The sequence below is a fragment of the Muntiacus reevesi genome, chromosome 13, assembly GCF_963930625.1.
Source record: "Muntiacus reevesi chromosome 13, mMunRee1.1, whole genome shotgun sequence".
Classification (NCBI taxonomy): domain Eukaryota; kingdom Metazoa; phylum Chordata; class Mammalia; order Artiodactyla; family Cervidae; genus Muntiacus; species Muntiacus reevesi.
In genome coordinates this window covers 46,632,556-46,704,644 of record NC_089261.1, presented here as the reverse complement: position 1 = coordinate 46,704,644, position 72,089 = coordinate 46,632,556, and the positions used below count along the sequence as shown (strand labels likewise).

Below are 72,089 nucleotides of genomic sequence, written 5' to 3'. Positions count from 1 at the left end.
TTATTAAATGTTGAAAATATACATTGTTTATTTCACATTCATCTATGAATGTGATTATTCATAAACCAATTTTTATAGGAGAGCTGTATACTTTTTGTTACTTACATCTTCTGTCTTTCCATTTCTTCAAAAATACATTTGTATATATTCCCACATCCAGATCTACACTCAGACCCACCCACAACACCCCCCTCAGGCACTCAGTCATACTCTTATAAACAGTAGGGCAGGGAGAGAGATTTAGTAACTGTTTTTAAAAATATAATAGATTATTCAGAAACCTTTGCATATTTTGTTTTCTAGTCTATACTAGTTAGTAGATATCCCACCAAGACAATAATGTAGCCCCAGTTTAAACCTCAAAATATCTGAAATTTGTTTTTTAATATATGTAAAATGTACATCCAATTCTGTTTTCTTCCCAGTAAATTTTAAACTATGCACATGTTATATTAAATACGTCCACTGAATTAAAGTAATAACTCTATCATGTATTATTATGAAAATAATGATGATCTATTTTGCTTCTCTGTTTTATTACACTATATGGTATCTTTAAGGGAAGTTTCACCATATATTTTCTACATGGCTCTGTCAGAATTTTTGTTGCATGTTTAAATTTTTAGGTTTATTTCAAGAAATTCAACAAATGAAATTGTATTACATTTAAAACTTGTTTTAGTAAAATTAATACTTTCCTATGTTGCATTTTTGATCAAGAAAGATAAAAAAATATTATGCCTTCCTATTGGTAAAGATTATATCTTAATATATCCAAAGATACTGTATAAGGATTTATTTCTTTCATATAAGAATTATGCCTTTTTAAAAAGGTTATTTTCAGGTAATACACATGCAAAATATTTTCCCTAATTTTCAGTGGAACTTCTTCTTTCATTTGTATTTCCAGGTGTTTATTGCTATTTATATATGTAGAGTAGTTAATGGATCTACATAGACCCATTATTAATTACAGTATTTTTAAAGTAGCATTTTTGAAATTTTAAGGTATAAAATCATATGATTAGCAGAGAAAGATAGTTTTATCTTGTCTTATCCAATATTTTCTCCAGTAATATCTTTTCTTTACTTGTAATATTTGCTAGGACTTCAAAAATATATACATATAAACATAAAATACATACATATAAAACAATATCCTCAGTTCAATTTTGTTTAAAAATCTATTACATTTAAATAATTTGGCATCTATTTTTTATTGTCTAAGAGTTGTTGTCAGAATTGATATTAAGTTTTATTACATGTCTTTTTATCCTCAATTTATATAAAATGATATAACAATGTTATGTTGGATTCAGATAATGAATTGGGAGATTTCCATCTTCTTAATATATTCAATAATTTAGTTAAAGTATGTTTTAAAAATGATAGCTCAAATTCAACTGTAGACATGATTGCTATGGTTTTAATGTCAGTGTTAATCACTTTATCCATATGGCCCATGACATTTCAAATTTTGGTAGTTTATACTTAGGTAAACAATTTATTTAGATTTTTCAATTATTTTTGTTTAGAATTGCATTATTTTTCTCTTATAATCCCTGGATTTCCATTTATTTTTAGCTTACCTTTACTTTCTATTGAGTAATTTTACCTACATTTTCTCATTTTTTACTACTGTTAGCTCATGAGGGCTATTATAGTAATTGATTTAAAGAACATCAGTTCAGTTCAGTTCCGTTCAGTCACTCAGTCGTGTCTGACTCTTTGCGACTCCATGAATCGCAGCACGCCGGGCCTCCCTGTCCATCACAAGCTCCTGGAGTTCACTCAAACTCATGCCCATCGAGTCGGTGATGCCATCCAGCCATCTCATCCTCTGTCGTCCCCTTCTCCTCCTGCCCCCAAACCCTCCCAGCATCAGGGTCTTTTCCAATGAGTCAACTCTTCGCATGAGGTGGCCAAAGTATTAGAGTTTCAGCTTCAGCATCAGTCCTTCCACTGAATACCCAGGACTGATCTCCTTCAGGATGGACTGGTTGGATCTCCTTGCAGTCCAAGGGACTCTCAAGAGTCTTCTCCAATGACCACAGTTCAAAAGCATCAATTTTTCGGTGCTCAGCTTTCTTCACAGTCCAACTCTCACATCCATACATGACCACTGGAAAAACCATAGCCTTGACTAGATGGACCTTTGTTGGCAAAGTAATGTCTCTGCTTTTTAATATGCTGTCTAGGTTGGTCATAACTTTCCTTCCAAGGAGTAAGCGTCTTTTCATTTCATGGCTGCAGTCACCATCCACAGTGATTTTGGAGCCCCCCAAAATGAAGTCTGACACTGTTTCCACTGTCTCCCCATCTATTTCCCATGAGGTTATGGGACCAGATGTCATGATTTTAGTTTTCTGAATGTTAAGCTTTAAGCCAACTTTTTCACTCTTTCACTTTCATCAAGAGGCTTTTTAGTTCCTCTTCACTCTCTGCCATAATGGTGGTGTCATCTGCATATCTGAGGTTATTGATATTTCTCCCGGCAATCTTGATTCCAGCTTGTACTTCTTCCAGCCCAGCGTTTCTCATGATGTACTCTGCATATAAGTTAAATAAGCAGGGTGACAAAATACAGCCTTGACGTACTCCTTTTCCTATTTGGAACCAGTCTGTTGTTTCATGTCCAGTTCTAACTGTTGCTTCCTGACCTGCATACAGGTTTCTCAAGAGGCAGGTCAGGTGGTCTGGTATACTTTTGCAATAGTTATGTTTTCTTTCTGTTACTTTTTAATGTTCAATTTCAAGCTGTAGGACCTTCATCAAAATATTCAACAACTGACCCCTATCTCTTTATATTAAAATGGAAATAACAATGTTAAAACAAACAAATGTAGAAGCTAGAAAATACCTCTTCAATGTAGGATACAAAATAAGAACTCAATATTAGTTATTCCTTCCAACTCTTCTCATAAATATAAGTGGTGTGATACAAATTTGGGAATATGTTATGTCACCAAAATTATCCCTGTGTAAATTAAGTGAGAAGGAAGAATCACAGCAGATTCACAAGCCATTTTGACAGTGTAATAACTATAACTCCCACTAGTTTAGTTGTCTCTTACGTAGCACTCTTTGTCAAAATCTGAAATTGATCATAGAGAATATCATTTCTGTTAAATCCTCTACCTGACAATAAGCATCTTTTTCTATAGTTTTGTTTTCAAATAGCTCCTTTACACACTATCTTCTGTATTTGCATACTATAAAATCTTACCTTGTTTGTGAATTTCCTTGAATACATAGTTCACTGGATTTATGTACCTATCATATTTTCCCATTGCCCTCTTAAATTCTAAACACCCCAGCTACCATAGCCAAACTGTGGCACAACTCCTGTACAATCCTTGTAAATAACACAAATGCTAAGTGTGAATAGACCCAATCTTTTCTGAAGCAGGTTCATGATGCAGTTTTGCCTTACCCTGCGTAAGTATAACAATCACTTTCATTACTTGAGTTAAGTAAGAAGTTAGGAACTGGACAAGGGGTGACCTGGCAAAAAAGATTCAAACTGATCTCTAAACTCCACCCCAGACACACCCCAACGCGGCCCATGAGACCGCAGGGATATGCTGCAAAACAACCACAGAGACTTTTCCAACTCCAGCACATGCGCTTTTGATATACAGCTGTGTCCTCAAGTGATCTTAGGCAATCAAGAGCCCATTAAAGGTTCATAAATATTCTATACATACATACATCTGATTATAATAGACTGAATTATGGGAAAGACATGGGCAATAGAGCCTGTTGTTATGTAACTTGCAGCTGTCAATCAAAACTGTCAGTTCTCAACCACCTAAATGAATATGTAAAAGCCTTGTCTTTAAAAACCCCCATTCCTCATCATTCTGGCGCCAGGGCCTCTCTTGGCTCAGTCCACATCTCCCTTGAGGTGTTCTTTCTGTTCTTTCCTCAATAAACTTGTCTTTGCCGCAAGTAAGACCTCAGATTCTTCTTTGTGTCCCTACCAAGAACCAAGGCCCACAAGGGAGGATCCTCTTCACCCTCCCCAATTCGGTAGCATTAGGACACAGTCATTTGCAGTAATTCATGTAAGATATTTCAGTTGGGGGGGAGATGCTTATACTCCTTTTTTAAACCATTTCAAAGATCTTCATTTGTTCCTTCTTTGACACTCTTTATTCTTTATGTAGATCCAAATTTCTGACCTATATAATTTTCCTTCTCACTGAACTTCAACATTTCTGATAGGGCAATAAATCTCTCAGTTTTTGTATTTGAAAATCATTATTTCTTTTTCACTTTCAAAGGGGAACTTTTCTGGATATAGAAGGCTCTACTGATTTTTGAAAATTCACACACTAATGTTTATTCTCTTCTTGCTTTCATGGTTTCAAATGAGAAGTCTTGTAATTATTACCGTTCTTCCTATATAAATAAGGTTCTAGCCATCATTACCCATTCTTCCCCTTATTTCAGTAATTACTCTTTTTACTGTTTTTCTACACTTGGACTATTATATGCTTAGGAGTATTTTTTATGGTGTTGTACTTCCTGGTGTTCCTAAATTTTCCTGGATATTTGGCTTGGTGTCTGTCACTTCTTTGGGGAGGTCCTCAGTCCTTAGTGGCTCAGGTGGTAAAGAATCCACCTGCAATGTCAGAGACCAGTGTTCAGTCCTTGGGTGGGGAATATACCCTGGAGGAGGACATGGCAACCCACTCCAATATTCTTGCCTGGAGAATCCCATGGACCAAGGAGCCCGGCGGACTAAAGTCTTGGGGTCGCAAAGAGTCGGACACAACAGAGCAACTAAGAACACACAGCCATTACTACATCAATACCTCTTCTTATCCATTCTTTCTTTCTTCTATTATTGTATTCCATTTACATATGTGAATACTTTAAAAAATTTCCTTAATGTCTTGGATGTTCTATTCTGGTTTCTCTTCATTTTTTTCCTCTTTTCATTTCATTTCGGAAGTGTCTATTAACCTATGTTTAAGTTCACTGATTCATATTTTGGCTGTGTGCAGTCTATTGCCAAACCCATGAAAAGCATTCTTCATTTCTACTACAGGGGGAAATAATCTCTAGCACTTCCTTTTTAATTTTTAGGTTTTCTCACACTCTGCTTGCATTATTTGTCTGGTCTTACATATTGTCTACTATTTCCATTAGAGTCCTTAACATATTAATCAGAGTCATTTTAAGCCCTGTGTGATAACTCCAAAATCTCTGTCATATCTGAGCCTAGTTCTTATGCACATTTTGTCTCTGCAGACTGTTTTGCCTTTTAGCATACTCGGTAACTTTTATTAGAAGTCAAAAGTGTTGAGCAGGTGTTAAAAGTTTTAGTAAATAGGACTTTGGTGTGAAAAGTTAATCTGGCAGAGAGTTGGGCTGTTTTTAATATTGCTATAATTATAATTACCTGAGGCTTCTCCTTCTCTAATGTCTTTGTGTATGCCTCCCTTGGTGACTCTGAGTTTGCTCAAGTATTCCTCCTTCAGGAGAGTCTGGGTCTTGCAGCTCTCAGTAGTCATCTGCTATCATACTGGAAGCCTGCTGGCGTGGTGCTAAGGATTGAGGAGCAAAAGTGTTTTATTCTTAAATTTCTCAGTCTTGTGGTGGGTCTATCTCCCTGGACTGCAAATTCACAAGTTTTTCTTAGCTTTCTGCTTCAGGGCTTAAAGTGAGACCTGGAAAGGAACACATGCTCTTTCCCACATGGGATAGGCTCTGGTAAAGTCTTTACCACTCAAGAGTAAGCTATTGTTAGGGCAAATGTGCAAAGATTACTTCTCTCCTTCCACTTCTGGATTCAGGACAGGGTCTTTCTTTCATTAGGACTCTACTTGGTAGAGCACCCGAAGGTAAAAATCATAAAACTGCGGGACTTGGATAAAACAGTGGCCCCAAGAGTTTCTCACTTTCACATTAGTCTACATTCAGGCCACAGCAGTTCTTCAAAATGACAATTTAATTATCCCTTCCTGTTTATGATACTCTTATCCTCTTTACCAGACTTCCCCAGTGGTAAAGAACCCACCTGCCAATGCAGAAGACATGAGACATGGGGCTGTGATCCCTGAGTCGGGAAGATCCCCTGGAGAAGGGCGTGGCAATCCACTCGTGTATTCTTGCCTGGAGAATCCCATGGACAGAGGAGCCTGGCGGACTGCACAGTGCCTGGGGTCGCAAAGAGCTGGACACAGCTGAAGCAACCTAGCACTTACTCATGTATCTTCTTTACCAGATAAGCAGGTCTCAGCTGTGACTCCCTGGATTCTTCTGTCTCCAGGATTCAGAGCCCTGATTTGTTCTGAAACCCCTATTTTTTGATGGATCCAAGACAAATCATTGATTTTCAGTCTATTCAGTTTTCTCTTGTGTGATCAGGAGCGACAATTTCCAAGCTCTTTTATGACAAGATGGGCCTGGAGATTCCTTATACACTTTTGAAAACTAGGGCTTCTACATAAAAGAAACGTTTTGAAATTAAATGCATATGATATTTCAATATTTTAGTCTATATTTAAAGGACAGTACTGCTATCTATAAAAGTAATAATTACTTGAATTCATATCTATAAGTGAAATAATTATTTGGTAATTACATTTAGAAATAAAACATGCAGCTATTGCTCTCTTCATGAAACTTTTTGGAAGATTAAGACTTTGGGCTTTGGAATAGTATGTCTATATATGTGAAAAGATATATATTTTATGTAATGTTTATAAATTAATGTTATAATCAAATATCATTATTCACTTATTTAGTCAACACTAATATATGTGACAGGATAGAACTCCTCCCTGCTTCCCTAGCTGGTTTCAACTTTACCTCTTATATGCAAAGGATAAGTGTGTGCATGTGTACATGCATCTGTGTGTGTGTTTGTATGTGTGCATGCTTTAGCATGATGTGGCGTCTATTGGGCCATGAGTTGGGCTAAGCATAGTTACTCAGCCTTGTCTGACTCTGCAACCCCATGGACTGTAGCCCGCCAGGCTCCTCCGTCCATGGGATTCTCCAGGCAAGAATACTGGAGTGGGTTGTTATGCCCTCCTCTAGGGGACCTTTCCAACCCAAGGATTGAATCCAGGTCTCCCGAATTGCAGGAGGATTCTTTACTGATGAGCCACCAGGGAAGCCACAAGTGGTAATCAATATTATCATGAGAGTGTCTTCTTTTTCGCTTAGTATAAAGTAAGAACTGTCCCTGACTTCCCAGGATAGAGCTAGGAACAGGTTTGGCACTTAGACACAAGAGGTTATTGGACCTTTTTGGGAAAAGCCAGAAAAGGGGCTGTTCAGAGCCAGAACCTACAGATAATGCATCAAGGAAAGAGTGAGGGTAATAAGAAACTCATCAGCAACCAAACAAGCAAACCAAAGAAAGGAAAAATACATATTCTCTCCTGCATTGAATGCCCAGTGTACCTGTGATTAGGCAAGAGTAATGATGGGATTTTTAAAGAAAATATTTGCACTAGAATACCATTTGAATTTGTAGCCTGCAACAGAAAAATAAAATTTACAGTGTTTAACATGTCTCAGAACTGGGAATATATAGTATATATTGACCAAGATGATTAAACATTCTCCCAGCTAGACTAAACTTTAGACGGTTTTCTTTGTGACTTTAGGCCCCTTGACTTACCTTTTCTTAGCACTTAAAAAAAAAAAAAGTACTTTGGTATTTTCGATACTTGTGGTATTTTGGTACTTTAGTGCTTTTCTTAGTACTTTGGTATTAGTACTTTAGAAAACTTGCAATAGTACATTCTCTCTCTGCTGTTTTAAAATGTAAATCTTCTTCCAGCTCCTTGCCTGTTTTATAACCCAAAAATATCTTCCTTTATACAGGACCTTGTAATCATTCCTTTAAATGTAATCACTGAGGAAGATAGCACCCATATCTCTTCCCAATCTCTGTGGAAGGGTAGAAGTCAACTCCAACAAACACCAAAGCCAATTTAAAAATGGCCTAATTACATTGACAAACCACCCCCTTAATGTACTCCAGTACTTTTTGACTGGTTCATCTCATTACTTTAGAATTTGTCTCCTATTTTTCTTGTAACTGAGCTAATTTCAGTCTTTCTCCTCTATTGCAATAGTCTTGAATAAAGGTTTATTTGCCTGTTTAACTTCATCTGGTATGATTTTTCTTTGACACTTTGAACTAGTTTTATATATAACCATCTCTGAAGGAACAACATTTGGTAGAAAAAAATAGATGGAAATCTCATATTTATAAAATAATGAAATAAGCATAATCATAGTGACATATACTGTGTGTTATGGGAACACAGAAGGAGAATACCAATAACTGGTATGAACAACGAATGAGAGCTTTCTGGAAGTGAGATTAAAGTCAAGTTTTAAAAGGTGAATATTAGAGTATGACCGTTCCAGCAGAGAAAAAAGCATAAGCAAAGACCTATGGGTGTTATGTGTAGTCAATAAATTAGAAATTCATACTCATTTGATATTAATATGTTAGCTTAAAATGAATGTTAAAAGGATCATAGAGACATATATAGGTAAGGTGGAGAATAAATTTAAGGAGGAAGCATTAGAGACAAAAGATTAGCCAAAAATTCCTAAGGAATAATGTAAGCCTGAATTAGAAAAATGTCATTTATATGGAAATTTGTGGATAGATTCAAACAATATAATAGAGATAAATCAGTGTATATTGTATAAATTCAATGAATTTGGTCATTAACAAAATAATAGAAAACAAAAAAAAGGATATTTCAATTTTCTTTTCATGTTCTTTTATTACATGACTAGTAAATAGTCATGTTAAAGAATTCTGTCACAGCCCTCTTTTTTTTTTCCTTTGCGCTCTCCCAACATTTCAGTGTTCTTAAATATCATCTATAGGTATTTAAAAGCATGATAGCTGAAATAAATGTGAAAAAAATGAGTCACTGACAGTAATTTTTAGATGAATGAGTGCCCAGATGAGGAATAATAAGCATTAGAATTATGACAGGGGAGTCTGGATTTAATGGGCGCATAAAGCGAAAAGCTGTTCTAAGAATAAAAACTGATAGCATTTGATGTTGGAGAAAAGACTAAAACATTTATTAGATAGCTAATTTGAGAGGTAAGTCTTAAGCATATATTATCATAACCAAAATCAGGTAAGTTATTATCATGGTGAAATTAAAAGTGTGGTAATTGAGGGCCTATGAGTCACACACTGGACAATAAATGCCCAGTCGTCCACATAGTAATTGTGAAACTTTGGGTAGGCCACTTTATCTATTTCATGCCAAAGGCTTTTCCTCCACTCTGTATTATATAATTTCCTTTTTCTGTATCTCCATGACTTCCTTTTCTGTTAATATGAGCTCTGGGCATTAAAAAAAAAGATGTGCACTTAGAAAATTTGACCTGGCAGCTTAAGTAATTTGCCCAAGGTCATTTAGTGAATCAGAATAGATATAAGGGTAAGAAGCTATAATTCCTACTCCAATTTCCTGCCTGAACCATTAGATAGCTCCATCTGTTTTGATTCCATCATTAATATGAAGTCATATTTCTGTCTCTTAATAGAAATGAACTGATCAACTGGCTAAAAGTGGGGTGTGAAAAAGAATTCCCATAGCTTTAAATATATTTTTATTCTTCACAAGTGCAATTTAGAAGGTGGTCCTGTTGAATATTTAAGTAATTTTTAAAAGCCTTTAAAAATAATACTAGTCTTTAATTATACCTGTAACAGAAGAAAAAAAAAAACAAACTAAAGTTCTCATTAACATGAGTATCAAATGAACCTTTTTATGCTAAACATTAAGTTAAGTATTTGATATTTTGATATGTCATGACAACATTTTGAGATGATGAAATGTTCATTAAAGCCTTCTTAAGATAAAAGTAACACTACATTAATTTGATCCATTTAATGTTAGCACAATGCACAATGATACATTGATAATGACTGGCCACTTTTCTTAAGTGTTAACCACTAAATTATTATATAGTAAATGAGTTGGATAGCTCCTGTAATGCCACTGATCATTATTAATTCAGTTAATTAAATGTGTGTTATACAAGTCATTAATAACTTGATAATTTACCTCTCTTGGATGTTAATACATACAATACAATAAAAGAGAAATTAAATTTACACATTTAAATGTTTCATGTCTGTGATACCTGTTTTCCATGACTAGGCAAAACAAAACTTCCTACTTTGTTTAGTGTATTGGGATAGGATATATCTTAGACATTTGCAAAATTTTTAAATGTTTTGAGTTTGTGTTATTAACATTTGATACTTTAATCTTATTTACATAGTACTATTGTCAGACTTTCTCTGACAATTCTGGTCAAATCTTATCTTTCAATTTCATGTGATGTACATAGGTCATCAAAACCAATTTCAATTCTGTTTCTCCAAATTGCTTAAATACACTGATAACATATTTCCCACATCATTATTTAATCTACGAACTGCCTGTAAATGTTATAAAAGTACCAGTGATATATGAATAGAAACTTTCAGAAAATCAAAATATAAAGATTTGCATTGTTTTCGAACAATGGACTTCAAAATAGGCCTTTGGATTTGCGTCCATATTCCAGTAAAACTTACTTTAATTCAACAAATATTTATTGAGTTGCCTGCAATGTTTCAGGCACTTTTCTAGTTTTGTGGTGCTAATAAAGCAGTAAAGCCCTTACCCTTATCAAACTTAAAAACTGAGGTGGGGGGGGGGTGGGTAAAATACAAACAACAAAGATTATAATCTCAAATGCCCTTTCACTGATGAAATGAATAAATAGTCATATGCTATATAATAAAAATTACACAACAGTGAAAAATTTACAAGCATGTGCCCACATGCATGCACACACGCAAACACTTCTGTATATAAAGCTCAAAACCCACAAAATTTAAAGCATGAGAAATCCAGGCAGTAATGACATTTTCAGAGGAAAGAGAGAAGAGCAATTGGAGAGGGCATGAGGGCACTTCTGGACTGCTTGCAATGCTTATTTCTTACCTCGGTGGCAATTACACAGCTTTGGGTTTGTGACCATTCTTCGAGCTGTACGTGTGTATTTATGTAGTACTTCTTACAATAGTGCGTTTCCATAAGATGAATAAATAATTAAGACAACTGTATATCTTGTTTGATGGCCATAATAGCTATGTAAAAGGAAAATGTAGAGAGGCAGTGGGGCTCACAGTGTCTATGGTAGGTGACGATGAGAGTTTGGAAGCAGGTTGCAATATAAAATGGGATGAATTGGTCATTGTTTGTTGTTTTAGTCGCTAAGTCATGTCCAACTCTTGCCACCCCATGACTGTAGCCTGCCAGGCTCCTCTGTCCATGGAATTTCCCAAGGAAGAATACTGGTGTGGGTGGCCATTTCCTTCTCCCAGAGATCTTCCTGACCCCAGGGATGAAACCTGCATCTCCCACATTGGCAGGCAGATTCTTTACCACTGAACCACCAGGCAAGCCGTAAATGGGATGAATAGGGTAGAACTAATTCAGGAGGTGAGATCTGAACAAAGACTGGGAGGGAGTGAGATGGTTAACCATGTGTACTTTGAAATACAAAACAAACAAACAAACAAAAAACCAAGAAGGAATACCTAGAGCAAAGACCTTAAGACTGTGCCTGGCAAGTTCAGAGGAGGAGAGAAAAAAACTTATATGGCTGAAGGGAGTGGAGGAGGGGGATAGGTTACAGGGAAGACTTTGCAGACTTTAGCAGGGCCAGATCACATAAGGTCTTACAGGTCAACTTCAGTATTCTGATTTACCATAAATGAAGTAAGAATTCATTACAGAATTTAAGAAAGGAAGTGATGTATTCTCAGTTACAACTTCCTCCAGTTTCTGTGTTGAAGAGTAAAATACAATGGAGCAGAGGTAGAAAAATCATTTTCAGAGGCTATTGAAGCAAGCTAGGGAAGTGATGAAGGCCTGGATCAGTTTGGTAGCTGTGAAGTAGTGAAATGAAATTGAAAATAGTATATATTTTGAAAGCAGAGTCAATAGGATTTCTTAGATTCTATGTAAACTTGAGAAAGAAAGAAAAATTCTCAAATATAAAAATATACTTTGGATTCTGAGCTTATGAAAGAGTTGGAAAATTTGTCACTTGATAAAGATAGGCACAATAAAGGACCTAACATTTTTTTGGCAAGGACCTAACAGAAGCAGAAGGGATTAAGAAAAGTTGGCAAGAATGCAGAGAGAAAAAAAAGCTCTTTATGTCCCAGATAATGATGATAGTGATAGCTTATGGTGAACAATGTCAGATTTGTGATCTCCAAAGAAGAAGATTTAGCTTCAGGGCCAGGGACCAGGCTTAGTCACTTAAGAAATTTTGTGCAGCAGAGTTTTATTAAAGTATAAAAAGGGACAGAGAAAGTTTCTGACATAGACATCAGAAGGGAGATGGAGAGTGCCCCACTCTCTCTAGTCTTAGCATGGCCTTATATACTTTTATCAGACCCACTCCCACAACATACATCTTAAATTAAAAGATTAGAACTAACAATAGAAAGGTCTTACCAGACCCACTGTCACAGTACACAAGTTTTATGATAACAGGATTAGACAGAAGGTTCTTGTTAAGGAGAAACATATACCTGAGCAGGATACATTGTTATATTAACTAAAACAAAGCAATGTAGAAAACAAAGTTGTCCTTTACTCCTCCTTGAGAAACCCAGGCCTTTTTCTCCTCCTCAGTGACCCTGGACTTCTTATCAACCTGCCTAGGAATTGATTTTCAATAGTGTGGCCACTCACCTAGAGTCAGACATCTTAGAGTGTGAAGTCAAGTGGGCCTTAGGAAGCATTACTATGAACAAAGCTAGTGTAGGTGATAGGATTCTATCTGAGCTATTGCAAATCCTAAAAGATGATGCTGTGAAAGTGCTGCACTCATCATGCCAATACATTTGGAAAACTCAGTAGTGGCCACAGGCCTGGAAAAAGTCTGTTTTTCTTTCCAATCCCAAAGAAAGGCAATGCCAAAGAATGTTCAAGTTATCATAAAATTGCACTAATTTCACATGCCAGCAAGATTATGTTCAAAATCCTTCAAACAGGGTTCAACAGTATGTGAACCAAGAATTTCCAGTTGTGGAGGCTGGATTTAGAAAAGGCAGAGGAACCAGAGATCAAATTGCGGACATAAGCTGGATCATAGAAAAAGCAAGAGAATTCCAAATAAAACATCTACTTCTGCTTCATTGACCATACTAAGGCCTTCGTGTGGATCACAACAAACTGTGGAATATTCTTAATGATATGGGAATACCAGATCACATTACCTGCCTCCTGAGAAACCTGAATGCAGGACAAGAAGCAACAGTTAGATCTGGACATGGAACAATGGACTGGTTAAAAATTGGAAAAGGATTATGACAAGGCTGTATATTGTCACCCTGCTTATTTAACTTATATGCAGAGCATATTATGTGAAATGCCAGGCTGGATGAATCACAAACTGGAATCAATATTTCCAGGAGAAATATCAACAACCTCAGATACCACTTTAATGGCAGAAAGTGAAGAGGAACTAAAAAGCCTCTTGATGATGGTGAAAGAGCAGCGAGAAAAAGTTGGTTTAAAACTCAACATTGAAGAAACTAAGATCATGGATTCCAATCCTATCACTTCATGGCAAATAAATGGGGAAAATGTGGCTATAGTGTCAGATTTCATTTTCTTGGGCTCCAGAATCACTGCACATGGTGATGGCAGCCATGATATGAAAAGACACTTGCTCATTGGAAGAATAGCTATCACAATAGAAGACAGTGTATTCAAAAGCAGAGACATCATTTTGCCAACAAAGTCCATATAGTCAAATCTATAGTTTTTCCAGTAATCATGTATGCACGTGAGAGAGGAGATTGAACTCTGAAGAATTGCTGTTTTCAAACTGTGGTGTTGCAGAAGACTCTTGAGAATCCCTCGGACATCAAGGAAATCAAGGAGATCAAACCAGTAAATCCAAAAGGAAATCAACCCTGAATATTCATTGGAAGGACTGGTGCTGAATATGAAACTCCAACACTTTTGCCACGTGATGAGAAGAACTGACTCATTGAAAAGACTGTTATGCTGGGAAGGACGGAGGTCATGAGGAGAAGGGGGCAACAGAGGATGAGATGATTGGATGGCATCACTGATTCAAAGGACATGAGTTTGAGCAAACTCTGGGAGATGGTGAAGGACAGGGAAACCTGGCATGCTGCTGTCCATGGGATCACAATGTATCAAACATGGCTTAGTGACTGAACTACAACATGGGGAAATCTGTTGAAAGAATATATTTGGTTGTGGGAAGATCAGGAATTCAGTTTGGTATAAGTTGAACTGAACTTGAGATGCCTAGTTAGACTTTCAAATGGGAAATCTACAGCAGGTGGATATATAAATCAGGAGCATGGTGGAGAAGTAGATCAGAGCTGGATATTTAGATTTTGCCAGTATATACCTGGTGTGAGTGTGCTGCATCACTTCAGTTGTGGCTGATTCTTTGAGACCCCGTGGACCCTGCCAGGCTCCTCTGTCCATGGAATTCTCCAGGCAAGAATACTGGAGTGGGTTGTCATGACCCCTCCAGGGGCTCTTCCCAACCCAGGGATCGAACCCACCTCTCTTACATCTTCTACATTGGCAGGTGAGTTCTTGACCACTAGCGCCACCTGGGAAGCCCATATACTTGGTATCAGAAGTCAACTACGCATAAAGCTGCTAATGGATCTAATAAAATGAATACAAACAACAGACCATTCATGTTAAAATACACTGCGCTCATGTTTCATTAATAATTGCATCCTTCTCATATTCTTGGAAACTAATGTCTATTAGATGAACTCCATGAAGGATGTATTGACAGACAGTATCACAATATGTAAGGTGAACTATAATACCTCTGGAGTTCATCACTCATAGCTCTGTGTCCTCTTCAGAAAAGATAGCAGAACAAACTTCATGATTCCTATAATGTATTTCAATCACCACTGTAATTTTTTCTTTTTTGCTAAAAATACATTTTCTTCCAAAATGCAATCCCAGTTTGTTTGCAAATAAACCTCTTTGGATTACTAGATCCAAAATACTCATGTTACAAATTACTAAATAAATCATGAACTCACCACTTGAAGATGCTCAAAATGCAGGCCCCCATCTTCATGCAATGTCAGTCAAAAGCATGCAACTTTTAAAAAATGAAACGATTTCATGTTCCATATTTTTTCTATGTAGTATGAAATTGGTATATATTTTATTGGTGTGTAATTAATAAAAATCAGTAGTAAATAGTGGGGAGAAAATGCTAGCAGGTATACAAGACTCACCTTACACAGTGAAATCTGAGTAAAAGCTCCAGAGCCTGAATTGAAATGGTAATTGACTATACTCCTTAGAGTACTTATTAGATGATTGCTAAGTGATTGGGGGGGGATTACTCCAAACCTACTACAGCAGAATTTTTATTGATGTGTTTGAGGTTCTACACTTTTAACTATTTCATCAAGTGATCATCAAGCATGAAAAATTTGAGAATGACCATTCTAGCGATATCTATGATTTTTGATCATAAGCAGTAGGATTAATTAAATGATACTCACAAAAATTATACTTGAAATTAATCAGTCAGCATTCTGCTTGTTCTAGTGTCATACTTGATGAGGCTCAACTGCTTCTTCATTAATGAATGGGTCAAACAAATTCTCATTCTGTGCTTGTTAGGGGCTTCCCTAGTGGCTCAGATGTTAAAGAATCCTCCTGCAATGTGGGAGACCTGAGTTTGATCCCTGGGTTGGGAAGTTACCCTAAAGGAGGGCATGGCAACTCTCTCCAGTATTGTTGCTTGGAGAATCCCCATGGACAGAGGAGCCTGGCGGGCTACAAGCCATGGGGTTGCAAAGAGTCAGACAGGACTGGGCGACAAAGCACAGCAGGGCACAGAGTGTGGGTAATAAATATGTGCAAATATTACTAGGTCTTGATAGACAGTGATGAGTTATTAAAAATGTGAAAAAATAGAAAGCCAGGCCCTTTGCTGGAGACACTTGGTACCAATAAATAAATAAATAAAATAAAAGGCAAAAAAATTACTCATTAGCTTGATCACATATTCAGAATCCTACCCTGATCCCCAAAGTTACTCCCAGTCTCAAGGAAAAGAAGATAGCTTTATAAGAGTGTGGGTTAAGGGATAATTGTACAGGGGGGATAGAAAGAAATACTGTAAATATTGCACAGAGAACTAGATGATACAGTACTTGTCCCAGCAGCAAACCTTACAAGTTTTGAAATTTTGGATTGGTCTCACTTTCTTCATCTAAAACATGGAATCAATACGTCCTGTTTTGTTTAGTTTATAGTTGTGGATAATATAATTTATTTTTAAGCCAAAGCTCAGTTAAGTAAATGTAAGAATTGAATAAGAATAAGTAAAACTACTTTTCTATAACTTAAGTTCTGACTGAAGTCATTATATAACTGTTAGCTAGTTAATATGAAGTTAATATTTACACTGAATAGTTTTCATAGCCTTTTATAGTTTTCTGACTCTCTGCTTCCTTGTCTATCTGCTAGTATTGATGAAATAAAAATTCACACTTGAAGGTATGGAAAAGCTAAACATAAAAATTTTTCTCTACCCTTTGGCCTCCTTCTTTCCCTGTGTGAATGTGTTTATACATATGTGTATATATATATGCATATATATGTGTATATGTATTTATATACATGTATGTATATATGTATATTTATGTGTGTTTATAGTAGTCAGTCATGTCCAACTCTTTATGACCCCAGGGACTGTAGCCCGCTATGCTCCTCTGTCCATAGAATTCTCTAAGCAAGAATACTGGAGTGGGTTGCCATTCCCTTCTCCAGGGGATCTTCCCGACACGGGGATCATTCCGGGGTCTTCCGCATTGCAGGCAGATTCTTTACCGTCTGAGACACCAGGCAAGCTTTGTTTTTGTTTAGCCACTAAGTCGTGTCCAACTCTTGTGCAACCCCATTTACTGTAGCCCGCCAGGCTCCTCTGTCCATGGGATTTCCCAGGCAAGAATACTGGAGTGAGGGAGTGGGTTGCCATTTTCTCTCCAATATATATACATTTCTCTGTGCATTTGCATTATTGTTAACCATCCTCCCCAGAGGCAGAAATACCTGCTCAACCATAAAGATCAATGTTTCTTCTTCTGATGCTAGCCATATAATTCCTTAGAAGGTCATATTCCTTCCCCAATTCTCTAAGGGGTTTGGTTCTTACTTTACCAAATATGTGACTGATCCTCTGATAAAATTAATGATGATTTAAGTGACTTGAAACAGTTGATCAAAAATATGGTTTTATAAGATGTCTGTCCCCTGTGACTAGCAGCAACCTTATACTGCCATGTGTGCTTGCTTGCACATATCTCCTTCAGCAAAATCGCATATACACGCCCCCCCCTCCCCCAGAACAATTTTCAGAGCTCTCTGAAAGACTGTCTTCTGGGTTATAGTCCTCAGATTAGCTCAAATAAAATTTTCCATTTCTTTCTTAGATTGACTATTAATTTTTTGTTGAGAAGATATAGGAATCCTTGGATCTGTGTAGCTATATTCTGTCCAGTGGTGTTATAGCTTAAGATGTCTATGCTCCCTCCATGACCTTCCATTAAGAGTTATCTGTTCCTTCTGGCATCTAGTAAGATAGCCATAGACCCAGCCTCACATATATTCTATTTTGGGCCATCTGTGATTTCCTCCTGCATCCTCTGGTTCTCTCCTGGAATACTTAGGCTCCTCTGTAAGATGACTTTATGTTCTGTTTTTCCTGAACTGTATGGTTTATGCTGGCTTAATAATCATGCATGTTTGTTTTTTTTCTTAGATGTTTCCCAGTCTGACTGATAAATACTATCTCCTCATTTGAGTATTCTCCGTAATTTGAGCCATAGGGACTGGGAGTTTTTCCAGGACTTCACTTAAATCTCTCTGGACACTGAGTCAACAACCGTACTGTTAGGGAAACATGCTGACTGAACCTGCCCACCATGGCCAGGTAGCATAGTAACCATTTGCCTGAGTTATTTTATGACAGGAGGTCCTATTAAGGAAAATGGAGCTAATAAGCCACCACCAATCAGAAGAGTTCAGGAAAGGTCAAAAGGAGACACCACATGTCCTACCACCTCCCAGAATCCTCCTCACTGGAATCCATTTTTGCTGAGCAATGCCTGCATCACTAGGAAGGACCCTGAGTCAGAATGACTGGCCAGAGACAATCCAGAAACTAGCCCCATTACCATAAAACCTGAGACTGCAATCCAAGTGGCAGAGCAGTTCTCCAGGTTCCCCTTACCCTCCTGCCCTCTACCTGGGCACCCTTTCCCCATAAAGTCTCTGGCTTTGTCAGACAATTTATTTCCAAGTGTTAGACAAGAGTGCACTCTTGGGCCCGGGAAGGGGTCCCTGTTCCTGCAACACTACCTCCGCAGGATGTTGGCATTTGAGATTTTTCTACAAGGCTCCCCATTTCTCAGGCTATTAATGGCAAATGAAATACAGCGCATTAGCAACTCTTTATTCAAACCAAACCCTACCTGTAGTTTTACTGTTTCCCATTGCCTAAGGAGGGAGTGTCTGATAGGTTTGAATCAATTTCTGAATTCATGTCAGCCAATAACTAATTGCTTTCCCATATCTTTCTAGTTTTGCTTAGTAAGGAAATGGGGAGATTTGCTTTTCTAAAAAAAAGAAAAATTATAGTGGCAGAAGCCCTAAGCCTCGATTCCTTTAAGGCTTTGCTTTTGATATGCAAAAAACAGGCTTTCCAAATTCCAAAACCTTTTCTCTCCAAAAAAGATTTGCCCTTGCAAATCAAAACCCTGCTATTCAAGGCTATTTAGATATTAATAAGTATGTAATTTGACACTATTCTTTGTATCTTGCTACAGAATTCTCCATCTGAGTCTATAGCCCCAGACACCTTAGCCCAAAGGAATGTTTTATAAGGACCAATGCAACAGATTAAAACACACACATACACACACACACACATCACATCACATCACACCACATCACATCCTATATATGCATGTGCACGTGTGTATTTCTTTTTCTTTTCTTAACATATCAGATGAAGATTAGGTAAAATAATGTATCTGAAAAAGCAGTCTACATAAAACTAGTCATGAAAGGATTAAACAACAGATCCAGAGTCATCATTATTGATAAAGGGATATTTAATTTATTAAAGGACATGCTGTGGAGCTAGGTAAGAACTGGGTAATTATTTTCAGCTCTTAAGCTAAATAAAGACTTGCTTCCAGCACAAGGGATTAAAAATATTGCTCACACATTCATAAAAAGCAGAAGGCAAGTTGTGGATGTAAGAATGCAGCTGGTAGATAAAATTCCATTAATCTCTATGATTCAGAATGTTCAGGTTAGAGACAGAGACTGAGATACAGCTTCACCACTGAATAGTCAAACAAGAAGCCAGCATTTTGTGGACTCTATTGGGAGGAAGCAAAGTTGTCTACAGAAGACAACTGAAAAAGATGTCTTTTAAAGACCATACTTTGACCAGTGTATGAAACGAGGATGGAGATCCCTGAGGCAGACATCCAGCCTTGATAGCAAAGCACAAGAACTTTACTTGAATTTTCATGAAAGAATCCTCCAAACTTGAAAAAGAAGTCTCGAGAACAAATTGGAAAATAAATTATTCAGATAGTTACACCAGAATATTAGGGAGGAAAATTGGAGCAGGGTACCAGGACATACTGAATATCTTTTTCAAAAAAAAAAAAATTTTAAATGTGTGTTTCACATTTCAAATAGTTCAGTCACTTCAATAAATTATTTTGCAATTTTTCTGAAAATTAACAACATTCAGCTAATACTATGTATAGATATTTGGGTGAAGGGATTTTTCCTGGTTCTAATAATAAAGACTTTCTTTCACCCAACATAGGCAATGTCTACTAATTAGCAATTGCTATCTAAAACAGATTATATATTTTCTGTGCTATACTGCTGTAAGTATAAAGTACTAAGTAAAGAAATAATAATGTAATAGCATTAAAATCTCAATATGACCCCGTTTAATGTATGCAAAATATTTTATTTCCAAATCCTACTCCACAGAGTCCCTTCCAGAACTGTTCAATGGCACAAACCTTATTAGAGCAAAATCCATGAAACCTATGCCAGCGGGGCATTCTTCTTTCTTCCATTCAGTCCCCCTGCATTTTGAGTATCCTATGATGAAGCTCTAACTAGACTACCCTTCTTCTTGAACTCTTGACCTCAAATCCTCTAAGTGGATACCATATTAGTGCATCAATATTTTATTGAAATCCTATAATAACCAACATATGCATTACATTTCTAGGATAAGAAGAAGATCATTTTAGAAATAGGAATTAGCGCTCTATTAGATAGGAGATGACATTTGACTCCATGGGTCATTCTTCATAAGTCAAAATTCATTTAGTAATAGTAAAGGAGAAGAATGTGGGTAAGAGATCAATAAATAATGTACTCTATTCTGGCTATAGGAGACACAAATAGGATTAAATCAATTACAATGAAGTTTATGTTTATAATATATTCTAATTTATTTTTAAAAAGCAATACCTGAAATGTTAATGGTAGTAGGGTGGCAGGAAAGCTCAAGAGGTGATGTGACTTCACTGGGTATGACTTTGCATATCTATGGCTGCGGATGGCAGAGGTGATGTTATTTTTTAAAACTAGGGGATTTTCAATGCTTTAATAATTCTGTAGAGATCGTCTACTATCCTCCTTGTCCTTTATAGAAAATATTCAGTTTTCAGGAAAAAGCTCAAGTCCTACTTCCTTCAAGACACTTGATTTGTTTTGTTTCTTCTGACCTCTAGTGCTCACATTGTTCTTTAAGCTCCCATATTTCAGGGTCACACCATTTGTTCTTTGTTTCTACATTGTTAATTTTTGGCCAAAATAGCATAATGTAAATTTGCAGTCTCATGTACATAGCCATAGGATTTTGAAGTCAGTAAACAGGTCTTACATGCTCTTTTTTCCTACAAAACACCCCAAGCAATGAGTGCAATAAAGAAGTTGCACAATAAATATGTACTAGAAATAGCTCAGATGGTAAAGAATCTGTCTGGGTGAGGGATATCTGGGTTCGATCCCTGGATTGAGAAGATCCCCTGGAAGAGGGCATAACAACCCACTCCAGTACGCTTGCCTGGAGAATCCCATGGACAGAGGGGCCTGGTGGGCTATAGTCCATGGTGTCACAAAGAGTCAGACATGACTGAGCAGCTAAGCCTAGCACAGAAATGATTAGACTGTATGAAATAAATTATATATGACAAGAAGTTAGAAGAACACTAGGTTAAATAAAGTTCATGGTTTCACAGATGCCCCTGGCAATACTTTTTACCTTTCTGAGAAAGATAATTGTCTCCTTGATTAGCATTAATATAAGAAATAGCACTAGATCAATCTTGTCAATAATGTAATTTCTTTTGATGACAAAACTCAAACACAGCTAGTGGTAAGAAGCCTCCTGAAAGTGAAAGTCACCCAGTCATGTCTGACTATCTGCAACCCCATTGACTATACAGTCCATGGAATTCTCCAGGCCAGAATACTGGAATGGGTACTTGTTCCCTTCTGCAGGGGACCTTCCCAACCCAGGGATTGAACCCAGATCTTCTATATTGCAGGCGGATTCTTTACCAGGAGCCACCAACCAGGGAAGCCCAAGAATACTGGAGTGAGTAGCCTATCCCTTCTCCAGGATATCTTCCCAATCCAGCAATCAAACAGGGTCTCCTGCATTGCATGCGAAACCCAAGAAGCTTCTTGAAGTATATTAATTCAGGAGCCCTGCAACTTCATAAATAGCTTTTGAGGAGCAACCACAAATAGGGAGCCATATTTTGTGCAAGGCATTCAAAATGGTATCCATAAAGGGTACATTTTATACTTTATGGCTATCACAGTTTACTGAGGACTAAATATATTAAATAATTGCTATGAACAAAGTGTATATAATTCAGTGAAAAAAATCAGTGGACCTATTTCTTAATTTTTTGGTCCAAGAATATCTCTAGGAGAAAGCAACATTTAAACCATGGCTTGAAGAAATAGATGAAGCTGGACAAAAAGGAGAAATGAAAAGTAATATGCAAAGAAAAGGAAATATTATGTATGTTTCAGAGTAAGTGAAAGGTAGAATGCAGATTAGTGTAAAGGAAGGTATAAGATAAGGTGAATATGTGTCTAGCTATTCCTAGAATATGTGAATATGTGTGAATATTCACATGGATGAATATGTGTCTAGCTATGTTGTTTGTTGAAAGCCCACCATGTTTCAGGCAATCTGTAGGGTGCTGGGGAAAAAAATGACAAATCATTATATCTTACTTGACAGGGTTTTTGTTCTGAGTTTATACTCTAGTAGTAGAGACAAATATCAACCAAATAATTGACTGGAGAGTAATTGAGTTGGATTCTATTCAAAATTGAAACTGAGATAAATGGTTTGACTCTTTAAGTATAGGAGAAAGATTATGTCCTTTGCAAGGGTGCAATAAAGGAGTTGTCTTAAATTGGAAGATCAGTAAAAGTTTCCCTAGGAGAAATTCTTAAACTGAGCTTGAAATTAAAAAGGAGAGTTAGTACAAAAAGGGAGATACAGAGGAAAAAGGACTTGTAAGTATATGTAAGTGGCCAGGAAGACCCCCTGGTGAAGGGAACGGCTAACCCTTGTGATATTCTGGCCTAGAGAATTCCATGGACAGAGGAGCCTGGCGGGCTACAGTTCACGGGGTCACAAAGAGTCAGACATGACTGAGCGACTAACAGCATAACATTTCCAAGAAATCAACATTAGGTCACTGTGGCTGAGTGTAGCAAATAAGGGGAAGGACGCCCCAGGAGCCAGACTATGCAAAAGATTTATATATGGATGACATATATTCATATGATTTATATATATTACCTAATCCTTGGAATACAGGGAAGTCAGAGGAGTATTTTAAGCAGGAGCAGTGACGTGATCAAATGTGCATTTTGAAAAGAGCATTAGAACTTTCTATGACAAGCAGATAGGAAAAAATTCTCTGAAGCAACTGGAGCTTTACCACCAGAGTGGCACAGAAAGACAAGAGGGAAAAAATGTGACCAAAATACCATATTTTATATGAAGTCTGCCTGAGGTAAAGAAAGATTTGAGGGAGATTAGTTTTAGAAGTGGGGTTGATCTCAGACAGGAAACTCTGTCATTGGCTTCCTCCATCCCAGGAGTTCAATGAGCAAGGGATTGGTACTGCTTTTAAAATTCAGGACTAGAATGGGAATTCAGTCACCTTCAAAAATGGGGATAATTTTTAAGGTGATGGTACAAGGGTATGTCTTTACTACTGTGCATTGAAAAACAACATTTCAAGTATCAGTGAAATTTAAACGACATTGCCAATTTAAGCAAACGAAGAGACTCAGTTCTATGTGGCAAGTTCTCGGGGGTGGGAGGGTGGGGACAAAAATTCACATAGGCTTGGAAGAAAACCAAATAAAGGGTATACATGCTTAGCTTCTTGAAAGGTGAGAGAGAAGAGGTGGTCTAAGGGAACCCAAGATTTCAGTGTCCCAAGGTCCCAGGAAGTGTAGGAGGAAATAAGGAACGTGCTTAATTTGTATTCTGTCATGAAAGGAACAAAAGGGTTGAGAGAAATAATACGTAAAATGATACTGTATATATGCATCAGTAACTGGATGCCACAGCGGGATCCTGGATAATCCAGTGCCACATGCAATAAATGCAAGAGCTTGTTGATGCCATGGACATCATCCCAGAGAGGACTTTGTCTAGAGAGTAATCACAGACCAGACACCTTACCCTGACAATATGATGTGGCTGCTCCTAGAATGTAATAGACATTCTCTAAAAAGGAAATCCTGAATAAAGCAAAAGAAATTTGGAGAAAGTTTCTATTCTTTTTCACAACTAAAAACATGATCGAATGATTATAACCATTATCTGTAACAGCCTAAGGGGATATATAGCATTTTCATATGAACAAACATTTTTCCCAGTGACTTCCTATCATCATAACCCTTCACCCTTCAGGCAGCATGAGGACTTTCTTCAAATGGAAAAATGATATCATTCTTTGTTGTTGTCCAGTTGCTCAGTCATGTCCGAATCTTTGTGATCCCATGGACTGCAGCATGCCAGACTTCCCTGACCTTTGCTATCTCTCAAAGTTTGCTCAAACTCATTCCATTGAGTCAGTGATGTTCACCAATCCTCAATCTTTCCCAGTATCAGGGTCGTTTCCAAAGAGTAGGCTCTGCACATCAGGTGGCCAAAGGGTTGGAGCTGCAGCTTCAGCATCAGTCCTCCAGTGAATATTCAGGGTTGATTTCATTTAGGATTGACTGGCTTAATCTCCTTGCAGTCCAAGGGACTCTTAAGTCTTCTCCAGCACCACAATTCAAAAGCATCAATTCTTCGGTGCTCAGCCTTCTCCACTGTCCAGCTCTCATATCTGTATATGACAATGGAAAAACCATAGCTTTGAATAAAAGATGTCATTCTTGAAGAATAAAAAATATGAGTGGATTTAATAACTAAATATCTACAGAGGAGAAGGTATGCAGGTATTGCCAAGAAGTAAAAAGCAACATGTAGTTTAGTTGCAGCTTTGCAAGTAAGCAGTTAGTACACTAAGGGAAAAGCAAGAAGGATGGATGCACCTCCTGGGATCTGGAAGGGAGTTTGTAGAGAGAGTCTGTGTCCTTGGGAGAGCAGCGTCTTAGATCACAGCTAGCCTGAGACAACCCACAGGGACAGAACTGGGGGAAATATCCTGATCTCTTATACCCGCTCCTTCTACCCTTCTCTTGCAACTCCCTCTTAGGGAGTTCAAGAGGAAACTGGAGGGCATGGGTAATAGTACATAGGTAACCTAGAGGCCATCCTTCTGGACCAAGGTGGGTGAGGAAATTGGAGAAATTTTCTACAGGGGCAAACTCACAGGCATACTCCACTTTGTTCATCTATTGATGGCCAAAGGGAGAGATCCAGCACAGACTGCCTGCAGTGGGCATTTGACAGAGCATGTATGCCAAGCATCTTAACTTTGAGATCTCTAAATAGGAATTCTCAAAGTTTTGTGCAGAAACAACAAGTTGAGAGATAACAAACTGGTTTTGAATGCCAAAGTGATGTCTATGCCATAAACAATAGATATGGGAAGAATGTTTGACAATATGAGATAATCTTCACATTCTAGACTTGATAAAGCATCTATGTACTAAGGATGATAAAGAGGATTTGACATCATTATGACAGGCCCTGTGCCTTCTACATCTTAACAACCATTAAGCAGGAATATTGGAGTACATTTTTAATCTCAGGGATCCATGAGTGCCCACCACTAATGCTACCCTTTAGAACTGGAAGTATCAGAGGGCGGCTACTGCCACAGGCAACACTGTGTGGGGGCAAGAGAATAATGAGACATGCACCTGAAATCAGCCAGGGAGGGAAATGTTATTGTTCAGTCACTAAGGCTTGTCTGACTGTTTGCAACCCCATGGACTGCAGCACACCAGGCCTTCACTCTCTCCCAGAGTTTGCTCTGATTTATGTCCATTAAGTCAGTGATGACTCCTAATTATCTCATCCTCTACTGTCCCTCTCCTTCTGGCTTCACTCTTTCCCAGTATCAGGGTCTTTTCCAATAAGTCGGCTCTTTGCATCAGGTGGCCTAAGTATTGGAGTTTCATCTTTTTTTTTTTTTTTTCATTTTACCTAAACGGGAGGGAAATCCAAAAGATGCGGGATGTATGTTTATGGAGTTTCATCTTTAACATCAGTCATTCCAGTGAATATTCAGGAGTGGTTTCCTTTAGGATTGACTGGTTTGATCTCCCTAAATTTCAAGAGACTCTCAAGAATCTTCTCCAGCACTACAATTCAAAAGCACCAATTCTTTGGCACTCAGCCTTCTTTATAGTCCAACTCTCACATCTATACATGACTACAGAAAAAACTATAGTTTTGACTATATGGACCTTTGTCAGCAAAGGGATGTCTCTCCTTTTTAATATGCTGTCTAGGTTTGCCATAGCTTTCCCTTGAAGCAGCAAGTGTATTTTACTTTCATGGCTGCAGTCACTGTTTGCAGCAATTTTGGAATCCAAGAAAATGAAATTTGACACTGTTTCCACTTTTTTCCCCATCTATTTGCCATGAATTGATGGGACCAGATGCCATGATCTTAGTGTTTTGAATGTTTTTAAGCCAGCTTTTCCACTTTCCTTTTTCACCTTCCTCAAGAGGCTCTTTAGTTCTTCATTTTCTGTCATAGAGTGGTAGTATCTGCACTTCTGAGCTTGTTGATATTTCTCCCAGCAGTTTTGATTCCAGATTGTGATTCTTCCAGCATGGCATTTTGCATGATGTATTCGGCATATAAATTAAATAAGCAGGGTGACAACATACAGCCTTGTTGTACTCCCTCCCCAATTTGGAACCAGTCTATTGTTCAATTTCCAGTTCTAACTATTTCTTCTTGACCTGCATACAGGTTTTTCAGAAGACAGGTAAGGTGGTCTAATAATCCTAAATCTTTAAGAATATTCCACAATTTGTTGTGATACATACTGCCAAAGGTTTTCGCATAGTCAATGAAGCAGATGTTTTTTTCTGGAATTCCTTTTCTCCATGATCCACTGAATGTTGGCAATTTGATCTCTGGGTCTTCTGCCCTTTCTAAATCCAACTTGTACATCTGGAAGTTCTCGGTTCAGGTACTGCTTGAAGGATATGAGCATTACCTTGCTAGCATGTGAAATGAGCGCAACTGCACTATAGTTTGGACATTCTTTGGCATTGATCTTCTTTGGGATTGGAATGAAAACTGACCTTTTCCAGTCTTGTGGCCACTATTGAGTTTTCCGAGTTTATTGGTATAATGGGTGTAGCACTTTATCAGAATCATTTTTCAGGATTTGAAATAGCTCAGCTGGAATTCTATCACCTCCATTAGCTTTGTTCATAGTAATGCTTCTTAAGGCCCACTTGATTTGACCTAAAAACTTTTGGAAAACTACGAGTTTTGCCAACATACTAAAGTTCAAAGCTGATTTAGAGAATTTTAGAGAAATTATAGGGAAAGACAAGAAAAGATAAAAAAAAAAAACAAGAAACCTACAAATCACAAAAAAACTAAGTATATTTGATCTAACACACAAAAATTCTATAGAAGTATAGGTACTCAGTGATTTTTAGGTGAAAATTACTTAAAAGCTGATCATGAATAATACTAAGTTATAGACTACCTTGGACTTCTCAGGGGGCAGTAGTGGTAAAGAATCTGCCTGCCAATGCAGGAGACGTAAGAGACATGGGTTCAGTCCCTGGGTTGGGAGGATCCCCAGAGGAGGGCTTGGCGACCTACTCCAGTATTCTTGCCTAGAGAATCCCATGGACAGAGAAGCCTGGAAGTCTACAGTCCATAGAGTCACAAAGAGTCAGACACAATTTAAGCAACTTAGCGTGTACACAAGCATATACTGCCTTAGAACATAATGACTACAAATGTAAATTTGAAATCAATTTCAATATAAACAGATAAAATTTAGGAGAAAGCATTAAGATTTGAAGACATGAATTTTCTCATGAGAAGAAAGCAAAGACATTATATGATTTGTTTAAGAAACAAACACCCTTGTCAATAGGAAAACAGGGTTGTTGAAATGCCTGAGGTTAAGTATATGATAAAGGCAACCATTCACTATATAATACAGATGTATGGTGAAAATTAAAAGGTAGAGATAAATGGAAATTAGAGAGATACTTCTGGGCTCATTTCTTCTCTCAATTTCTATGACTCAGTGACTAAGCTTTTTTGTTGTAGCAAAACATTATTTGCACTATTAATCATGGTCACCTCTTAAAATGAAGAAGTAGTTCTGTTCATGTTGTTATTGTTAAAAAGATTTAATTATAACACTATTGGTGATGTGGAGGCAAAACAACTTTGACAGAAACAGAAAATATTTCTACATAAGTAAAAAATATTTGATGAGGTAGTAACTTATGCATAGTCAAGCAGGATCCTAGACACCTTTACTTTAAAATTTTGACTGACTAGCAAGACAAAATAGAAATTGAAATATCCTCACTGATGAGAAATTAAAATATTTATAGCCGCAAATTTCACAGATAATTATAATTTAACACATTTTAAACAATAAAATATGGACATATATATTTACTTTATTCATTTAAATATATTCATACGCTTCTCACATTTTAAAGATTTTTTGCATATTCAGCATTATACTGAACATTAACACACTGCTACTAAGTATTGTTGAGACTACAGGTTGCTTTCTGATTAAGGAGTTACTAAAATATAAGTATGGCAATGCCTTATTTTGTAAGAATTCCTTAAAAGGTAAATTTTGAGAGAGGAGTATTTTACACTAAAGAATTTAAGTGTTTTTCTAATTATAATCATTTAATTACTTTTTAAATTTATAATTTAATTATGAAGTAGACAATCAAATAATTTCAGGGTGTTTGAGTTCAATATGCATACATAACAAAGATTTAACTGGCATTCAAGCAACCCATTTGCTTTATTCTACATATTGTTGTGAGCCTGATAGTCCCTTCTTACATGAAGCTAGCACTCTAGTAAGAGAAGGTGGACAATGAACAAGCAAATGAAGATAATATGTAGGGAGTGATGAAACTATGGAAACATAATGAAAGAAGGCAACGAACAGGATATGAGTCATGGGTGACCTTTCTATGAAGGCATTTTGAGCACAGACCTTCAGAAAGAGGGAAAAATCTTGCACATATATTTGGTGGAAAATTCTAGGGATAAGGAAGAGTAAAAGAAAAGATGTAGGTGCAGTCACATCCAGGGACTTACGCCAGAAAGTATGAAGGTCACTATGGTGGGAGTGAGCTTTGAAATGAATAGTAAAAATGATTCAAGAATACATACTCATATTCCATATGAATATCACATATATGGGGTGGAAAGGGTCATGGGAGGGTGTTGCTTTCAGGATTGAGGGGACACATGTATACCTGCGGTCAGTTCACGATGGTGTATGGCTAAAGCCATTAGAATCCTGTAAAGCAATTATCCGCCAATTAAAATAAATAAATAGAATTTTTTAAAAGATTACATATAAATGCAATCTATATGTTTAATATCCAAATTTAGTTTGGCAACTAATCATATAACGAAGACAATTAACTAGTAGACATGAAGGATGTTGTAAAACTGTAATATGTGAACTTAAAAATCCAGAGAAATAAATGCTCTCAGTTTTAAAAAAAGAAAAAAAAACCATGGAGAACCATTGCTTTGATAACAAGAATTATGCTCAACAGCAAAAAAAAGGACTGAGCCACAATGACCAATATTAAAATGTTCTTTACTATTATAGCCTTGGTGTGCCTCACATGGACTGTTCTTCTTATAGAGGGGATTCGAAATATTTTCTTTTCCTTTTGGAAAGAGCAACTCATGATATATGAATTTCAAAAAATATTTCAGAGTCATTCAATTCCATTTCTTTCAAATACTGCTGCCTTGAGAGGAATAAATATGCAACTGCCCATAGACACAATGAAGTATTTAATCTTGAGCAGAAGGTTGTTGAGTTGTTAAACATGAAAGCCACAGAATGCGTTTCTCTGCTCTGAGGAAAATAAAATTTTATTCTGGATATCTGTGTCCAAAAATGAACAAGGAGATTAAGGCCAAATGTGGACATAGGAAGATTAAATCGGTTTATTGTGTTCTGTAATGTTTTTTTTAGGCTGACCTTATAAAAAGAAATTCAATATTTTTCAGAAAGGAAATTGGTTGCAAGAAATAGATACAGGGCAATGTAACTTTACAAACGCTCATATTCACATGAATCGTAAGATGAGAGGTTAAAAGTAGGATAAAATATGAATAATACAAATATTAGGAGAATAGATAGTAGTTTTCACTTCATTCCCTTGTGTCCTGCCCAAATGAAGACTGACAAATTCAATAAAGTCTAGAAGAAAAATTACCTACATTGAGTTTCATATGTGAATCACTCACAAAAATCAGCACATTTCTTAAAAAGCCTGCATTTAAACTTTACTCTCAAGTGAATGCTACATCTTTAAAACTACTTACAGGAAATATATTTTGTTTCTTTTACTTAATTAGTGTTAGTCGCCTAGTCCTGTCCGACTCTTTGCAACCTCAGGGACTGTAACCTGCCAGTTTCCTCTGTCCATGGGATTCTCCAGGCAAGAATACTGGAGGGGATCTTCCCAGCCCAGGTATCGAACCCCGGTCTCCTGCATTGCAGGCAAACTTATTACTGTTTGAGCTACAGGGAAGACCTTTTCTTTTACTTGATTGACCTAAAAAAATTCAGTACAATGATGATGAACAATTAAGGTAAATTTTCTACCCTCATTTTATTTTGCTTTGTAATCTCTAAGTCTCCAACTCTAGTCAATGACAAAGTCCACCAGACAAAAACAAGTACAGGGGACCTATTAGAGAACATTTACCTGAACAATGGTAAATGAATATCATAAGAGAAACTTGTTCTGAGAAATAGTATACTTCTTTTAATCATCCACTATGAGAAATAAGACATTATTAGATTCCTTATATTCAATGGTAATGTGCATTTAAACATACAGTATTGAAATATCATCAAATAGGAGACGTCATGAAACTAAAGCACGTTAAGACTAGTGAAAAGGAGCCTTTCCTATGCTAATGTAGGCTAGTTCCATACCATAAAGTGAATACATTATATTTTCTTTCAAATTACATTTTGAATATGCTAATATACACACAATATGACAGTTGCAAGTATTAAAAATTCTATTTTCTAAAAACTGGACATCATTATAGTAAAATCAAATAATGTGTGTGTATGTGAAGTTGCTGCAGCCGTGTCTGATTCTGTGCGATTTTGTGGATTATAGGCCGTCAGGTTCCTCTGTCCAAGGGGTTCTCCAGGCAAGGACACTGGAGTGGTTTGCCATGCCCTCCTTCAAGAGGATCTTCCTGACCCAGGGATCAAACCTGCATCTCTTTATGTAACCTGCCCACTGGCTGACAGATTCTTTATCACTAGCACCACCCAGGAAGCCCAAATCAAATAATAATGATGATCAAATAAAACAATCTTATGATTTACAATTCAGTGGCTTAAGGAGGGACTAGTAAAGCTCAATAAGGTCTAACAGGATTATCTGTTACCTGTATTCAAGCTGTACAATTTGTACATGCTCTGGACTCCAAGCAAAAAATCATCCTGAGATGTTTATATCATATTATAGATTTTGTTTAGTGAAGCTTTCTATAAAGTTTGTAGAAAGAGTACATTTTTTGACTATTTATAAATAGTAAGTATTTTAGATTTTGCACTTCTGTGGTCTCTGTCTCAGCTACTCAACTTGCTAATACAATGAGAAGGCACTCCTAGACAATATATAAATGAATAAGTGTTCAATAAGTAAATGAATAAATGCATTAAATTAACCTTTATTTACAAAAATAGGCAGTGGGCCAGATTTAAACTGAGAACTTTGGCCAATTCCTGTTCTGAATAAATCCATTCAATACAGTCCAAAAAATTAATACAAGATACATAAATGGCAACTACCAACTGAATTATATATAAAACAACTAGTCAGATAATAAAATTTATTTCTCTTTTGCAACTTGGTTGATTGTCAAAGAAAAAGTTCACCATGTATAGTCTGTCTCACTCAAAATAAAACTAACCTTACATAAACATTTAGAATATTGGTATAATGAGTCTTTTTGAAACAGTAAAAATGGCAGGGGATCCATTAGTGTTATGTTTAAGCTTTTACTAGACTTATCCTGGAGTGTGAAGAAACAAAGCTGATTAAGGAGAGGAGTCAAGTACAAAAAAAAAAAAAGAAAGAAAGAAAGAAAAAAAAAATGAGATGACTTGGACTAGCTTAACTGTTGTTTACTGAGTTTTAAGCTTAAGGAAGATCTCTCATGTTGATTTAAACTATGATCTAAAGTGCAGTACAGTACTGTATATAAAATGGATAAACAACAAGGAACTTCTGTATAGCACAGGGAACTATATCAAATATCTTGTAATAACCTATAATGGAAAAAAATTTGAAAAAGAATATATATATATATATATATATATATATATATAGGGCTTCCCTGGTGGCGCAGATGGTAAATAATCCTCCTGCAATGTGAGAGACCTGTATTCGATTCCTTGGTTGGGAAGATCTCCCTGAGAAGGGAACAGCTACCCACTCCAGTAATCTAGCCTGGAGAATTCCATGGACAGAGGAACCTGGCAGGCTACAGTCCAGGGAGTCGCAAAGAGTCGGACATGACTGAGCAACTTTCACTTTGCCTCCCTGTGACTCAGCTGGTAAAGAATCCGCCTGCAGTGTGGGAAATCTGGGTTTGATCCCTGGGTTGGGAAGATCTCCTGGAGAAGGGAAAGGCTACCAACTTCAGTATCTTGGATTGGAGAATTCCATAGACTCTATAGTTCATGGGGTCGCCAAGAATGAGCAACTTTCACTTTCAAACATATATATGTACATATAACTGAATCACTTTGCTATACACCTGAAATATTGTAAATCAAATAAAAAAAAAATTTTTTTTTAAGTGCAGCACTTGCAGCCCCCAAAAGCAAAGACAGAGTTTGGGCCAATGACAGTGGTTATAAACTAAAATATAAATCTGAGAGAAGAGGGAACCAAAGGGAAGAAGCCCCAAATTCTATATATAAACACTTCTGAATCTCTGACTTACCTATGAACTGTGCATACTGGAGACAGACTTTAGATAGAGAGAAAAGAACTAACCTGGGATTCGTTAGTTTCCTAAGAGAGAATTTTCATTTGAATATGACAAAGTTAAACGCCTCCTAAGATGTACAAACCAAAAAGTCAACAATATTTGGATGAAGGTCACTTTCACAATGTTCAGGATGTAATCCAATTACTCTACATACAAAGACTAAGAAGGCATGACATATCCCATAAAAATAATGATTGATTTATGGAACAAATAAGCAAAATATTGGTAAGATATGGGGATTTGAACAGCACCACTAATCACCTATTTGATTTTTATACAAATCTATACCGACAACAGCAAAAAAGTAAATCCCAAGACAATCAGGAAATGAAGGGTAGAAATCAATAAAATAGAAAACAGATAACTACTAGAACATCTCTACACAGATCATTTATTTTGTTAAAAGTTGTAAAGATTAACATATTTTATGAATTTCTAAGTTGACTGATCAAGAAAAGGGACAGTAAGAACACAAATTACCACTATTAATAATTAAAGGATGGTTATCAGTACAAACAGCACAGTTCGGGTAAATTCCATCTCTCAGTCTTGTCTGACTCTTTGCAACCCCATTGACTGCAGAATGTCAGGCTTCCCTATCTATCACCAACACCTGGAGCTTGCAGAATCTCATGCCCATTGAGTCAGTGATGCCATCCAGTCATCCTCTGTTGTCCCCTTCTTCTCCTGCCTTTAATCTTTCCCAGCATCAGAATCTTTTCAAATGAGTCAGTTCCTCACAACAGGTGGCCAAAGTATTGGAGCTTGAGCATCAGTCCTTCCAATGAATATTCAGCAGTGATTTCCTTTAGGATTGACTGGTTTGATCTCCTTGATGTCCAAGGGACTCTCAGGAGTCTTCTCCAACACCACAGTTCAAAAGCATCAATTCTTCAGTGCTCAGCTTTCTTTACAGTCCAACTCTCACATCCACACATGACTACTGGAAAAACCACAGCTTTGACTAGATTGACCTTTGTTGGTAAAGTAATGTCTCTGCTTTTTAAAATGCTGTCTAGGTTGGTCATAGTTTTTCTTCCAAGGAGCAAGCATCTTTTAAATTTCATGGCTGCAGTCATCATCAGCAGTGATTTGGGAGCCCAAGAAAATAAAGTCTGTCACTGTTACCATTGTTTCCCCATCTATTTGCCATGAAGTGATGGAACCAGATGCCATGGTCTTAGTTTTTTGAATGTTGAGTTTTTAGCCAGCTTTTTCACTCTCCTCTTTCACCTTCATCAAGAGGCTCCTTAGTTCCTCTCCATTTTCTGCTGTAAGGGTGGTATCATCTGTATATATGAGGTTATTGATATTTCTCCCAGCAATCTTGATTCCAGATTGTGGTTCATCCAGCCTGGCGTTTCTCATGATGTACTCTGCACATAAGTTAAATAAGCAGAGTGGCAATATAGAGCCTTGAAGTACTCCTTTCCCAATTTGGAACCAGTCCCTTGTTCTGTGTTGTGTTCTAACTGTTGATTCTTGACCTGCATACAAATTTCTCAAGAAGCAGGTAAAGTGATCTGGTATTCCCATCTCTTGAAGAATTTTCCACAATTTGTTGTTATCCACACAGTCAAAAGCTGTGGCATAATCAATGAAGCAGAAGCAGCTGTTTTTTCTTTTTTTAATTCTCTTACACTTTCTATGATCCAACAGATGTTTTCAATTTGATCTCTGGTTCCTCTGCTTTTTCTAAGTCCAGCTTGACCATCTGGAAGTTCTCAGTTCATGTACTGTTAAAGCCTAGGTTGGAGAATTTTGAGCATTATTTTGCTAGCATGTGAGATGAGTGCAATTCTGCAGTAGTTTGAACATTCTTTGGCATTGCCTTTCTTTGGGATTGGAATGAAAACTGACCTTTTCCAATCCTGTGGCCACTGCTGAGTTTTCCAAATTTGCTGGCATATTGAATGGAGCACTTTAACTGTATCATCTTTTAGGATTTGAAAGTGCTTAACTGGAATTACATCACCTCCACTAGTTTTGTTCATAGTGATGCTTCCTAGGGACCACTTGACTTCACACTCCGGGTATCTAGCTGTAGGTGATTACACCATCATGATTATCTGGTTCATTAAGATCTTTTTTGTATAGTTCTTCACGTATTCTTGCCACTTCTGCTTAATATCTTCTGCCTCCGTTGGGTCTATACAAGTAGTACAGGTACATACAAGTAATACTGGTACATACAGAATAAGAAAATATTATGAACAGTTTTTTGTCAACAACTACAACAATTTAAACCAAATAGACAATTTTCTTGTAAAACATAACTTACTGAAATGTACAGGAAACAAAGGACAACATTTGAACAACTATGTGTCTAGTATATAAATTGAACCCATTCTCATAAACTTTCCAATAAGAAAACTCTAAGACCAGATGATATCACTAGTCAATTCTTTTAAGCATTTAAGGAAGAAATAGCACAATCTTACACAAATTCTTTCACAATATAGAGGAGAAGGGGGGTAATTTCAAAATAAAAGTATATATTAGAACAAAATAATAACTGAAAGCTAATATATGTCTATAAACCTACATGACTTGACTAATAGTATTTTAGAAAATCAGATCCAGCAATATATAAAAGGGTAATGTGTTGCAGCCAATAAATTTTGTCACAGGAATGTAAGATTGATCGAAATTTACAAAATCAAATGATGTAGCACATTTTGTAAAAAAGGAAAAGTACAAATTAAGTTTTAGTAAATGATAAAGAGCATTTGATAAAATTCAACATTCCTTCAAAATTAAAACTTGCAGCAATTTAGTAATAAGAGGAAATTCACTCTACCTGAAAAAGGACATTCGTGAAAAACCTAAGGCTAACTTCACATTTGACAGATTTGCAGATTTGAATGCCTTCTTTGTAGTAGGGAACAAGAAAAAAAGTATCCATTCTCATCACATCTACAGGGTTCTTGGCCACTGCAGAAAGCTAGAAATAAAGACATAAAGATAAGAGAGTACAAGAATACCTATTTGCAGGAGGCATGTTGCTCACATACAATATCACCAGAAATCTACAGTATAATTAACAGAACTAATCAATGAATTCAGTAAAAAATCAAAATTCATAATTATGAAATAGAAAGTAATGATCTTTTTTATAGTATCAACAGTTTTTTTTAAAAAGAAATTTGTTGAGTGCTTAGGTACATAAAGAATTTAGAAATAAACTTAACAAAACACATGCCAAGACCTCTACACTTAATGAAGATTTGAATAAATAGTAAGAAAATTCATGTCATGGACTGAGAGACTCCATATTGCCAAGATGTTAGTTCCTCTCCAATTGATACACAGATTCCACACAAAGTCAAATCAAATCTCAGCAAGTTTTCTGTAGTAACTGACAACTTGATTCTAAAATGTGTGGAAAAACAAAGAACCTAGAATACTGAAAGCCATTTTGAAAAACAAAGTGGGAGTATTTAGACTACCACTTTTCAAACCTCATTTTCATGTCAATGTATGGCAAAAGCCACTACAATATTGTAAAGTAATTAACCTCCAACTAATAAAAATAAATGAAAAAAAATAATAAAGATACAATGATCAAGACAATGCAGCTTTGGCATAAGAATCAAACTACACATTAATAAAACAAAATAGCCCAGAAATAGACCCACATTTATATTACTTAATTTTCAACTTAAGTTTCAGAGAAAAGTGGCAGAGCAAAAAAAGACTTTCAACAAATATTACTAGAATTTCTGGATATGTATATAAGCATTAGGATAGTAACCCTGATGCCTACCTTGCATTCTATAAAACTTTTAGATTTAGATGGAACATAAACATGTATATAAAACTTAAAACTATCAAGGAAACATGAATATGCTTCCTTGACTTGGATGGTTTGGTAAGTATTTCCTTGATAACTCACAGAAATATTAATAAATTATATTAAAATTATAAAATATATTGATTAAAATTTATAACCTATAGAATAAAACATAAAGAAAATAGATAGTCCAAGTGAAAGTACTTACAAAAAACATTTTTTGACAAAATACTGGTATCTAAGTATCATGTGATTGTTTAGTTGCTAATTCATGTCCAAATCCTTGGTGACCCCGTGGACTGTAAACCGCCAGGCTCCTCTGTCCATGGGAGTTCCCAGGCAAGAACACTGGAGTGGGTTGCCCTTTCCTTCTCCAGGGCATCTTCGTGACTCAAGGATTGAACCTGTGTCTTCTGCATCTCCTGCAATGGCAGACAGATTCTTTACCACTGCGCCATCTGGGGAGCCCTCTAAGTATTCTAGGATACTAGAAAGGATAACTATTAATACATCTCAATAGTAAAAGTAGCAAACAGTCCAGTAATAAAAATGGGCAAAATCTTTGAATAAACACTTTGCATAAGAAGATATGAAAACAACCAACAGCAAAAAGAAAAGGTGTCGACAGTATCATGAGACTTCAATAAAATGCAAATAAAAACCACAACAAGCTACTGCTAAACATCCACTCAAAGTGACTAAAACAAAATAGGCACGCAACATCAAACAGTGACAAATATGTAGAATAACCAGGAGTTCCATACATTGTTGGTGGAATTTCAAAATCCTGTACCATGAAATGGCAACCCACTCCAGTATTCTTGCCTGGAAAATCCCATGGGCAGAGAAGCTTAGTGGGCTACTGTCTATGGGGTCACAAGAGTCAGACACAACTGAGCAAATAAACCACGACAACCATGCTGCTACTCATCAATTCTAATCCTAGACATTTATCCAAAAGAAATTAAAGTGTCATAAAAATTTGTATGAGAATTTTCATATTAGCTCTTTCATAACAGTAAAGAACTGGAAACAGCTGCCACATCCACAAATAAAAAAACTAATAAACTATATTATATTCACAAATGATACATTTTTATTCAGCAATGAAAAGAGAATAAACTACCTGTACACTCAACAATATGAATAAACTTTGAAAGCTTTATAATAAATGAAAAATGTCTATTAAGAATGTACATACTGCATGATTACTCTATTAACTTCTAGAAGAGGTTAACTGAATATACAGTGGAATACAACCATAGCAGTTTTTATTTGAGGATGTGACAGTGATTGACCAGGAAAGGACAAGAGGCAACTTCTGGGGAGTGGTGATGACGATATTATGCATTACTAGAGAGTTACGTTATCGACAGGAATGGCAAGATTCGGAGAATGTGCATTAAAAATGAGTGGATTCCATTTTATATATATTTTACATTATAACAAAACCTAAACCAAGATTAAAGTCTAGTTAATAATACATAAGCTGACATCTTAAGGGGAAAGTATCTACAATGTTCATTTTCAAATGCACCAGGAAAAATGTAAATTTGGCCAATGGAGGGATACAGACATGAATACATGGATAAATATATGACAAATCAAATGTAGTATAATGATAATGGCAGAACTTAGATGATATGTATATACAGCAACTCAATAAAATTTTTTTGAATGAAAAATTTTATAATTTCACTATACAAAATGCAATTATTCAAAATACAATAAAATGTTAAATTACTGAGACTTTTTTTTATGATTTCAGTTTGTTCTATCAACCTAAGATTTTGTCCTACTTCAAAAATTGTTAGACTGAGCGTGTTGGGAGATGTTGAATTAATAACAGAGTAGTAGAACCTGCTGTGCAATGGCTCCAGCAAGACATTTTGTGGCTGTAGCTTATTTTTGTTTTTATGGCAAGAAACACAGCATGAAGTCTCATTTGTACACAGGAAAAGTCAGTAGATATTTATTGTCCTGTGTAACCAAATCATTCATGATTTGATGAAAGTTATATCACTCCTCTCACCTATTGGTACGTATTGGTATATGGAAGATAGGATGTATTTGAATATGCTTTAGGAATTTCACTGAGACACACTGCAACTGTTCTCCTTTGACAATTCATTTTATCAGAACATTTTGAAAGGTAGAGATGATCCCACCTGAAGTTTACCTCTGGCTTGAAAATACATGAAGGATTCTAAAGGAAAAGTTTCCCTAAATGAAGCTGCAATCTGGGCTAGTAATATCACACCAAGAGCTTACAGTTTTGTGAGTATCCTAGTCTCATGCACAGTACAGGACAGGTCCAGAAATATCTCCAAATAAAATGCCCTACTTTAATGATAAAGTATATAAAGGTGAACTAAAATTGTTCAAACTTTGGAACATGGTATCAACTTGCAAAAATGAAATGAAGTGGACATGTGAAGTTTGTGTAAGGATTCTTTAGGAAGGCTGTTCCATGGTGACCTACTAAGGCAGCAATGAAATGATAGGTACTGGAAGACGAAGTTTTCTTTTTTTTAATTGAAGGATAATTGATTTACAGATTTTTGTTGTTTTCTGTCAAACCTCAATGTGAATCAGCCATAGGTATACATACATCCTCTCCCTTTTGAAACTCCCTCCCATCTTCCTCCCCATCCCTCCCCTCCAGGTTGATACAGGGCCCCTGTTTGAGTTCCCTGAGCCATTCAGCAAATTCCCTTTGGCTACCTATATTTTACATATGGTAGTGTAAGTTTCCATGTTTCTCTCTGCATACATCTCACCCTCTCCTTCCCTCTCCCCATGTCTATTCTCTATGGAAGACAGAGATTTTTAAAATAATTTACCTGCTTTATATCTGTTGTCAGAAAGATGCATCAAGAATTTGACAATCAAATTCTTGATTTTCTGATCCTTTAGAGTTGAGCCTACACAAGTGAGGCTGTATCCCATGATCTATAAATAAGTTATGAAAAAATTTAAGACCATGTAATAGACAAACATTAAGCAATTCCGGGAACATTTCAGTGTCCTAGGAATTTTTCCCTCATAATCACAGGACTTCAAGCTATTTTCCAACGCAGAAATTTTGAAGCTTGAAGTTCTATCTGAGAAATTGGGTGAAACTTTTTCTTCCATATTCATAATGTTCACTTCAAGGAAATTGTAAGGCTACAAAGAAAAGGTAACCACAGAATCTTCATGAATGACAGTAGTTTTATTCCTCCTTATTTGTTGCCTAATCATATCTGCCTGGCTAATGAAGAGCTAAGAGGGTTATCTGGTTTAAGTTTGGGGGTATCATCCCATCTCTCTCCTATTTCTCCAATTTTCTCCATATACAAGTGCACATTTGTTTCAAGTAATGATAGCCTCTTACTAAAATAAATATGAGTAATGTAATTTCCAAATTCAACTAATAATTATAAATCAATACTGTTATCCATCTAGAGAGTTCCCTACTTCTATTGGTTACTTATTTTGCCAAATAAATATTTGCTTTCAAATATCTTTTCTAACACAGAGAATTTAAATTAAATAACACGAGTTAAAATCACAGTTTGAGTATTGAAATGGAAAAGGATAAAAGAGACTTTTCTTTTAATACATTTTTCTTCTCTAAGAGAAGTCCCTCCTGAGGTTTCAGAAGCTCCATATTGTCTAGTATTTGTAAACAAATGGGAATTAAATGCCAGATCCATGCCACATTATATTAGCTGAAACTAAATTCAGTTTAATTTTTTTCAAATTGAGTTCAGTCTTTGTGACCCTTTGTCCTTCAGTTTTAACAAGGAGAAGAGAGTTCATTTAGAGCAAAAAACTTCAGAGAAACTTAAGAGCATCAGAAAAACAACAGACCCCTGTATCCATTGAGCCAATATACTAAGTCAGACTGATCTAAGCTGATAGCTTTATAATAGCTTGTTTGCTGAATTTCAATTGAATTAAAAAAATCTATGCATAATATATCTTCACAGCTGAGATAGCTAATTTATATGAGAGTTGTAATGTGGTTTTCTTGGATATTGTGAAAAAAAATTGTTCGACCAAGTTCCAAGTCCAAAAATAGCAAATGGTGTTTCTATAATCACAATTAAAAGAGCAAGACATAAAACATATCATGTTCCATTAAAAAGTTATACATTAACCATAAGAATATGGCATGAGTTTCATGACCTACTAACCCTATGCTTACTTGTTAGGATTTTGATTGTTAAAATGAGCGATATTTAGTATATTAATATCCCAACTTGTATTATCATGAAGTTAGACTACATATACGTATGTGTGTGTATGTGTGTGTGTGTGCAACATATATTACCAATATTAAATAAGATCACTACTTAATTAACTGAGTTTAAGGAGTGGCTATATTGAAAGCCTGAGAGGTTAAGTGGAGATAAAGGAAGCTATAGTAGTGAGACTTACTAGAGATTCAAACGTGATAAAATTGTTGAACACAAATCAAATAATATTAAGACTAAGGAGCCTCTGAAGCATGTATCTTGAGATGTTATCAACAACCCAGTGCATATAATTATTTTAGCCAAATCTCAACATAAAATATTTTTTTCCAGTAGACTGTAGGAAATGGTACTTCAGTCTTTTTTTTTTCTAACATTCTTGACTGAAATTGGTGCTCTTTTGTAGAGGACAGCAGTTTTGTTACCTAGATTTATGTGATTTTGTGTTAAAAATAAGTATAGGTCTTGGGTTACTACTATGATAAGTAGAACTCTGTTTAGTTGCTAAGTCGTGTCCGACTCTTTGTGACCCCATGGACTGTAGCCCGCCAGGTTCCTCTGGGGTTCTCCAGGCAAGAATAGTGGAGTGGGCTGCCATTTCCTTCTCCAAAGTAGAATTTTACATCTGATAATTTATAAGATACTTGATTGCTCCAAGTCTCATTATTTTCTGACCAGATTGAATGTGGACCAATTCTGCTAGCAGTGAATTGCTCTTCTGGTAACATTCTGGATCAGCACACCCATCCCACTACCCACTCCCCTTAACATCTTTAAATTATATGAAATTTGTGCTAGATAATTTCAGTTTTTCCTGATACCGAGTTCCACATTCTTTCTCTGTAACGGAACCCTTCTACCTAGATGATGGTGGTCATGTGACCATGTTCTAGGTAAAGATATATAATCAGAACTGTTGAGTATGAAATTTAGAAAGTGTTCTTAAAGGGAGGCACTTGTTTTCTTCTTCCTCTTCTTATTTAATCTTTCTTTTGTGCTTCTTTTTACAGAAGAGGTATGAGGACAGAAGTTCAAGAAGCTGTGTTGGCTAGATCATAGAAGCCATCTACGATCTCACGGTTTCGGAGTCAGGAATTTGGGCATGGTTTAAGTTAGCCCTCTGCTCAGGGTCTCAGAAGACTGTAATCAAGGTGTCAGCTGGGACTGTGGGCTCCTCTGATGCTTGAGATCCCCTCTGAAGATTATGTGTTATTGGCAAGATTCCATTCCTGGCAGGTGCAGGACTGAGGCGCTCAATCCCTAAAGGCTGCTGCTATTCCATACTGTGTGAGCCCTTCTCTACAATATGCCAGTTCACTCCTTCGAGGATACCAGGAGACTGTCTCTGCTCTTTTAAGTCTATAACTTAGGGAAAGTCTGGGATCTCTTTCAAAGGGCTCACCTAATTGTCAGACCCAAAAAGGATGTTTCCTTTTGTTAACTCAAAGTCAACTGATAAGAACTGCAATTGCAGTTCTTACCTTTTCCATATTCTAATGGTTAGAATAATGTCATGGTTTCTGCCTACACAAGAAAACTATATAGGATGTGTACTCTAATGGGCAAGATTTGAGGGATCATGATAGAATTCAGTCTACCACACTGACAATTTTGGAAAGCCACAAAGTAAATTATTAAAATAGTTCATGGCTGCTGAAACCTGGCTTTCTCCTACACATGAAATTATATATCATACTTATACTGCTGATCTTCATGTTTTGAACATTTGCAGTCAATTGCTAATTCTAATTCTAATTGCTAATTCTAGCAAATACAGTGATCATTCTCCCTCTTTGTTACAGAGAGTAGACAATACCCCCCACACAGCTGTTCATTTGTGGCTCTTTATTTTCTCCTGGTCCCTCTTACTCTGTTCATCTTGAGTTCTCCTCCCTATGACTCTGTTAGCTGTTTGTTGGATAACTCATCTAAGTTGGATAATTCATATCTTTTCCTCTCTTGGCTGTGGAACTAATTTCTAGCTTGGAATTGGCTTTATGAAACTATTTTATAATTTGTTTTGTCTTGGCTTTAAGTCATGGAAAATTGGCGTTTTGCCATAAATATTTAGGAAAAATAATATTTATATTAGGTTTCCCCTATCCCACTTCAGTTTGCTTTTTCTTGCTTTATTTCCTATCGGTAAAGAATAAGATTATTGGCCACAATATATGTAAGACATGGATTTAGAATATTATTTGGGGAGAGAGAGTTCTGGCTTATCTTTCTTTTCAGTACTTCTAGAATAGTGCACTGTTTAATTCACAAAGAGTAAAATGAAAATTAAACATTATAGAAGATAAGATTAAGCTGAGAATTTCTTAATTTACTAGAAGATTTTTGCACACCTTTCTAAAAAGATGGGAAAAGATGGGCAGTCTCCCTATTTATCCTTCCTCCATTGCCTCTGCTGGGGCTTTCTGATTATACAGTTTTGAGTCCCTCAGTTTATCAGGGACCTTAACTGTGAACTCAATTTCCAGATATTTCAGAATGTATCATTATGAACACTGTCTCTAAGAAATTCTCATTCATGAGCTTGAATTTCTCTAAAAGTCATAGTACATAAGTGGGCACCAGCTTTGAATTTGAAAAGTGTAAGTAAATATATGGTTAAGGCAATCTCACAAACTGATATGGACACACATCATTCTACTGTTTCTATTAGCTTCCACAGACTTAGATAGTCAGCAATATTCTCAGGAAATTACCTATCACATTTCCTTATAAATGAAAGGTACATATACATTTGGCTGGAAAGAAGCAGGAAATAAGATTTGGGAAAATTTGAGAGATGTCTCCTAACCTTCCCGCTCCCCCCAAAAATCATGAAACAATACTTTCGGAAAATGATATTAAAAATACTCTGTGCTTAGAAACCAAGAGAAATTTGAATTCCTCAGTGAATTCATGTCAGATGAGTTCTTATACTCTATCAAATACAAACACTGAGATACGAGTAAGTTTTCCTTAAACATTACATTCATTCAAAATTTTTCTTCTTCAGTTAGCTTACATGAATATTAATTTCAAAGTTTCCTTTCATGTAACTTCTACATAAATTTAAATGAAATTTCAAAGATAAGGCAAAGTCTAGAAATTTATAATAATGCAAAACCAAAAATATATGAATTAAACACATTCAAGATTAAATATACTTGGGAATTCTGGATGTATCTAATAATTTTATGGGATCAATAAAATTGAAGGTATCTGGGCATTTTCTTTATTTTTAACTATTACATATGTATTATCCATGGAGCTTTTAAAATATACTAGCTCTGTTGCACAGCTTCACCAATTACATCTGTTAGGATTTCAACAAGAAAGCATGATCAAAAAAAAAAAAAAGAAAGAAAGCATGATCACTAATAGATATTAGAAAATCAAGAAGTTACTATTACAAAAGTTAGTTGCTACACAATTGTTGGGGGAATTGAAGAATTAAAAGGACTAGAAAGGAGAAGGAAAAAGTCACCATTAGCCTTGATGTAGATGAAATAGTCACGGCTGGCAGGAGGCTGCTAGGGTAGAATCACAAAGTGGGCACAGTGGATGACCATGGGAAGTTGTTGGCTCTGCATTGCTGCTGTCTGTCTGAGCTGATAGCTCAGCATCTAGTTGCTCAGTAGGCTCAGAATTTGATGACAAGAGCTGGGCAAGTAGCAAATTAAGAACAAGCTAGAATTCTGCATCTATCCCTTACTGCTTCAACCAATGACAACTTTCAAAGTACAATGGCTTTTATTTCACCTTTCCCCCAACTTTGAACAAATACCTCTTGCGACCAGTCATAACCTGAGATCATACAAGGAAGAAAATTCTGGAAAGTATCATGCATTTCCAGCTTAAATTGACACAATACAAGACTATCAACTAACCCTGTTTCATCTTCTTAGGGTGAAAACCTCCTTGATTTCACTTGCATGGTGAACTTTTGGAAATCAACTTCTCTGACTCTGGTTGCACAAATGAGGAAATAAAGTGCCTGAGAGGTTAAGTCAATTTCCCAAGGACACACAGAGAGTTAATGTGTTTTTTAAAAGTTCATTATTTTAACTCCCAGGGCAAGCTACTTCCTTTACTAACATGACAATGATAGCTTTCTTCACTTAGGGAAGGGAGTTTACATTGTGTCATTGTAAAAATGGTGGAGAGAAAAAATAGTAGTAAATAAGGTAATTTGCAGACACATGGAGATAAATTCTATAAAAATTTTATTAACTACTCTATCTTCTAGAAGAAAAAGTTAAATATCCTCTTTTCTTCTGTCAAGTTTCCATTTATAACAGACCATTACTAGAACTTTCTTTTAAGTCATTTTAAGGTATCTCATCATTTTATATTATCCTTGTCCATATTGTACTCCATGAATTATTAAAGATTAATGCACCTATATTTTGAATGACCAGTCATGCCTGATGGTTTTTAAATATCAAGCCGTTCTTTTCTCCTGGTGTAATGATAAATTTACATTATAATTAACAGCCAAAGAATTCCTTTTTATGCCATATAATGATGCCTTTCTTCAGCTTTGCTTTTCAGACAGTACATCATAAATCACAGGGGAAATATCTTTATTTTTAATATTCACATTTATGCATTTAATGAACATTATTGAATTTTTCAAGTACTTATTGGGAATGGAGTTGAAATATTTGTGCACTATTATTTTATTTCAGTCTTAGAGAATGCAGCCTTTGGCTGATACTGGAATGTTAATAATTAGCACCTCTATTAGAAGTCAGCTCCTGGTTTTCAAGCAGCATTATGCTAGGAAGCTATGCTTCCCAAGTGAACGAAGAATTATACAGTTTTATTAAAGAGGAGCTTTTCCTTTGAATACAATTTTAAGAAAATCTTCAAAGGAACAAATTTAAAGCCTCAAATCTGAGCATGGCACTAATTAGTGTGTAACAATGATTTAGGCAGAAAGCACCAGGCCTTGTTAATTTTCCAGGCCCATTCTGTAGTCTCTTTGCTGTATATTTCTTTTGATGAGTCAATTTCATCTAGGTGCAGCTTTTTATAGTTTAACTACTGTCATAACACTTCTGAAGTTTTAGAAAATGGTACATACTGATGCTGAAATCTGGCAATTATCTTCTAATTCTGCATTCCAACAACTGATTTTATGGCTCAGCTTAAAATGCTTAATTAAATTTCAAGTATTTTGCATTTATAATTTTGCTATAAGTGGCATGTCTCTGAATAAAACAATGTAACTACCTATTTATTTATGTAACCTTCACACTTAGAAATAAAAATGTGCATCAATCATCAATTATAAATCAAGTTATTGAAGATTCAAGGATGTCAGGTACATAAGTTCCCTTGATCACATTTTATCTTGCAATGCCTATTAGGAGTTAGAAAAGCTTAAATATCAGCTTTGTAATTTTAAAATGTTATGTACTACAAATGCGTTATCAGAATAAATTGTTTTCTTCATTTAGTAAATAGTGAGGTATTGATCTGAGAATGTCGTGGGAAATTAGAAAGCAGTGACACCAGAATGGCATATAACCGTGATTTATGACTTCAGGAATATGAAGTAGGAATTGATTACTATTAGGGTCAATATCAGGATTCATCGACTGAGATATTCATTATGACTAAGGCTAAATTGAGAATCAATATTTATATGAAGAAAACATATATCTTCCTATGGATAAAAATATGCCAATATATCCTGCCATCCTGTTATCACCTATTATGAGAATTCAATCTCTGGAGCATGCTAAACATTTTGCAATTTTAAAACCATCTACTGTTGCCTCTAACTCTTGGTGTCTGCACATTAATGACAGAATATTAGATTATTTCAATCAAAAATTGGTATTTATATCAAATAAAAATGAATCATAACTACAGTCCACTTCAGAATTTTTGAGTGATCCAAACACCTTGCACAGTACCCCGAGGAAGACATTATCACAAAACCCATAGCACCAGTGCAAATAACTGTACATTCATTCCATAACAGCTGAGGAAATGGGTCCAGATCAATGAATAAATTACTAAATAAAGTAAGAAACTTTTATCTGAGTTAAACATTAAAGACATAGGCAGACAGGTTAGAAAACAAATATAATGTGTACCAATTTGAAGAACTGAGTTAATTTATAGCCCAACTTACCTAACATATTCAAGTAAAATTCTGAATAATTCCAGCCCTCTTCACAACTTGTCTCAACTTCTTTTTTTGTCCCAAAGTCTTTTCCCACGTTTCTTTGCTAGTGTTTTTTTTTTTTTTTTTTAATTCTGTTTGTGATTGTTTTCACTTTAAATTCGATCAATATGCTAGTCTTTTAAGGACTGGTCACTTGCCTTGCAGATAGAGCATATTATTTGAAACTCTAGCTAGACTTGAATATTTTATAAAATATTTACTTGGGCAGCTGTTATTAACACACACAAAACAGAGTATATGATATTATATCTGGCATACTAAAAAAAATAAGCAGCAGCAGCTACAACATAGAAGGAAAAGCGGAACAGATAAAACTAATTCTTAATGAATCTTTCTAAATTGTAGCAGTATAACCAAAAAGATTCAAGGACACCTTAGGAACTACCAGGGTTAGGAGCTAGGCAGTGAGGACACAGCTCAATGAGAAGCATTCACGGCACTCCCCTCTTGTATCAGCTGGGTACTGCATCAGACAGAAATGTGAAAACAAGTGATTGCAATAAATAGTAGGTCCCTACTATTTTACTACTAAATATAGATCAGTAAGTTGTCACATATAACTGATTTTTTAATTTATATATTTGGTGTCTTCAAAAATCCACTCAGATTATTGAGTTGACAAACAAACTCAGTAAAACTGTGTTTGTTTGTTTGTTTCTGGTTCATATCAAAATACAAAGCAGGAAAAGAAGGAACAGGAAAAAAAAAAAAACAGAATAGACTCTAGTGCTTAACATAGTATTGAATTATTGAACTGCCAGATAAGTTTGCTTCAAGGATAATATGAGTAAAACATGTTGTATTGCATTGAAACATGTATATTATCAAGGGTGAAACAGATCACCAGCCCAGGTGGGATGCATGAGACAAGTGCTCGGGCCTGGTGCACTGGGAGGACCCAGAGGGATGGGGTGGAGAGGGAGGTGGGAGGGGGGATCGGGATGGGGAATACATGTAAATCCATGGCTGATTCATGTCAATGTATGACACAAACCACTACAAATATTGTAAAGTAGTCAGCCTCCAACTAATAAAAATAAATGAAAAAAAAGCATGTTGTATTATATCAACAAAATGTGTGTGTATACATATATACAGATGTCCATACATTTATATGGAGAGAGATAGGAAGATTTAGAGATTTTAAGGAATGGGATCAAGCAATTATGGAGGTGTGGGGAGAGAGCAAATTAGCCAAGAAGGTGTGTTCAGGCTCTCTCACCCCACGTTTTGCAAATAATAACTATGTAACAGCTGAGATCATTTATAACACTGCGCGTGCATGTCACGAGGTGCCTGCTTGGTCACAGGTTACTGGGCATGGGTACACCTGTATGAGCTTCACCGTGAAAGTCCTGGCTGCTGCTGAACTGGGGCTACGATGGAGTGACATCGCGGTCATGTTATCTGAGGTCATGTTATGGCTGCATTATAGCTATGTTATGGTTATGCTGTGGCTGTCTCTACAGCTGCTGCATCAGCCAGGAGAGAGGCTGTGTTATGGCTGCCGTACCAGCCGGGAGAGGATAAAGGTGTCTGCAGTTCTTACGGCTCCTAGGAACTCCTAGGCTCCTCTGCTTCAAGCCTCTTAGTTCGCTTCTTGGCTACCCTGGCTTCAGCCAACAGTGTGCATAGTGAGATACAGCAAGACAATTCATGTCATGAACAGGATCAGGGGATACAGAAGGCTTGGTTGGTTTTAGTTTTAGATGCTAAGTCATGTCTGACTCTTCTGTGACCCCATGGGCTGTAGCCTGCCACGCTCCCCTGTCCATTGGACTGCCCAGGCCAGAATACTGGAGTGGGTTGCCATTTCCTTCTCCAGGGGATCTTCCTGACCCAGGGATTGAACCCACCTCTCCTGCACTGGCAGATGGATTTTTTTTTTTTTTAAACCACTGAGCCACCTGGGAAGCCCTATGTATTACAGGGCACAATATAATTCTTCTTAACAATATAAGACTTGCAAAAACAGTCATAATTATTTCACTGTTAAGCACTAAGAGAAATATATGATATATATCAAAGGGAAAGAATGGAAGGTAAATAAAAATACATGAAAGTGTTAGTCGTGTTGATTTCTTCATGGCCCCATGGATCCACCAGGCTCCTCTGTCCATGGAATTCTCCAGGCAAGAATACTGGAGTGGGTAGCCATTCCCTTCTCCAGAGGATATTCCAGACCCATGGATCGAACTTGGGTCTCTTACATTGCAGGTGGGTTATTTTCATACTGGGCCAAAAACACATATCTGTGAACACAGTGTTAAGTATAAAACTTATAAATCGCTTTCAAAATTAAAGTGTTTATCATGAAAATTATGGAATATCATTAGACTATTATCTAAAAGTCATCATATTTGGACATATAAATTTCAAAATATCTATCAAATTAGACTGTAGGTTGAAACAAGGTACCTATTTTAAAAATGGTAAATGAAACCTAAGAAACAATAATAATATAAAAGTAAAAGTATTTTTTTTTCAGTTCAGTTCAATCACTCAGTCAAGTCGGACTCTTTGCGACCCCATCGACTGCAGCATGCCAGGCTTCCCTGTCCATCACCAACTCCCCGTATCTTGCTCAAACTCAAGTCCATTCACTCAGTGATGCCATCTGGCCATCTCAACTTCTGTTGTACCCTTCTCCTCCCCTTCAATCTTTCCCAGCACCAGGGTTTTTCTAATGAGTTAGCTCTTCGCATCAAGTGGACAAAGTATTGGAGCTTCACCCTCAACATCAGTCCTTCCAATGAATATTCAGGACTGATTTCCTTTAGGGTTCACTGGTTTGATCTCCTTGCAGTCCAAGGGACTCTCAAGAGTCTTCAACAACACAGTTCAAAAGTATCAATTCAATAAATTCTTTTATATTTCAATTTTTTCATATGGCTAAATTATAATTTAAATTAATTAGAATTAGCCCAATAGTAAGAAATACAGAGATCTTCCCAAGGGTTCAGTGGTAAAAAAAAAATCCATCTTCCAAGGCAGGAGATGTGGGTTTGATCCTTGACTTGCGAAGACCCCTCCTGAAGTAAGAAATGGCAACCCACTCCAGTATTCCTGCCTGGAAAATCCCATGGAACAGAGGAGCCTAGTGGGCTACAGTTCACCAGAGTCAGACAGGATTGAGCAACTGAGCCCACGCAGTATTAGACTCTATGGAAAGAAACATAAACTCTCGAAAACTTCTCAAATATATACAGCTAATTCATCTTGTTGTACAGCAGAAGTTATCAAAACACTGTAAAGCAATTATATGCCAGTAAAAAAAGATAAGAAAAAAAATTCACTCTTACCAATCAATATAATGGAAGACAATTTCCAAGTATTTAGAAAGTAAAATAAACAAAGTATAGCAACACAAAATAACATAGTACAAAGACAACTACTGATAAGGATAAGTGGACAATTGGATAAGCAAGCATATGTGAGTAGTTGAAAATGGCTAATAATTTTCATTCCTTAGCAGTGACAGGTTGACATATCCTTTTCCCTCACATTTTACCTGACAGTCCCTAAACTATTTCTACTGTTATTTCATATCAAACTCTTATTGTTTTCCCTGTTAGTCCCCAAAGTTCTGGTGCCTTCCTTCTCTCCTATCCTAGTAGTGAATGAGGTCCCGTTCATGTTCTTTTCTACTCTTAATAAAAGACAATGGGACACAGCAACAAAGTTATGCACTTGAGAAAATCATATTAGAATGGTCATGGCACAGCAGGTTGGAGAGGCTAATGTGAGCTCCCATTTGGAAATTTTCTGAGCACTCACTTATTTTTAACTCATTCTCACCCAATCTTTGATGTAAAAAGTGTCCACCAATTACTTCCAAAACTGCAATTTGCTTTTACAGTGGGAATCCTATGTCTTTGTTTTGTGCCCAAGTTTTGTGGCTCTTAGCCAAAGAACTCCATAAACACTTAAAGAGAATATTGGTTAAAAAAAAAAAATCACGAAGTAGGAAAGCATTATCATCTCATCCATTGATTTTTGCACTCAATGGAAATTTTCATAATTTCTATTTCAGTACCAGGATTCCAAAAGTACAGCATGAAGCAAGGGATAATGATACAATTTAATTTTGAGTGATTATTGCTAAATAAAACTTCTGGTAAAATAAATGTTATTACCCAGGGTGAAAAAAAGAACATTTTGAGTCTGAAATGTGAGAACAAATTAAGAAAAATTGGAATAAGTGCACTTACAATTACATTTCTAAAACTATACTGAACTTCATTACAAATACTATTAGCAGCTGCATCAGAAGTGTGCAGCTTTGTTAATAAATGTGCTCTCCTTTTGGTTTGTATTGACAGTGTTTGAGTAAGAAATAACGGATGGTACATTTACACTAAAGTATGTCACAAAGATTTGTAGGACAATGATGTATCGATTGAACATTCAAATGTGGAAGCTATCAGCAGGTAACCTCAGTTCATTTCTTGGAGAATGCTTGGCATGGCAGAGAAAATTTCAATACCCTTTGGCCATGGAGGCACAGGAATTGCAAGCAGCAAGTGTCCTTCCCACTCAAGTTTTAGAGTTGCCAGAATCACTGGAGAACAACTCTCCAAAATCCAATACAAATTTAGACTCTAAACTGTAGCATAATATGTCATTGTAAATTATTTAAAACTTCCAGTGAGTTCACTGCAGTGTGCATTCACATCTGTCTTTATAAATAACATGCTTTTTCTTCATGTACTGAATTATAAAAGCCATAACCAGTTCATCTCGAACAACCCCGTCCTTCTTTCTGACATATTATTCAGCCACATTATTTTGGAGAGATCAACTTACACATCACCCAGAAATATTCAGGCCCTGGAGATAATATTAGCAAGAAAACATTCCATTAGCAAATCCTGCCCACTCAGATACAGATATTCTACCTTCAACATGTTAAAACTTGTTTACATCAGAATATAGTCTCATCTCTCAGAAAACAATACTTCTTCCACAGGTTTTCAAGGCAGTTAAATTGTTGACCTAGAAATACCTTTCAACGTAATAATCACAGAAAATAATTTTATATTTATAACCTGGCCATCTTAAAGCTTAGTTAATTAGCTTAGATGATTAGTTTAGCTATAACCTATGGGGGGAAAAAAGCTAAAATATTATTTTGCTTTTGAGCTTTTCTCATTGGGCTCTATTTCCAAAAATTTTTGTTCTTGTAGAGAAATATTTCAACTCACTGTCTGATGTGTGAACTTTGAATGTTAGCCAAGCACTAAGGAATATAATGAAACAGGTGACCTTTTCATTCTTCAGTGATAGCTGTATGTGATCCCAGGCCTCCAGCACACATGTTTAGTACACAGAGTTACGGCTAATCATCTTGCTTAGCATGTCTCAGCCTGTGACTGGCTTAAGAAAAGCAGCAACTGTTTTATTTAATTAATTAATCAGTGAAATACTGATCTATGTTGAAAAGTAATACCATATTGCTAATAAAGTAGAAATAAATTCAACACAATGGAAAAACTATACTGATCTCAATTATATTGGTGCCTCTCTTACATTGCTACATATATATGAATCACCTATGTGACGTAAATAATGCATATGACATGTGCACTTTCAGGCTTCATAATTATTTCCAGAAAATACTCTATCAACAGCTTTAATGATCATACAACTGTCAGAGTTTTATACTTTAAGCAATTGAGAATATTTCCCAAAACAGAATTACTAACCAGCAATTTGCTGTCACTTTTTTAGTCTTTACTTAATAAACTTTTAGCTGTTCCCTTCTTGAGGGGATTGTCCCAACCGAGGGATTGAAGCCAGGTCTCCCATATTGCAAGCAGATTCTTCACCAGCTGAGTCACTGGGGAAGCCCTTAAACATTTAAAGCATGACATAAAATAAAATTTCACCTTTAAAAAACATTTTTATTTTTTAAAAATGTATATATTGAAAAAAATAAAAATAAAAAAATAAAATAAAAAAGGTATATATTGATATACATATAATTGAATCACTTTTCTATATAGCAGAAATTAACACAACATCATAAACCAACTATATTTCAATTAAAAAAATCAAAATAATAAAAACCTTTTATACTTTCCATCCATTGATTTTAAAACATAGTGGTAATGTATATTTAAGGTAATAATAAAATGTTATTGCATACATACCATATAGACCGGTTATGATTAGGTTTGATCGAATGATTCGTTTTTATTGCTTTTCTAAGTTAAAAAACGAAGTATATAATCTAAGATCAATAAATATAATTCAAATTTAATTTTCCTGTCACTGAATTACATTCACACTTTGCCAATAGTGTAAAATAATGAAGTTATATAATTAAGTCTTCCAAATAGACATTAGTCCTTTGAAAAATACATTATATGCTTGGAACAGTTCTTTAGTAATGAAAATACAAGTGTAAGTAGATAACTCTTATTATTACCAAGAAATGAAAAGTTATATCACAACATGGCAAATGATTACTCAGGCTGTTTACTCCATGGGCTATTTACTAGTGACACATATTTTATATTTTCTTATGAAAATGTGCTTATTTGTATAGCATGTTGGAATCATTTGTTAACAATTATGGATTTGCTATAAAGTAAGCTTGCCCTGAAATATTATTATGAATTTATAGTGAATTTATAGGATCTAGTAAGAATTCTACTATAGAAAACTATAACCAAAGGAAAACCTCCCATGCATTATGTAAAATCAAAAAATGATATACTAATACGCATATGTACAGTATGTTCTCCTATACTCTCAGGCTGATTCTTTATATTTCTGTAAGATGTCTGTACATGCTTTCAGAGTATAATATGCATTTGTACTCAGAGCAGCAGTAGGTGGCAACTAGGGAGACATTTTTGTCCTTTTCTGCTTGGAGAAAGTGAATTAAGATAATAAAGGGACATACATGTTCAAGGTCACAGAACCAAGAAGCTGTGAAGCTGGGGTAGAGCATAGGCCATCAAACTCACATAAGAAAACTTTTCCAACCAAAATCTGCTGCCATCACAATATTCATACAAAGAAAACTGAGAGAACTGATAACATAGAATATTCCTTTACTTTGGCATTAACCATTGACAACCTCCTAGCGATTCACCCATTTGAGGAGGTCATTCCTGGTCAAAGCTAACATTTACTGTGGGATACGTAGAGTAGTATTTAAGACATAACGTCTTTGCAGGAGCCTCCAAACTCCAAATGCCAATTTGACGTGTTGGTGCCTAATGACAGCCAACAAACTCAAGTACATACACATCATTCTCTTAAACAAGAGGTTTAAAATATGAGAAATGTATTTTCCTCTTTGATGAAATGAATACACTAAGGGGGTTTATTACTTGCACAAATAAATTGCCAGAAATAGACTCTAAGTGGAATAAAAAAGAAAGCAGGAGTAGAAATGATCAGATAGATAAAGACATGAAGTGTATGCAGAAATAGATTCAACTCATATTTTATATCCAGTGTTTCAAAGACCTCTGTTCCTCTTACATTTTGCCCTTTTCCTTTCTTTTAAGAAGGACTATACTAGCACTCCTTTTATATTATTTTCTTTTTTGTTTTCTTCTTACCAATCAGATTCTGTTTGCATTATTTCACTAGCGTCTTAACCTTAAGACTCTCTTTGTGGTCTTGAATCTTGCACTAATGTACTTCCTTCTACTAACCACTCTCCTTAAACTATGAAGAAGAGAATGAGGACAGCCTGAGAGAAAAGATCCAAGTTATATCATGTACAACCAGGAAATTCTAATACCACCATATGCAGACTCATGCCGTATGAAAAGCATGAGTAATAAATGAGGCGCCAAGGAGGTTCTATCCCCAACAGGAAAATTCTGAAGTTAGAAAAATAGTAATAAAACTGAGCAGCCTCATAGACAGTAGATTTATGCTTTAAAGTTGTTAAAGCCCTACTCTTAACCAGCCAGTGGGGCAGAAGCATTCCCATGGATCATAAATCACAGGTTTTTCTACAGTATTCAGCGTTCACCTTCATGTTACTACTAAGACAAATACTACCTTGTAGTTCAACAAAATTTGCATTATGTGGTAGAATTATATGAATTGCCAATCCAGTTCTCTGGAGTGCCTGCAGATTGTCATAAAATAACAAAAGCAACACTATATTATGGAATTGCTGCTCACAGCACTATTCTTGATGGTGGGCCAAAGTACTGGAGAGCTTGAGAGTTTAGTTAGAGCTTTAGAGTTCAGTCATAAAAACACATTTGAGCAAGGTATGGCTATTTGAAAAGCTTGTGTTCATTTTTCTACAGACCAAATGTGGAAGTAACATCAAACACAAAATCCCAGCAATTCCTAGTAGCCAGTCTCACAGAAAATCTCCAAAATTATAAGAAACAATGGACTTTAGAAAGTAAATTACTACAAAACTTTTATCAATAGATAAAAGGCATAGAATTAGCCCTTTTATAGATATCAGCAATCAGAAATATGTGGTTAAAAACTTAACGTGAACAATATAAGCCTCATTTTCAGCTTTCTATTTACATTTGTTCAAGGACCTGCCTTATAATAACCAATTACTACCCTCATGTCCCCACGAGAACCCACTGTATAATTAATATGGTTCCATAGTCAATGAATGAGGATATTAACTTACACATGTTAAGTAAATCATTTTACCTAGTATGAAACAGATTTTATGGTATGAAATAAATTAACTATCAAGGATTGCTTATAAAAATTGGCAATTAATGGGGCTATATCTTCACTGGAGTTAGAAATACTGAGTTCCTGTTAAAAATATTGAGAAATTGAAAAGAATATTGACTGCTAAGTTAAACATAAAATCTCATAAAATTTTTAGATTCAGGAGAAATTAAATGGAAACCATATGTAGAGTAACTCTGAGGTGAGGATGAAGGAAAAATCTCACTTGTCATATATTATTTGAGTCATATTTATATCATTGATACTTTGAAAATATACATTATTGGTTTGAAGTGTTATTTGTTGGATGGAGTATATACTAAGATGAAATATTTGAGATTCCATGTTTTTTATTAGCGATGATGCTTAGACACACATATGTTCACGTCTTTCTGCCAAATTTAATCGGAATTGGAGCAGCATGTTCAAAACTGAGTAGATATAGCCCCGGTATAGCCACAATAACCTTGAGGTATAAGAATGTAGAGGAGCTGAGAATGGCTTGAAAAAGAAGCAGGAGAGAGAGTGGGAGAGAAGATGATATCCATAATACTGAGAAGTAGGAATTGATTTGGAAAACTTTCTTCCCCGTAAAGCTTCCAGAAAGTTTCAGACTTGGAGGGTCTTTTTGTAACGGCAATAGGATATAGGAAAGTATTCACAGTAATTGCATTTGGAACAACTGGGCCAGCTTACTACCGTGACCATCATCACCACAGAGAATAGCAATAAAAACATTTTGCATTTTAAAGAGTTGCCAGAATTGAGCAGAGTCCTAGTGGGAATGTTAGGGTAAGAGAGCAAACCTTTCTGAGCATAGTGCATATGCTGTGTTACAGGAGTGTGTGCAGTGAATCCTGCCTGCTAACACTGCTCAGATAGGTACGGAGTGCTCAGTCAGCTATCCCATTCAGAGAAGCTGACAAAAATAAATCTACCCAAAAAGAGATTAACCAATCTTATCATTCATTCACAAATATAAACCAATATCTAAGTATGGCCAAATTGAAGAGAGCAAATAAAAGTACAAAGAAACTAAAAATTAGCTATGGAGAAAACGATGATCATTCAGGGAGTAAGTGAAACTGAAGAAAATTCTAGTCAGTACTTTCAGATTGATTAGAGAAAATATTTGCAACTAAAACTTACAAAAATAGAGCTACCTAAAAATGAATACTCAAAAGACCAAACAAAATTCTTGGTAACGAAAATGTAATGATAGAAAAAGTAAGATGAATGTAACACCAAGGAAACCTTCCAGAACATAAAGGTGAAAGGCTAAGACATAAAGAGAAATGATGAGAGGAGGCAGTATAAATTCAGAAGGCTAAATTTTGCTCTGTGCTGAGCTATGCTCAGTAGCTCAGTCATGTTCAACTCTTTGTGATTCCATGGACCATAGCACGCCAGCCTCCTCTGTCCATGGGATTTTCCAGGCAAGGATACAAGAGTGTATTGCTATTTCCTTCTCCAAGGAATCTTCCCAACCCAGGGATCAAACCTATGTCTACTGCATTGGCAGGCAGATTCTTTACCACTGTGCCACCTGGGAAGCCCAAATTTTGCCCTACTGGGAAGTAAATAAATAGAAATAAAAGGAAATACAGAATGGGAAGGAGTACTCATAGATACAGTGAAAGAAAAAGCCCCATGTCTCAAAATAAAAGGATTTTGAAGTGATATGGCCTCTACCTACCAGGCAGGAAAAAAAAATGACAAAAGAAAGAAACAAATATTTCTGAACAAAACCTTTTCTTTTTAGAACAGGTAGCCACAGAAAAAAAAAATTAAGAAATTAATAATGGGTACATGATCTGGTCGCTTACCTGGCAAAGAAACTGCCGCAATGCAGGAGAAACCAATTCAATTCCTGAGTTGGGAAGATACGCTGGAGAAGGGATCAGCTACCCACTCCAGTATTCTTTGGCTTCCCTGATGGCTCAGCTGGTAAAGAATCCACCTGCAATGTGGGAGACCTGGGTTCGAATCCAGGGTTGGGAAGATCCCCTGGTGAAGGGAACAGCTACCCACTCCAGCATTCTGGCCTGGAGAATCCCATGGGCTGTATAGTCCATGGGGTCACAAAGAGTAGGATACGACTCAAAGACTTTCATGGGATAAAACAGGATATGATGACATTTGTGAGCAATGGAAGGCAAATGTTTCTTACATGAGCAGACAAGGCCAAAAAAGATCAACAAATATTTGAGTGTCTGCTATGAGTTAGGCATCATTTAAAGTGCTAGAGCTATACATAGGCATAGAAAGACAGACACTAGAATTTATCAGATTTATCCTTGGAGCTGTAAGGAAGCCATGTGACTGGAGACCAATTGTAGGCAAAAGAGTTTAGTATCACTTGCTCATGGGATGCCGCAAGTACAAGCCTTGAACCTGGCTCTTCAGACCAGAGTTCCAAGTGTGAAATCACTGCGGCAACACCTCAGCTTGAGGACAATGGGCAGAAGAATTGAGCAGAGCATCTCAATTCAAGAAGGCGGTGCTGGGCTGCAGGCCTTCAGGGCGGAGGTGCAGACACAGCATCTGGGTGTGAGCAGCACAGTTGGGCCCCATCCCTCTCCCAGAACACTGCCCCCTCCCCTCTGAAAAGATCCCTATAAAACAACCTTAGTCACTGCCTCTCAGGGACAGCATCTGCTCTAGATCCTAGGCTCAAAAATCTCCATTCTCTGATCAGAGAATGAGTTTCCTTTGTTTCTGACTTGGGGGGGAAGAAAAATCTTCGTGATGTTTATATTCTAAGTGAAGGAAAAGAGTTGAACAAACAAAAAGTAACTTAAAGTGATACATACTATAAAGAATATCTATGTAAGAGCATAAAATGTGATCAGGGTACACTATAGACAAGTTTGTAATTTCAGAACTGGGAAGCTTAGGGAAAAAATCTGCAGAGGTAAATCCATTCCAAGTAGGAAGCAAGCTGAAACTTGGCATGATGTTGAATCTTCAGAGACTCTAAGTTTATATTCCACCAGTAAATGTTCATTGTTCTGCATATGAAGCAGAAAGACATAGAAGTTACTCTAAGAATTTTTAAAAATGCTTTTAATGGTGGTGGAATTACTGTGATATCAGAAAACGAGAGTTCCTTTATCTATTAAGGAAAGTTTGGATTTTCCTGTCTTAAATGTTGTCTGTCCAAAAATTCTGTGATATTGCAAAACACTCAAAAGTTTAAAAGGCACTTAAACTAAACCACCTAAGATACATTTAAATATGGTTAGCTCTATATAAAGCAGTCATTAAAACACCACTGAATCACAGAAAATTTGAAACAATATATCTATCCATGGATAGTGGATTGTTTCAAGAGCTATGTTATTTCCTGTTAATGGCATATGTAAGCAGTCTTTAAAAAAAAAGTGAGAAGCATTCCACAGTATATTTTTTTATCTAATATCAAGTTAAAATGTAATATAATGCCAGCTTCTACTAGAAATACACAAAAGAGTAATGGTGAGAGAGAAGGTTGTTATATAATATATTGTGTAAGTCTTACCATAACTTTCTTGTTTTCTTTACCATATGCAGTTGCTATTTTTAAGATAATTTAAGCAACTAATTAAATGAAATTATCTGTACTAAAATAAAAGGCATCCAAAGCACCTTCAAGTTTTAAAGGCCTTCATAAAAGTATGAGTGCAATTTCAATTGTAAGAAATCACAAAAGAACACAATGTAGCTTATAAATATACAAACAAAAACATTTATCTTTATCTTTAAAGATAAGAGATATAAAATACATATAAAATACCAGCATACACAAAACTGTTATTTGCAACGATCTCTGAAGAGAACTTTAGAATCAAGGTTGAGGGAAGAAGAAAAAAAATGAAAAACAACTAGCCATTCAATCATTTCTGTATCTTTAATTATTTTAAAAGAACATATTACTTCTATAAAATAAAAGTAAATGGATAATATACATGTGTGTTTATACATGTATAAACAACTGGAATACATATACGACTTTTTCAAAGCATTTGACTCTGCCTTAATATGTTAACCAAATTGGAATTTTACTGATTAATTATAATGTCTGTGTTTGGTTGTTTATAGGGAGATTTATTATAACATTTTAATGGAGATACCTGTCTATAGGTAATATAAATATAGTCATTTACAAATACATTGTGTAGAAATTTTCAGATACAAATTTGATTAGAAAAAAACAGTAAGTTACTGATTTGGGAAATGTTCACTTATTTATGTAGGTGAATGTTCTTCACTGTAATTTATAGCACAATAGATTATTTAGCTGAAGAATGCTAAATTTTTAATTTATCTTAGTACTGTTCTGTCCAGCCTACAACATTGTCTCTAAAATATATGGACAGATGGTGGGAATCAATTTAAATTTTTTAAAAATGAAATGGATATGCAAAAATATGCAAGATAGAAAAAGGTACTGATTTCATTATTCCCCGAAACTAAAGCCACATATTAAGAAAGGCTGTCGGCTCCCTTCCGAACACTAAAAGATAATGAAATACATTTTTGTGATACTTGGATTTACTGTATTTTGGACCACTTTCTTAGACTAGATCAGCCTGCACTTTAACCAATAAATCCCAAAACAAAGCATACTTGTCAGTTATTTGAAAAAAGAGAAGTAATGGCATATCCCCTAAACTTAGTCCTAAACTTAGGTAATTTAGAAATAAAGAGCATTTTATACTAAAATTTTAAGACACACTCTTAAGAGCACTGTCCATACCAACAGATTCATTGAATTTCTCCTTGTTCTTTGGTCTTCAGTAAAAACTTTTGCCCTAATTTAATGCAATTCAGCAAACATTTAATTCAATCTAATTGCTTTTGAAATCCAGAAAGCACAACTCTGACAAAACAAACTTGAAAAATTAGCTACTGGTCATGCATGGGCTCCAAAAAAAATGCGTATTTTCTCAGTTTCTTTAGTAATGATATTTTTAAATAATGCAATTTATTCATCTTTTATATAAAACTCAGTGAATTCTCCTGTTCACTTTAATGACAACTATGACATTAGCCCAAATTATAAAATTTTATAAATCTAAAGTTGTTCATGATGTAGACTTATCCAAAGAAATCTTTTCATGATACAAACAGAAATCTCTTTAAATTGGTTGGATAATAGTAGTAAAATTTTCCATTTTAAAATATTTAATGCTGATTAATGTGCCATGCCATACACATGCCCTTTTATATTTTATAACTTGTGTTTCTGAACAAAAATTGAATGAGAAAACTATCTAACTTTAAATTATTCACTGCAATATTTTTTACTGTGTGAAATTCAGACAAAATGTCTACAGGAATAGCCTATAAAAATTGGTAGTATGCAAATGCAAACAAAAACAGAGTCTGTATAATGAAAACCATTAGTGTCACCTGATAATCAATTAAATTAGAGTGTCCAGAGAGTGGTGTGTCTTCACAGACCTGCCCTCGAGCTGATAGGCGTTAAGGACAGTGGTGAGAATACCTAGACTTCAGGAAGTCACCTCCAAAAGGCTCACAGGCAGTCGTCTCCAGCCTTGGATATGCCAGCCACCGTTGACTTTTACCCAGACTCATTCAACAGCCATCTGGCTGACTTCCTGTTCAGTTTGCTTCCTTAGAGTTTTTACAGCATCTCAAATCACCAGTGGAAATGGTTCTTATGAAACAGAATGCAATCTTTTAAAAGGATAAAACCAAAATCTTCCTAAGACTTCTCATAACAACCCCAATAAAATTCTACCTCTGTAGGACTGGACAGAGGCTCCCACTTGATAAGGCCCTGCTTATCATTTCTGATTTCATCCCATTCTACAACATTCTGCCTTTCCCTGCCTACTATTTCTCATTTTCTTAAGTATGCCACCCTCACTCATTTTCCAGAGCTTCTTATACTTGCTGATCTAATATGCTCTGTTAGAGATTCCACAGGGCAACCCTCTTCCCATATGTATTTTTTGAAGTGTCATTCATAATATTGACCATCTTAAATAATTCAGCAATACTTATCTAAACACCATCATTCTCTATCACATTACAGTTTTTATCTTCTAATTTAGTATCTGAATATACCTGGAGTTGTCTAACTTATTTTTTCAATGATGATTCACTATCTGCTCCTTCTATGGAAGGGGTCGTCCTTGTCATTATTTTGTCACTAGTGTATAATTCATTGGCTGGAAAAAAGTAGGTGCTTAAATACCTGTGAGCTGGCAGATGAAATGTCATCTCTGGTTTCATTACATCTCCATCTAGAACTCCTATTTGAGCAATAAATATTGAAATTGCTAGATATTCCTACTATTCTTCTTAACTTGTTATTTTTACTTCTTCATCTGTCCTTTAACTCTTTGTGCTAGGAAAAATCCCGTACTTGACTTATTTAGGGTCTATTTTCCAGTTTAACATATTTTTTTTAAAGGGGAAGAAGATTATATTTTAGGCTTAAAAGAACAGATACGATTTCTTTTTCAGAGCATTTATTTCTGTTTAATAGATAGATGCCATTTCTACTAGTTATAGTCATATTTTTCACACAAATATTAAAATCTTGCCAGTTTGTTTTATTACTCCTATTTTTTTGAATACCAGCTTCTGCTATTGCATTTAGTATCTCTGAAAACTTTGCTGATATTTTTGAGCTCTATTGATTTGCTCAAATTTTTATTGTAACTATTATTAATATATTAATATTATAAAGTTGCTTTAAGTGTATCAGCAACAGTTTAGAAATCGAACATTCAGGCATATTTGGAGGAAGAATTTTATATTTTTAGTGAGATATTGAATAAATAACCTCTCTATCACATGGAGAGATGAGATATAAAAGAGGGTTGCAATAAATACTCAGTTTAAAATAATTTGCAGCTGTCCTAATTATGTCATATAATATGAGTCAAATGCTTTCTATGTGAAGGTTATACAGTCTGATGTTCCATTAAAATAAAAGTTCAGCAAAGCACCTTTACTGATCTATCCATTATGTTTCTGTCCATGAAATTAGCATATATGAAAGTGAAAACTTTGTTTATGATGTACTCTATTCCAAGAACATTGCACAGCAAAAAAAAAAATTTAACTGTCATGTTCTTCTATTATTTTACTTTACACTTCATTTGTTTCATTTGTTTCTGTTACATAGCCTTGTACTTCATTATTACTCATTGTTACTAACAGGCACATTCGATTTGGTTCCAATAGAAGTTTCTGTCATCTATTGAACTATGAAACTAATGACTGTAACATGTAACAGGTTTAATTACATGTATTGATTCTAAAGTGTTTATCTCCTTGTTTGTTTCCTAAAAATAATCTGGTTAGCTCAATTTATAATTTATTGATGAGTTAAGTTAATCTTGCAAAAGGAAATCTTTTAATGTCTACAGGTGATGTGTTTAACATAACTCATGTTATTTTGTACTTGGAAAGCACGTAACATTATTTCACAATCAAAACAAGATTCAACCTTTTCTTCTGACATTCAGATTATTTTGGCCTTCTGAGTTCTTTTAACAGTAACTAATAAAATACTAGCTAGATAACTTATTAAACCTTTTCAGTATTTGTGTGACTATTTCTATGAAAACTGATGAAAGGATTTTATCAATGACTGTGTCTCTCTCTCACACACAAAACTCTAGGTATGAAGGTATTATTTTTGTTACTTTTCTGTTCTGCAATTCATTTATTCTAACCATTTGGATATTCCACTGAAATGTCTATTCAGTTCTATTAGATCTTTGGTCATACACCTGAAGAGGCAGTTTGTTCTTACTTTTATCTGTCTATCTATCTGTCTATCTATCTACCTATTCACCTATTATTAAATTTTATAACTAGTAAGTTTTTACTTAATAAATTGATAGCTTGAAAGCTCATAACCATATCTGTGACCCACCTAAGGCAAGTAAGCATCCTAGTATCATTCTCAAATCCACTTTAAAACCATAGTTGGTTTGTCTTTCTTTTACTTCTTTTTACCCTACACAGTTATGTCCTGCATTGGCAAGGAATATTGGTAAATTAATTAAATTATATGCACACACACACACTCCTTTATCTACTTCTGCTTCCCTCCATGTTCAGTGAAGTGAAGTGAAGTGAAGTCGGTCAGTTGTGTCCAACTCTTTGCGATCTCATGGACTGTAGCCTACCAGGCTTCTCAGTCCATGGGATTTTCCAGGCAAGAGAACTGGAGTGGGTTGCCTATTCCTTCTCCAGGAGATCTTCCCAACCCAGGGATCAGACCCAGGTCTCCCGCATTGTAGGCAGATGCTTTACCCTTTGAGCCACCAGGGAAGCCCATGTTCAGTACCAGTACTCTAATCCCATTCTCATCATATCTCCTGGGATTTTGCTATAGCCTCAAACTTCCTGAGTGGTTACTTCATCTGTATTTACTTATTTCTAATACCAGTGAAATTTCATCCCTGCTTAAATTAACTTTACTGGATACTCCAATAATGGAGCATTTGCAGCTGCCAATTTTGCATCCTTACGGCAGAAAATGAAGAAGAACTAAAGAGGCTCTTGATGAAAATAATAGAGGAGAGTGAAAAAGTTGGCTTAAAGCTCAACATTCAGAAAACTAAGATCATGGCATCTGGTCCCATCACTTCATGGCAAATAGATGGGGAAACAAGTGGAAACAGTGACAGACTTTATCTTTGGGGGCTCCAAAATCACTGCAGATGGTGTTTGCAGCCATGAAATTAAAGGATGCTTACTCCTTGGAAGGAAAGTTATGACAAACCTAGACAGCATATTAAAAAGCAGAGACATTACTTTGCCAACAAAGTTCTGTCTAGTCAAAGCAATGGTTTTTCCAGTAATCTTGTATGGATGTGAGAGTTGGACTGTAAAGAAAGCTGAGTGCAAGAATTGATGCTTTTGAACTGTGGTGTTGGAGAAGACTCTTGAGAGTCCCTTGGACTGCAAGGAGATCCAACCAGTCCACCCTAAAGGAAATTAGTCCTGAATATTCATTGGAAGGACTGATGCTGAAGCTGAAATTCTAATACTTTGGCCACCTGATGCAAAGACCTGACTCATTTGAAAAGACCCTGATACTGGAAAAGATTGAAGGCAGGAAGAGAAAGGGACGACAGAGGATGAGATGGTTGATGGCATCACCGACTCAATGGATATGAGTTTGAGTAAACTCTGGGAGTTGGTGAGGGACAAGGAGGCCTGGCGTGCTGCAGTCCATAGGGTTGCAAAGAGTTGGAAAAGACTGAACGACTGAACTGAATTGAAATTTTGCATCATTTGGCCTTTTTAAATTCTTCAACTTCATTGATGTCATTCTTCCAGTTATCTCAATGCTTCCTGTTTATCTCACTGACCTTCCTATCTTTTTACAAGATCTTTCTCTGTCTCGGCCTCCCCTCCTTTGCCACACTCAATACTTTCATATATGCTCATCCCTGCTAACCTCTCTGGTCCCCCTTTCTGCCAAACTTTTGAATTAAATATTATTCCCTGGAAAATGGCTTTCCTGACTTGAGTAAAATTAGGTCTGCAATTGTAATGTCCTATAACACCCTTAGTTTTATTTCATAGCAGACAATTCGTAATCTTTGTGATCACGCATTGTTAAAGGTCATTTGTCTTTTCTTTTTCCCATTAATTCACAAGCTTCCTGCTGTCAGAGGGCATGCATGTTTTATCGAATCATTGACTCTATATTGGCTCGCCCAGATCTTATGTCATATAGACACAATAATCATTTGATTATAAATGAAAAAATTTTTTCTCAAAGTTCTAAATGAAATAAGAATAATATATAAATATTCTAAGTAGTAAAGTCTATAGGAATTTGGGTATATTTATAGACATAATATTTTGAATATGTATCTCATTCTTACAAGCCTTTCCATTTACTCTGAGTAAATAATCCAATAATGTGAATATTGACCCTATGTCTCTACTGATGCTTCACGCATTTCAAAATTTGAACCGTATATTCCTTTTAAAAATAAGGCCATATTGTGCTTTTATATGTTAATTCTAAATGCTGTTAGGCAATTGACCCTGAACTGAATAGAATACAACTAGCATCCACTCACACAGTTTAACAGTATTGTGTTAGTTTCAGGGGTACAGCAAAGTGATTCAGTTATATGTTTACATATATTCACTCATTTTTTACATTCTTTTCTCATACAAGTAGAATACTGAGTAGAATTCTCTGTACTATACAGTAGATCCTTGTTGTTTATATATCATGTGTATGGTAGTATGGTTATGTTCATTCCAAGTTCCTGATTTATCCTTCTGCCTCATTTTTAAACAGCACTTGAAATGGTATCCATTGAATACACTGGTTAAGCTGAAAAATAGGAAGCATTTCCCTTTTATAAGAAAAAAGGAGTATTAGTTTTCCCCCACAGATTTTCTAATAAAAATAAAAACCCCTGGAAAATAATGCATTTTTAATTATTGACTAGTCCCACAATTACTGCATGCAAGTAGTTGTAATATATATGTTAATCTATATTATTCACATGAATCTATTAAAGTTGAGTGTGATGGTGAGATTTTTTGCAGTCAAAAGACAAAGTCCCCTTATGTATGTTGCTTTATTGTCTAACCTGAAAAACCCAAATCTATATAACCCATAAAATTAGCATTGTATTAATACTACTTAAATAATTTGTTAATTAATAACTGGCAATAAATCAAATTTATCAAAAGAGCCCTGATTCCATAACTGGCAAATAGTTAAGTAATTTCAAATAAATCTCTTATCTTGGGGCCTGCAGAAATGGCTTTTTCAAACATGGTAGTGGAAAAGTGAGAGGCTAGGGAGCCTCCCAATCTGTCACTCTCATTAGCACAGTTATTTGAATAACTGCATCTTAGATTCTGATTAAAAGTAATTGCTATGGATTCCCAACACTGCCCACTTTAAACTTTAGGAGCACTGTATGTGAACACTAGGTCTGAGACACTTTATATACAAAAATAAAATTCAATTCAAATTTTAAAATATAATCTAAATAAGACTTTTAAATTTATATTTACATTCTGAAGAGAAAGTAGAAATTATATAAAGAAAATATTTAATTGTCTTGAGGGTAGCTAACTTCTTCCTTTGATAACCCCCAATAATGTTTTGGAGAAGGAAATGGCAATCCACTCCAATACTCTTGCTTGGAAAATTCCATGGATGGAGGAGCCTGGTAGGCTACAGTCCATGGGATTGCAAAGAGTCAGACATGGTTGAGTGACTTCACTTTCACTTTCAATAATGTTTAGGGTTCAGCAAGCATTCCATAAATGTAGTCGGTGGCAATCAATTATTTATTTCTTGACTTTTAATATATAAGGTGTTCGCAATGTTTGTAATATGTCAAAACTGTTGATCTTTTAAATCTGATGCTCAGAATAGATATGTCTTTGGGATCAGTTTTGAACCAGTCAGTTACAAAGTATAAAACTGTATAAAGCTCCAGTTTCAATATTCATTTAGTTGTGCATACTAATTGAAGATTACAAATCACTCTCATCCCCAATTAAAAGAAAAAGATTTGTGTTTGAATTACTAAAGGAACATAAGTATTTAGATTTTTGCAAAATTATTTGGATATTGTAGCTATATGCATAAAATAAACATTCAATGATTATCTTAAATGTATCCCTTAAAACAATGGAATACTAATTATTTTTAATGTAAAAAATGTTTTATGTATATTGAAAAATGTTTTATGTATATTGCTATTTATTGTATAGCAATAAACTGAGTTTTCTTCTTTAAGTTTTCCAGGATATGTTGAATTTTTTATAAAAATGTAGAGAATTTTGAGGGTAATTTTGTCCAAAATAAGTTATTTAATTCATACTTGATAAGCATTTTACTTTTATTTTTCATATTTAAATGAGTAGATTATTACACAAAATCAACTAACAATTATATATGATATTATTTTGCACTTCTGCTTAATTTGCACTTTATTCACATTTTTATGATTTTTAGAATTAATATATTTATTTATACATTTAAAAATAAAGCACACAGAATTCTGTCAGTTATAAGACACTGGTGAGTGAATTTACTCTCTCACTGAATACCTACAAGAAACAACAAATAAATCTGAACTAATGGATTTTAAGAATTAAACTAGTAAAATCCTAATGCACTAATGCAGAATAATGTTGAGTTACCATGTTTACAAAATGTTGTAATCCACAGTCTTGTGGAAACACCTTTTTAATTCTGAGTTTACACACTGGCAATGCTGTGTGTTCAAATTTTGCATGAGTAACAAGGTTTTACCAAAATTGAAATTCCTATAAAGTGCTGATTACTGACTTATACTCTAAAACATCTGATCCTTAAATGATGTATAACATTAGTTGATATATTTCCTTTATCAGGAGTCCATGAACTCTTTCTCATCTTAATCATTCACACTTGCTCAGTCCATCAACTTTTCATTAGATTGCACTGTGTGCCAAGTAATGTTTGGGTGCTGGAGAAAGAGAAGAGAATAAAAATATTCCCATTGTCAAGGAGACAGAAGATGAGTAGATAAATAAATAAATAGATATATAGATAAATAAATAAATATAGAGGGATGTCATAAACAGCTTTGGAAAAAACTAAACAGGTTAAAGGAATCAAAAGTAACAAGGATTGGTATCTTAGACAATAGGTTCAGGAAAGACTTTAAAGAAAAATGTTTGAATTGAAATCAGTATGAGGAAGGAAGCAGGCAAATGGGACAGGAGGTGTGAAGGTCTGGATGTAGGCATATACTTGATGTGTCTGTGAAACACAGAGGGAGCAGGTGTGTCCAGAGATCAAGAGAGTGGAGAGGAAAATTGGTAAGAAGGAGCATCTCAGATGAACCAGGATTCAGGTTACAGAATTTGTAGGGCAGATGAAGGACTCTGAATCCTATTCTAAAAGTACCCTTCGGCTTCCCTGGTGGTTCAGGGCTGAAGAATCTGCCTGCCAATGCAGTAGACACAGGTTTCATCCCTGACCGGGAAGATCCCACATGCCAGGCCACAGAGCAGCTAAGCTATGCACCACAGCTAGAGACAGAGCCCAAACTCCTGAAGCCCACGCACCCTGGGGCCTGAAATTCACAAGAGGAGCCTCCACAATGAGAAGCCCTCACCCCACAGATGCAGAGTGGCCCCTGACAGCCGCAGCTACAGAAAAGCCCAAGCAGCTATGCAGACCTAGCACCGCCAAAAATAAAACTAAATAAATTTCTTCCTAAAAGTGCCCTTGGAGGAGGACATAGTTCTGTTTCCATTTAAAGGGTGAGGTTGGAAACAGAAAACCAGACCAGTTGGTGAGCACCGAGGTGGCTGTCCCGGCAAGAGCCGATGGGGACTTTGACTTTTTGCTAATGGTAAAAGTGGCACTAAAATTTTGTCTGAGATGTCTTTGAAAAGTAGAACAGAATGAGCTGATGGATCAGCCATAAATAGTTTGAGAGAAAAAGAGGCATGAGGATTTTTTACACATCTGCTCATTCAAAATATTTATATTAAAAATACTCTATTCTCCCCTTCATATAAAAAACTGTGGAATTTGGGAGAGTACACAGAGAAATCACTTTGCCTGAAAGGAAACAACAGAATAAAGTCAGCCAGTAGCGTGTCAATGCCAAGGCAGAGTCTGAAATCACTAGTTCCCGTTTTTGTGATACATAAACAGGCATTTTTTTCAGTTTGTGAAAACTTTCAGTCTCCCATGTGAAAATAAATATAAAAGATGGAACAAGGCTTGAGTAATTTCATTGGGAATTTCCAGCATCATTAAAATGTAAATATTTTTCTTATGTCAACATTTTTCTTTGAATGCTCACATAGGTTTATTCATTATTATAAACTGACAAAAATCTATGAGAATTCTCAGTTGATCTGGTCAAATCTAATTGCCTCCTGTCACAAATTCAACTGTCCTTATGCACAACTGGTCTTAATACTGCCAACTTCAATCATGGCAAGGGGAAAAGGAATATATTAAAGTTGCAGAAAGAGAGAGTTATTTTAATAATAAAATGCTATCTCAGCCTTTTCACTTTTTAATGCCTCTGCATAATAGAATTTCTATCATGATTATTAAAAGTGATGTTTATTTTTTCTAGACAACCTTTTTCAAAAGTTAACATTATAGAAATAAGAAGGGTGCTGATTAGTTCATGATTATGAAAGGTACATTATCAACTAAAGAAGCTCTCTAAAACTAACAAAGATTCAAATAAACTTGTACCAGGAGACTAAACAAGCAGGCACTCCTACAAACAATTTATTTGATTTATTTTGTCATGAGAATGGAAAGGTAATCTTTGCTAAACTTAATTGAACAACATAGTTCAGAATATTATATCCTTGATACATTTACAATTTTTGTAGCGCCAACTGATTTTACATATAATTCTTTTACATGAAATATGATATGAGAAGCTTTGCAGTGACTGTTTTAGGTCACAAATTTGAAATGTCTTTCTACTATACCATTTCTAAGTTATTTCTCTACAGGTCTGCGTTTGATTGGGTCTCATCATTATGTTTGGCCGTAAAACTAAACTTAACTCCACTAGTGTCTCTCAGAGTAGCGTCATCAATCTTTTAAAAGGGTGAATATAACCTTATGATAATGTATCATGCAAAAGACAAGCATTTAAGTCTTACATGGTCGACTTTAGTGAGAAATGACTTATTAACTGACACTGCAATTGAGATTATTCACCAGCATCTTTAATTCAAACAGTAGCTAGATTTTCTCAAAGTTGAGCTGTTGGAAAAATTAGTTGACAAAATAAAACTAAATTAGGATTATTATATTTTTTTATAGAAAGTAACTTTTCCAAAGTTTTCAGTACTGGAAGTTAAATTTATTTCTAAAGTTAATTTCTAAAATTAATCATTTTAAAAATCTAATAATTTCTAAAATTATTTCAACTTTAGTTTCTTTATACTACTAACCAAAAGAACAATAATTCTATTTCCTACAATGCAGAATGTTCTGTTGCTCAATTTGGTTATGAAGAAAATAAACTCTTAGCAGATACATGTATACTATTAACATATTTTAATAGAAACATCTACTACTTTTATACATAGAAAAATCATGAATAGAGAAAATTATACTTTTTAAGCAAAATTATTTTCCCACCAGATTATCTGCCAAGAGTTTAAGATTATTTTGAGCTCAGATAGAAGTCTCAACCACCTAAATCATAGAATGAATCGCTTTTCATCTTGATATTTTACCTTTATTCCAAATGAAGCATGCATGCTGCTCAAGTACATTTCTGATGAGAAAAAAACTGATGTTCATATATTAAGATATAATGATGTTTCCTATATGTCACCATATACTGGTGATGTTGTGGGCCTTAGCTTTGATTATAATACAATGATATGTCAAGTTGGCTACTACTTATATTCAATAAGAGTCATAATGCTTTTTTTTACAAACTGGAATTTAAGTGTTTCAGAGGGAGGTGGGGCCAATGCCACAAAAGGAATTTCATTTCAGCTTATCTAAAATATATCTCCAATATAGTCAAATATCATTTGTCCTTTATCTTCTATTTGGAATTGTGCTGTAATAAAATACCCCAATATCTAGGATTTTTCAGATGGAAAAACTCAGATAAACATTTAAAGAGAAATGAAACTCTTTTTTTTGGCACCAAAAATTTGAAGTTTTAATTGCTTTTATTGGCATCATTACAAAATTATTTATACTTATAACATCAAAATATATTTAGGAATACAAAAAATAGCAAACATTTTATTTTTTCTTTGATATTTATATTTCAATTATTTTAATATTAATCTTTTTCTTTCTCTGAAACTGGTGATGAGAAAGTACACATAATTTTCTGAACAGTGCTCCTCTGCCAAGTTGCAATGTAGAATATTAGCTTTGATACCTGCCTGATGTACTGACTGACTTCAAGGAAGTGAATATTCTGAAATATTACCCTATTGTTTTATTTCATAAAACAGAGTTAATGTGGTTAATGTGCAGATAGACTTCCTGCATTTAAAATCTGAGAACACATTAAGTAAAATCAAGTATTCTGAAGAGTTAATATTTACTGATATTAATCAGTTATCTATATTTATTCATGTGATAATAATTCACAGGTTAACCCTGAAAAAAATAACAAAACTAAAGAAAATTTGTTCAAATTTATAAATTTGATTAATTTTTATAATATTTTTCTTAATTTTATCTTTTTTCTGCCCTCAAAGCATCATTTTAACATTTAATTTACCAACTAATGTGTATATCTG

General features: G+C 35.5%; 1 long non-coding RNA gene across 1 annotated transcript; it reads right to left on the bottom strand.

The window, feature by feature from the left end:
* Nucleotides 1-23,576: 23,576 nt before the first annotated feature.
* On the bottom strand, nt 23,577-57,840 carry LOC136146051 (uncharacterized). The gene is made up of 3 exons (XR_010658888.1): nt 57,641-57,840; nt 39,542-39,650; nt 23,577-24,541 (listed from the first exon to the last, which is right to left on the bottom strand). It is a non-coding gene; the product is annotated as an uncharacterized lncRNA (long non-coding RNA).
* Nucleotides 57,841-72,089: the final 14,249 nt, after the last annotated feature.